This window comes from Erigeron canadensis, chromosome 2 (genome assembly GCF_010389155.1).
Source record: "Erigeron canadensis isolate Cc75 chromosome 2, C_canadensis_v1, whole genome shotgun sequence".
Classification (NCBI taxonomy): Eukaryota; Viridiplantae; Streptophyta; class Magnoliopsida; order Asterales; family Asteraceae; genus Erigeron; species Erigeron canadensis.
The window spans coordinates 36645028-36717116 of NC_057762.1; the positions used below are offsets into that span (position 1 = coordinate 36645028).

The following is a 72089-nucleotide window of genomic DNA, read 5'->3' on the forward strand; positions in this document are numbered from 1 at the left end:
AAATCTAAATCATTAATATAGTGTTATGATATTTACACTGCAAATTAACCTTTTGTAAAATCACCACATGATTATAGTTACAAAAGCATATACAATAAAGCAGGATTTAAGGATTCGGATTATGCTAGACAAAAGAAGATGTAGGGCTAAATCTCGAATTTTAAAACCCTGAAATCGATTGTTCATAAATATACCAACAGTACTGATATCTCGATCATTTCCCTGGTCATTTTTAATATACGAATATGTCCGCACAATACAGCGATAATAGTGGTAACGGCGCGGGATGGTCGCGGTCGCGGTGTTGGCGACATGTGATGGCACTATGGCAGTAACGGGTGGTGGAGGCAGCAATGGTGGTAGATGTAAAAGTAATTGATGTTAAATAAGGTAATTTAATTAATTAAGGATTGAGGGTTTATGTTGTAAATTATTTCATTAAATGTATTATGAGTATATTAGGTAATGATGTTTAAATTAAGAGTTAATTTCATTACACGCCCCTAGGGTATGTCATTTTATCAAGTTTTACCCATGTACTTTTTTATTATTATTACATCATCTGTGATGACTTTTGGTATCATTACATACCCCTGAACATAACAGACGTTAGTCTGACTCTGTTAACCATGTCATGTGCATTGCACGTGAGAACAATGTAAGTAGTTTTGATAGTTTGGAGTTGTAATTTAAGATTTGTGTGGGAGTTTCTTTTTTATTTAGGAGTATAGAATTATTGATATGTTTAGTTGGACAAGTTTGAATATCAGATTTATTAAAGAATTTGTATGGGATGTTTAATCACTAAATTACCTTGATGGTTATTTAACCATTTAAATAGTCACAGCGAAAATTATTAAAGCAACAAATTCAAGTATGAGGCTACAAAAATAAATATTTCCACTAAAATGTAAAACAAGATAAAGAGAAAGGGAATGAAAAAAAAAATAATAATAAATTATTATTGAGGAGGTGATATCTACACAACACAATTTTGCCATATATTTTTCATATTAATACGCGAATTTACATATAAATTTATTGAAATGTTTAGTTTTGGTAATCCATGCTATCTAATAAAAAAAAAATCTTTATTTTTAAAGGTGATAAAAAGTTGTATAATATTTCACCTAGCACCTTTAACATATTTTCACTTACAGTTCCCTAACATTAATGATTAAATTACACTATCAATTCTTTATCTTTTAAAATATTCTCCATTAACTTTTTACATCAATTACTTTTACATCAACAATCTACACCACTCGACGCCATTTGCACCAACAATAATTGTTCTCACCATCACAGTATCATCGTCATGACCGCTCGCATTCTGCGGAACTGTGCTACTATTTTACTTACACAAATATACATAACGATGTTAGAAAACGAGCATGGTACCCGCGCAATGCGACGACAGTAGTGGGGAAGGTGGTAAACTTTATTAGGGATTTTGGGTAGTTACGTAAAGAAAAAAAGAACAAAAAAGTCCAATAGCAAATAAGGTATTTTAAAGACAAAAATATTTAATAGGGGCATAGGAGTTTGCTTTATTAGGAAATAGAGATGACATGAATATGATTTCTACAATTTTTCCTCTATACTGAATGTTAGAAGACATCACATATTCACAGATTGTTTGATTAATATTGGATTTGAATATTTAAAAAAAAAACAAATAGATGTAGATATAACATATATATAGTAACTCGAGGAATAGCCCTGCAATGTAGTAGTAGTGATGACGACGGTGTAATGCTGGTGATGATGGCGACACCACTGGTGACAATGATGGTAATGACATTATCAAGTAATGTAAGTAATTGATGTAAAATAAGTTTTTAAAATATTTTAAACAATTAAAAACGGTTGGTTTAAATCATTAAGTCATTTGGTGAAATCATATGTAAGTGTGACTTTCAACAACAAATGATGCAATCATTATTACGAGTATTATTTATATTACATTATAAACATTTATTGGATCATTTTTTTCAACTATGTATTTGATAATCAGAAAATGTTCATCTATTTTATTCACTAATTTAAAAAATGTTCACTTAACATTGTTACAACAACTTTAATAAATTTTTCTAAAATATACGTCCATCAACCTTAAAATCAATATACAACCTTCTTTTATATCAATTACTTTTACATTAATAACTATACCACTAATGTCGCCCCACCATCACCGTCGCCACCCCAGTCCGCCGCTTCTACCACCTGTTGTGACCGCCGCCACACCGCCGCATACTTATATACTGGTTATACATATTAATCTAAGTATGAATCATAACTACCTTTAAAAAACATTTAGTTGTATTTTCTAAGAAAAAACTTGATCTATCAAAATTTCAAACTCCCATATCCTTTGTTCACTAATTTAAATATCTACACATAATATACCTATAATACTCTTAATATAACTATTATTTACAACATACATCTCTCAGTGTAACATCCCGAACTTTTAATTAACGGTTGACTTAAGTCGTTAAGTCAACACCATGAGTCCGTTATGTCTCCAGACGATGTGATGCTCACGTATGATTAATGTGCTATGTGTGTAAGGTTTTAAAGCCTTAATGATTCATGTGTTAATGTGTCTAAAGGTATATTTTAATGTCTTTGGAGGTGCTTAAAGTGTTTAATGTGTTGTAAGTATTCCCAATGGGTGTTTTGAACTAAATATGAGCCGTAAGGAAGCCTAAGGACTAGTTTTAACATAGGTGGAAACTAAAAAACGGGATTAGGGTCTTGGAGCAGGTCATTAGCTTCTAATTACTCATATTATCCTTTCCTCTTTGAGCCCTAACCATTCCCCATTGCCATAATCAATTCCTTATTCGATTTCATCTTCGTTTGGTTGATTCGAGAGTGTTTTGATCAAGTTTCTACACTCTCTTTGTAATCTCCAGGTATCCCAGGTATAATAACATTGATTTCATGTCCTTTCAATCCCTTGATTCGATTCATAACTGATCTAGGTCTTTAGAGGGTTGATTGGAGTCAAAAACATGAGTTTTAATCGATTCGGTAACCTAAAATGATTGTTGTTGTGTTGCAAATCAATTGGATGTTGAGGGTTGTTTTCATGACATCATTAGAGTCTTAAAATGATGAATTTTGAGGGTTAAAAGTCGTTCATAAGGTTTGGGGTCGTTTGGGGTGTGTTTGGTTAAGTTTTGGAGGTTAAACAATGAGGTTTGTGCTGAAAAGGGGCTAGCTGCGGCGCAGCTACTAAGCTGCGGCGCAACTGGAAACCAGTGACACATAGCTGCGACGCAACTTAGTAGTTGCGACGCAATAGCGACGGAATTTTCAAATGGCCATAACTTTTAAACCGTAACTCCGTTTTTAACAAATAAGCTATCCACGGAATCGTAAGAGAGTCTACTTTCTAATGGTTATGTTTTCAAAAGATGATTGTGATGTCAAGTTTCCAGAAAGGTTAATATAGTGAGTGAATGTCGAGTTTCGTCAAGTTATGTAAGCTTTAAAGTATTAATCGAATGTCCGATGCATCAAGCATTGTCATGAGTCATGTTTATAGGTATTTAGACGTGATTCATGACCATAAGTGAGTGGGTATTTATTAGCTCATTATGTCGTTTAATGATTATAGGTAGTCGGGAATACTTGCAAAGCTCGGTAACTTACGTTATCATTTGTTGTGTGCTTCTACGAGGTAAGATACACTACTTTGACACGCTGAGGGTTCAACAAAAACATAGTTTTCGTATAATAACTTCCCCAAATGGTATCTTGTTTGCTTATGTGTATTCGGGATTATACGGGAGGTGATATGGGCTATGTAGATGCATATTGAAGCCTGAAATGCTACCCCAATGATATGTACTGATATGAGATGCTATGTAGGCTTAATAGATGACATGAAATATGATATGAGATAATAGGTGTTTTGCAACGATATATGACATGAGATGATAGATGATATGAAATGATGTACGATCTATGATGATAAATAATATGCAATGTTGTAATGATATACGATATGCAATGATATATGATGATGTACATTATGTAACAATGCATGCGATGTAATGATATGCTATGAAATGCTATGTAATGTCTTGAGATGAAGTGAAATGTGTTATATGTTGATGATATGTAAAGTGTGCATGACTACATGGCTTATTCATCTAGTTCACTAGACTTGTTAAGTTGCCATGACACGTGCACGTTTAAGGGCCCAAACGTAAAAAGATGATATGTGATGATGTTTAGGTAACGTGGACATCTAAACTATATGTGATGTAAACCGAGCTCGTATATGATATGAAAGTGTTAAGCTTAACCCGTACTTGCCCTTGCCCGGCGGGTGCGTATATGGTTGTTTGGGTGGCTCCTTGCAACATAATTACGTGGTTTGAGTATCTCCGGGTGGCGTGATTAACCACCAATGTCTTTGAACATACGGACTACTCCTGGATTGGCTTGCCATTCCTTAACGACATTGATGGACAACTGAAAAGCTTATCCATCCAGTCGGGTGTGAGGTTTCCTGTTAGGTCCTATGACCGCCTACACACAAACTTACACCTTATATGTGATGAGTGACTTATGTCACACCTAATGTAAGTGACTTATGTCACACTATTCGATGATGCTTATATGATATATGTGAAGTAAAAGATGACTAGGCACATTTAGGAGGACCCATCCTAATATGAAAGATGTTGATGCTATGATATGTATGTGAGACGATATGTTTGATGATAGGTGCCTTACGATTTAATATGACTTTTATATAATGTCTTAAATGGACAAACGTTTCATAAATTATGTGTTATCTTACTTAGCTAATTCGTTAGCTAACACTTGCTCTTTTAAATGTGTTGTGCCCTCAGGTCCAACAATAGTGAGCAGGTAGATGTGAGAAGATGTGAGGCATGGGTAGATGATCTTGAAACTAGCTATAGTTTACCCATAGTGGCTGCTCGCTTTAGATATTTGCTTTATGTTTAAATATTAATGACTTGTATTGATAATGTATATGGTTGCTTAATGTTGGGCAACCAATGGATTTCCATTTGGACTTATTTTGATGATATGGCTAGTAACACCATTTAATGAATAAACCAAACAGATTTTACTGGTTTGGACTTTTAAAGTTAATTCCGCTTCTTTTAACGCCGTTAGGCAAAGGTTTTGGAAATCCTTGTTTTTAAATGTTGGGTGTTACAAGTTGGTATCAGAGAAATGGTTTAAGTGAACCAAGGACTATAGGTATGCCATAGGAATTGGACTTAAACCGATAAGGAACAAAGTAGGCTCAAGTATGTATACTTAGCCATTGAGATGAAATGCTTTTAGGACGGGCTGGGATGAGTGAGAACATAGGATTAAGGCTTTATGTTCCTTGATGTGTTTTTATGTGTATACTCCTGTTTGTGTAGCCCTTATTCCTCTGTTTCTCGCGCTCCCCGTCGCCAACTATTCTATTGCTATGAAAGACGTCCTGTGAAAGGTAAGGTGCTAATACTCTATTTGAAATTGATGACTTGTGCTTCATATTACACGGACTTTTGCTGAGATGCACAAAACTTGAAGGATTTTGTGAAAATAAGATGATACACAAATGTGGGAACGAACGCGCGTGTGAAAGGATACAATTACAATTATGGTCCGGAACATAGTTGCAAGCGTATCATGACGCGAGTGTGTTTGTATGACCATGCTTGTGTAGACTGGTGTACAAAGTAATGAAGTGGGAGAGATTTTTATGGATTATACCCCTATTTGTCAAGAGTAAATATCGTGTTACAACTTTAGTGGTGTTGATGCTTCAAGTGTATGGAAATGGATGAAGATAGATGGAAAGTGATAGCCGAATGAAATGTTTATGATGAATAATGATGTACATGAAGTTGAACGAAGTGATTGGTAGTCAATGTAGTCGAGTCTACTAGTTAAAGGACATGGATTTGAAGTTTGAAAATAAAATTGATGCTGGTTACTTGAAGGATTATAAGTAGGTGATGCATAGAAGGGTTACCGGGCACACGTATGAAAGGATATAGTTATAATTCCGGTCGCGAACGTAATTGTAAATGTATCCCGAAATGTGTGTTGGTGAGACTGTCTATGTTGATCCGAATGAGGTAAAGATGAGAATGTTGGAATCACAGAAAGGCATCATGTTTAACCGCGGGAGGTGTAGACACGTATGAATGGAATGAAGAATGATGAAGTTAACACTACGGTTGATTGGACTTTTAACCATGAAGCTCTTCAATTCTATGGACACTATAATATGATGTGAAGTCACCTTCGAGATGTGAAGGGTTGAAGTCATGCTAGAGTGTAAGGAAAAACGTTTAGCTTTCGTTTGGAACTAGCTTTCTGGGTTATCGATAGAATGCGGCACATGTTTTGGCCTGTTTTGGATTCGCGACTCGTTAAACTTGATTTCTCTACGGGACGATATATGACGATTGGGACGAGTATCTACAGGTGGAGATTCTTCCGTATATTGCACGGATGTAAGGGCAATGTTGAGATCTTATAATAGTTATTGTTAAAGTATATGAAGTAGAAGTACTCAAGAGTATTTGGTTCCAAAGTGATCATGTCTCTAACCTGTGTGATTAACCATTTAAGGCGAACATTATACTTCTAAAGTCGAGGTTACACGTAGTTTTGAGACGTTCTAATAAAGTTCTCCGTTTTGTTTTGATCGTGAGGTCAAACCCTCAATCGATGTGTGACTAGTACTACTTCCATGCAAGTGCACCTTCTGTTTTTGCCCTCCCTTATAGGAAGAAGTTAAAGTTTTCGATTGTGAGATGTATTTCTTTCTATAAAATGGATTTATAGTTTTGCTATCAACTGATAAAGGTGAAAGTTCCACTAATGCTATGTCTAACCTCATCATGACCCTATTGAGTTTCTCAAAGTACCTCCATGTTAACGACTGGTCTTTGCCATGTCATGAACTTGAGGGATAAAATTTAAAGTTTTCTTTAGATCAATCGATGCACGTATTCGATCCATTAATCATCCTCCCAGGTATATATATCAAAGTCTTTGCTGAAAATCAGTCAATTCCATCCATATATTTCGTCCATACCTGGACTTGTTGAGTTTTGATTGATAGGGAACGTTGGTGTTGTTAGATTTGACGATTTCGGGTCATTCGGTGATTGTTATTGCAATCAATATGTATCTTGAGATCCCTACAGGTATGAAGTTGCTTCCAAAGTCATTTAAATGTTCAAATGGAACCAATATATGGTTCACATCTGGTCTTAAGGCTTGTATGGATTCGATTACATTTGTGAGTCGATTTAGGTCAATCGGGCGTCAAATCGGATGTAAAAGGAGTATAATGAATCTGTAGCTCAATTGATGATTTCATAATGATAACCAGGTCATAATTTGATGTGTGTGAGCTGTAAAGGTCGTTGTGGCATGACTTGAAAGGTTGATGGCGGAAATGGTTTGCAAAACGAAGAGATTATTGGTCTGAAAATTGAGTCATATTGCAAGAAAGATATCTTCCTTATATGAACGATTTAGAAGTTTAATCTTACCTTTCTGGAAACCTCTATGTGTCCCCTAAATTTGATATGAACAAAGTTTCTAGTGATTTTGCCTAGAGATATGCGAAAAACGTCGATTTCCAGAAGTGGTCAGGTTTCTGACGAATTCTGCAGACTTGCCTTGCAAATGTCACAACTTATGCATTAGAGCTCTTCGAGAGTCAACCCTTGCATTTTTGAAAAGGTCTTTTAGTTTTATTCATTTGTTAAGAACTGAGTTTTGTCTCGTTTGGTCATCTTATGACCCAAAAGTTGTACTTAAGGAGGTTTATGAACCATGGTGACGTGCTTACTTGGATGCCATCTGAAACGTGATACGACCTTTTGTGATACGACGTGTTGTAAATCTTTTATGTGAACGTGTGATGGGGCTAGAAGCCTACACAGGACGCCGAAAGTTCCGCTACAAAAGTAATTATTTAATGATCCCTTAACGAAAGTGAGGAAACGCGTCATTTATGGATTAAGAGACGAAATTTTGCGGGAAGGTTGAAGGTAATGATATCAACCATTATTAAATTGGTTAACCAAGAATGTTTATTCCCCGATGAACTATTGTACCATTTCATTGGACATGAAAGAAAAGGAAGTTCGTTAAGAAGTCCTCTTAAAGTGTGAAAGCTAATTGTTGAATGCTTCGAATTGAGACGACTGTTATGTAAACAAAATTTTTAGATATGTTTTGGAAAAGTATGTAAGGAATGGTGAATTCAAATGGTGTCTATAACCCTTAGATGGATGGGAACGAGAAAGGATGATCTAGAAACTTGGGAAAATCATATGATCATGTGTTAGTGCGTTGAGATTTTCATATACCATTGTTGAGTTCACATATAATGGCAACTACGATGTAGGTGTGGATGTCAGTTCATAATATGACCTATTATTGAAAGGAAAGTTGTAGAGCCATATGACATGAAATAGCCGCTCCTAAAGTTAATATTGTTGAACGACTGTTTAATTAGCTCAAAATCGATCGAAGATTTTGTGGTGAGCAAAGAAAGCTTATGTTGAACAAGTGAGTATAATGGTTTAACCATAAGACCCTATGGAGGGATATATTATGCATCGAAAGTCATGGTGAGCAAACCGTTGTTCAATGAATCGTGTGAGTTATATTACAAGTTAATGAGAATAGGTGTCGAAAGGGCTCCTTCACCAAATGAATAGTTTTCAATAGAATGTAAATTGTATACTACTTATGAAGGTTGGATAATTGGGTTGACTACCTAGTTGACTTAAAGATTGAACCAAATAAATGACGAAATGGTTAAAATGAAAAGTGAAAGTAGAAAAGACTATGTAAAGAGCTAAATGAGTTTGGTCATGCTAAATTAAAGAACGACCCAAGGGAATTCTGAAATGATATGATAAAGTTAAGGACACGGACAAGTTATTTATATACGAGTGGCGAAATGATTCCGAGGACGGAATCCTCTTAAGGGGGAGGTAATTGTAACATCCCGAACTTTTAATTAACGGTTGACTTAAGTCGTTAAGTCAACACCATGAGTCCGTTATGTCTCCAGACGATGTGATGCTCACGTATGATTAATGTGCTATGTGTGTAAGGTTTTAAAGCCTTAATGATTCATGTGTTAATGTGTCTAAAGGTATATTTTAATGTCTTTGGAGGTGCTTAAAGTGTTTAATGTGTTGTAAGTATTCCCAATGGGTGTTTTGAACTAAATATGAGCCGTAAGGAAGCCTAAGGACTAGTTTTAACATAGGTGGAAACTAAAAAACGGGATTAGGGTCTTGGAGCAGGTCATTAGCTTCTAATTACTCATATTATCCTTTCCTCTTTGAGCCCTAACCATTCCCCATTGCCATAATCAATTCCTTATTCGATTTCATCTTCGTTTGGTTGATTCGAGAGTGTTTTGATCAAGTTTCTACACTCTCTTTGTAATCTCCAGGTATCCCAGGTATAATAACATTGATTTCATGTCCTTTCAATCCCTTGATTCGATTCATAACTGATCTAGGTCTTTAGAGGGTTGATTGGAGTCAAAAACATGAGTTTTAATCGATTCGGTAACCTAAAATGATTGTTGTTGTGTTGCAAATCAATTGGATGTTGAGGGTTGTTTTCATGACATCATTAGAGTCTTAAAATGATGAATTTTGAGGGTTAAAAGTCGTTCATAAGGTTTGGGGTCGTTTGGGGTGTGTTTGGTTAAGTTTTGGAGGTTAAACAATGAGGTTTGTGCTGAAAAGGGGCTAGCTGCGGCGCAGCTACTAAGCTGCGGCGCAACTGGAAACCAGTGACACATAGCTGCGACGCAACTTAGTAGTTGCGACGCAATAGCGACGGAATTTTCAAATGGCCATAACTTTTAAACCGTAACTCCGTTTTTAACAAATAAGCTATCCACGGAATCGTAAGAGAGTCTACTTTCTAATGGTTATGTTTTCAAAAGATGATTGTGATGTCAAGTTTCCAGAAAGGTTAATATAGTGAGTGAATGTCGAGTTTCGTCAAGTTATGTAAGCTTTAAAGTATTAATCGAATGTCCGATGCATCAAGCATTGTCATGAGTCATGTTTATAGGTATTTAGACGTGATTCATGACCATAAGTGAGTGGGTATTTATTAGCTCATTATGTCGTTTAATGATTATAGGTAGTCGGGAATACTTGCAAAGCTCGGTAACTTACGTTATCATTTGTTGTGTGCTTCTACGAGGTAAGATACACTACTTTGACACGCTGAGGGTTCAACAAAAACATAGTTTTCGTATAATAACTTCCCCAAATGGTATCTTGTTTGCTTATGTGTATTCGGGATTATACGGGAGGTGATATGGGCTATGTAGATGCATATTGAAGCCTGAAATGCTACCCCAATGATATGTACTGATATGAGATGCTATGTAGGCTTAATAGATGACATGAAATATGATATGAGATAATAGGTGTTTTGCAACGATATATGACATGAGATGATAGATGATATGAAATGATGTACGATCTATGATGATAAATAATATGCAATGTTGTAATGATATACGATATGCAATGATATATGATGATGTACATTATGTAACAATGCATGCGATGTAATGATATGCTATGAAATGCTATGTAATGTCTTGAGATGAAGTGAAATGTGTTATATGTTGATGATATGTAAAGTGTGCATGACTACATGGCTTATTCATCTAGTTCACTAGACTTGTTAAGTTGCCATGACACGTGCACGTTTAAGGGCCCAAACGTAAAAAGATGATATGTGATGATGTTTAGGTAACGTGGACATCTAAACTATATGTGATGTAAACCGAGCTCGTATATGATATGAAAGTGTTAAGCTTAACCCGTACTTGCCCTTGCCCGGCGGGTGCGTATATGGTTGTTTGGGTGGCTCCTTGCAACATAATTACGTGGTTTGAGTATCTCCGGGTGGCGTGATTAACCACCAATGTCTTTGAACATACGGACTACTCCTGGATTGGCTTGCCATTCCTTAACGACATTGATGGACAACTGAAAAGCTTATCCATCCAGTCGGGTGTGAGGTTTCCTGTTAGGTCCTATGACCGCCTACACACAAACTTACACCTTATATGTGATGAGTGACTTATGTCACACCTAATGTAAGTGACTTATGTCACACTATTCGATGATGCTTATATGATATATGTGAAGTAAAAGATGACTAGGCACATTTAGGAGGACCCATCCTAATATGAAAGATGTTGATGCTATGATATGTATGTGAGACGATATGTTTGATGATAGGTGCCTTACGATTTAATATGACTTTTATATAATGTCTTAAATGGACAAACGTTTCATAAATTATGTGTTATCTTACTTAGCTAATTCGTTAGCTAACACTTGCTCTTTTAAATGTGTTGTGCCCTCAGGTCCAACAATAGTGAGCAGGTAGATGTGAGAAGATGTGAGGCATGGGTAGATGATCTTGAAACTAGCTATAGTTTACCCATAGTGGCTGCTCGCTTTAGATATTTGCTTTATGTTTAAATATTAATGACTTGTATTGATAATGTATATGGTTGCTTAATGTTGGGCAACCAATGGATTTCCATTTGGACTTATTTTGATGATATGGCTAGTAACACCATTTAATGAATAAACCAAACAGATTTTACTGGTTTGGACTTTTAAAGTTAATTCCGCTTCTTTTAACGCCGTTAGGCAAAGGTTTTTGGAAATCCTTGTTTTTAAATGTTGGGTGTTACACTCAGTCACTAAAATAACAACAATACGTCTTTTTATAACAATTAGTTTTAAATCAATAACCACCGCCACTGTCACTACCGACACCGACATCACCTGTCGCCGCCGGTATCACCACCGCAATGTCGCATCGCGCGAACTTATAACTTGTACTTAAAAGTTTATACTTTTACTGCAATATTTCTTTCCAAACTTTCTAGTTTCCATATATAATGTATATCGCAAGCGAGTTGGGTTAAATACTAATTAAAGCTGTAACTTTGGATCCTCCTTTTTGTAAAAGACGGTAACTTGATTTAGTCTTTCTCATGATTCCTTTAAGCGATTTTTCCAGTTATAAACACTAATTAAAGCTCTAATGGGGTACTTTGCTAAAACTTAATTGGTTAAGAGAAACAATTTAAGGAAGAAAGGTTAAGAGAAACAAATTTATTTTATCGTTTTTTACCTAAATGAAGCTGGTTATGTATGAGGTTTTACCTGTAAAATTATGAGTTCTAATTCTTAAGCTAATACCGATTGATATATGAGGTTTTACCCCAAAAATTATGAGTTTAAATTCTTAGAATGGTACATCTTTCAGGCTTTTTCTTAAGAATGCTAGTATGCGATAATCGTATCTACATTAGTTGATGACGTCACAAACTTAGCAATTAAGGTTTGGAAAGAAACACGCTGGGCCTAAAATTGAAAGAAAACAGAGATGCTTGTGGATTACAAAAGATGTACGAAAGTGGTAGTTGTTAATATATTCTCCATCTATACTCTTATAAAAAGATTATCTACTCCCTTAAAAATAGAAAGTGTTACACAATAATTACATATAAAAGTATGAAATTGCCTTTAATAAACATTTCCTATCGAAAGGGTTATTATGGATTATCAAATTTGTGCTTAATGAATTAATTTACATTTTAAATCCTTATTTTATAAAATATTTCCGCTATTATTTATACATCAACTTACATCATTCGACATCATATCCGCCACATTGCGCGGATACCGTGCTCATTTACAATTACAATTATACATCCACTAATAATTTATCAAATTGTATATATGTAACTTGATTGATTTTATCCATGTACTCTAATAATACAAAATGGCCCATTGAATTTGTCTAAATTAATTATTAAAGTATATTGTTTTTCTATAAATTCCATTAATTACCGTTAAATTTCAGATTTTGCTAAATTAGTTATGCTTTTCATTAAACAATGAGTTTGTAAGGTAACGGTATATGAGTTGATCCATCAATTATAAGTCAATGGATTTAAATCTTTTAGGACATAAACATTATGATTTCTCTAATATGTACTCGTATAATGAAAATCTATACCATATCATCAAATACTTAACCTTTTATCTTGAAATTTAAACTTCTAACTACAACAAATTTATTATTCATATTTTATACTAATTGTTTATATAAGATGGTAAGGTTTTTACTTACTATCACATATAAGTAAATGAGAGATTACATGTAATTACATGTAACCAAGTAAACAAAAACTAATTAATGAACTTTTTATTAATCGTATATAAACAAATATTACATTATATATATATATATATATATAAAAGTATGTAACCAAGTAAAATAAAAAATTAATTCGGTCAACAATGTCATCCCATCAACCGATTATACTTGTTGAAGATTTATAAAATTATTTACTGGCACATCACATTCAAAGTACATTATATATATAACAATCCCAATTTGGATTGCTACAGTGTCGGTTTAGTTTGCTACAGTGCCGGCTCAGTTACACTAACTGGCTTGGTTGGCTAATGGTACAAACACATATGCATAAGGTACAACACACTTTTAACATTGCTTATTTACACTTACTAAGCAGCAGGTACAACTTACAAAGCATACCCATATACATATCAATACTGAATTACCGATAAACATAAAACACCAAATCTTCCATTAACCACCGCCATCCGCCGGTAATCAGCGCCGGTCTTCTTTAATCAAAGAACCAGAACTGTAGCAACTCAGTAGTAACATCAAATCTATGCTACTCGTACTATAGCAACTCGCTACTGATGCAACTCAAACCGACAAATCTGAAAACAAACCACCAGCATGAATCATCGCCGGAATAGCTGCCGCAACTCAAAGAGACTAAAGAAGTTCCTGATAAAAAAAATTAAAAAACAACCACAACTCTTTGCGTTGAAAAAAAACTTACGGGCTTGCCGTTGGTTTTGATGGGTTTATGAGGGAAGGTGACTGATCCGGCGTAACGATGCATCTTCCGTAAACGACTACCACATGATAACAAAATCTAGATAGTGTGTAAAAATGAGTGAATAGCAACACCCAAAAAGGGTTTGGTCATTGTTTAAGCGTATACGAAGAAGATTTCAGAAGTTGTTATCTTAGGTTTTTTTTTTATAGATATAAAGAAATAAGATATGAAATTTGGAAGAGAATAAAAAAGGTGTAAGAAAGAAAAAAATACAAAGCAAACATCACGCAACAAAAGACTCTGTGTAAAACAACTTTTGAAGGGTAATATGATATTGTGAAAAATTAGAGATGGTGATAAAACGGTGGGTAGGTAAAAAGAGAGATAATGTTATGGATTGAGTAATTGAATTGGATGTCAAAACTATGGGTGGAGAAAAAGTCATTTTCTTTTGTTTTTCTCAACACATGTCATTGTCTACAATGTTGAATAAAATATAGTTGGCAAAAGCTATTAGATTTGGCTTATTGTGTTAGTTCTTTTTTTATTTTGAAACAAAAGTAATTTACAAGATTCATGTAAAAAATAAATCGATGTTGCCTTTATAAGTATACTTCAAACTATAGTTCAGATATATGCATAACTGATGCAATGTTAAGACTATTTTGTTAGATTTTACATAGTTTGGGTTGATATATAGGACAATGACTCTTATTGTAAACACCCACGAGTTATTGCTTCTAATTTCATGAAGTTCACTCATGCACATAATAATAAATTTATAAATCTTATAATATTGATAGTTTAATAATGTTTAACAATTAAGTTCATTTCTTTTAAAAAAAATAGATAATGAGTATTAATTTAAAAAGGTTTAAGATAAGTACGACACTTATAAATACAAAATATATATTGCATATGTGTGCATATATATTTTGGAAAATAAACAGCTATGAATGTTCGTAATTTTTATGTAACATGTGCATTTTCGTCCGTTTTTAAAGTACATATAAAACTAACAAGGAACGCACACAAATTATGAGCCCCGGGCAACGCCGGGTACTCAACTAGTTATAAAACATTTACAAAATTTCTTAAGTTTTTATAATTTAAGAGGTAAATATAACTAACATACCTCTACAATTTAAACCATAGTCAATATACTCTTATTATTCTTGTTAATTACATAAGAGAAAATTACATTTTTGGTCTTTCAAGTTAGCAGGATTTTCAGTTATTGCTCTTAAGTGAATTAATTACAGAAAAATCCCTCAAGTTGGTTAATTTTTCACTTTTCACCCCATGACTAACAACCGTCTATTAGGTCCGTTAAGTGAGAGACAGATTTGTTATTTCATCATGGTCCCTTCTTTTTCTTCTTCCACACTTAAAAAGAAAACCAGATTCATCAAGTTTTGCAGAAAACAAAATGTCAACTGTAGTCACTACGGGCGGAAATTTCATGTAGGAAAAAATTAAAATATGGATTTATCTCTTGTTTATTCGAATCGGAACATGGAACATGTTGCAATCGACTCGTAAATCAATCGAGCATGAACCCTAGACAAAATATCTGATCTAGACTTACGTCGGAAAAACTTGGCTCGCCGAAAAATTGTAACAACTTAAGTGATTAAAACAAATATAAATTGTGTGTTTGAATTCATACAAATCTAGCCAAAACCGATCCCGATCCAAGCAATTCCGAATCCAAAAACCCTTGTTTTCGATCTAAGATGTGTGTGTGTCGAGCGTGTGTTTGTGTGTGCTCGGTGTGTGTTTTTCAGTTGATATTTAGTTTTTTGGTCGCCGTGATTTTCAAAATTTGGGTTTGTGTTTGAGTGTGAAAGAAGAAGAAGGGATCAAGGTGAACTAACGAATTTGCACCTCACTTAACGGACCTAATAGACGGTTGTTAGTCACGGAATGAAAAGTGAAAAAATGGACCTACTTCAGGGTTTTTCTGTAATTAATTCACTTAAGGGTGATAATTGAAAATCCTGCCAACTTGAGGGACCAAAAATGTAATTTTCTCATTACATAATTAGTTAAACTTTTTTATTTCTATATCTAATTCATTTATTAAGCCAATGATGACTAGTCTAGTTGTTTAAAGACATCTCAGGTTTTACCCAAGGTGTTGAGTTTGATCCTTATGAATGATAAGTCTTGGATTTTTTTCTCCGAATACTTGTAACGGCCCATGGTGAACATCTCGTTGTCTAGGATGCGTACAAGGTTTCACTCTTATACGGTGAGGTTTCCATGATGTCGCATACCGACTGAATGTTCGGAATTTTTTTTTTTCATTTATTACCAACTTAGAATTTTTAACTTATGCTTCTAATTTTTATTATCTAAATCACATAAAAATGTGTTTTATAATATATGATTTTTTTTTTTGTAATTAAAATACACGTAAAATAATCAGTTATTTATTATCAAGGAATTGCTAAAACACATTAATCTATTAATACTATTTTCTAGTTCATTCAAACATTTTGTTTCTTTCCAAAAAGTATACCAATAAAAAACTACATGGGAAAATTACTATAAAAATCACCGGAAACTATGAATATAAAACTTTCTTAATGTTATATTGTACCCAATATCATACTAATTTTATTAACTATAATGATAGTTTGTTGTTCATAAATTTCAATTAACCTTTTTTTTTTTTTGAACGTTGAGATTTTATTGATTTATGATCTAGCAATACGCTAAAGATATAAAAGAGTACGGACTGAAGCGTTTGAAAGCATTACAAATTAATTAGGAGAACTAGAAAGAAAAGGAGCACCATCTAATTTGTGAGCACGGTTTGTTAGCCAAGGGTAACTTGTTCCTTTTACTCCTTGACTGCATAGCGGGTGGACCTAAGTAAAGTAAGAAAAAGGGGTCGGAGAAAAGAAAATGGCATCTTTTTATCTTCTATCGGGACAAGTAACCATGCGTTTGTCTTGGTCCATAACTCCATATGGTCATCTTAAACAAAAAATAGAATTGTGAGGCCATGAATGATTCTTGAAGATACATGTTTATTTAGCTTTCTCTAAAAGATACTTTCATCCCTTCTTGATTCATTTGATATTTTGGTTCTATTTCTTTTAAAAGTATGTTTTGCTAGTATGTGTTTCAAGGGGTTCCTCTAAAATGAAATACCGATATATGAAAGAAAATGTTGTTAAAAACAAACATCTTGTTATTAATAAGAAAACAAAAATCATAGCCACTACACATTCATACATTTATTTTACACACAATATCTTCCTTTTATTTTTCTTCATAACGAGTCAACGATTAATAAACTTTTAATGACCAATGTAAATTTACTATGACACTAAGAACCTTTGATGGTCTTATGCATAAATCATTTAAGTTACTTTAGTCAATTACTCAATGTTATGTTTACCAATTCAGGGACTCATAATTACTCCCTCTATCCCATTTTAGTTGTCATGTTGACTAACTTTGACCGTAAATAACTTTGTTTGCGTCATGTTACACTTGATATAAAATATATGAATGGATTAGGTTTTTAGTGTACTTCTCGTTCATTTAAGTTTCATCAACTACTATTTAGTACAAACAAAGTTATTTACGATCAAAGTTAGTCAACATGACAACTAAAATGAGATAGAGGAGTATTAAAAATTCTAATATTCTTTGACAACAATCTCAAAAGCATCTCACTCGAAAACATACTTCAAAGGGTAGCATTTATCAAATTCATGAAAGAACAAAATTTTAGAAAAACAAGACCTCCAAATATTTCATCGCACCGGTCTTTTATAACCACTTGAACGAGGCTAAAAGAGGGCATCCCCCACCATTGCCCAGTTACAATGCTGAATGCTAACAGAAGGCAATGGATTTTCAAATGTGGGAACAAAAATTAGTAACCAAAATCAATGAATAGTCAAGTTTCTGGTATCACAGCAATTCATATTAAAGATGGACATACAATAACACAGAATTACACATCTCACTGTCCCAGGAAATTAATATGCCAGTATCAGAAAAAAATTCCGTAAAAGAACTAGTCTATTGACTATTATTCATCATCATACTCCCTCATATTGAACTTATTCTCTGGGTAAAAGCTCACAATCACTTGGTTCCTATCAAACTTTCTTCCATTCAATCCAACACGTGCTTTCATTGAACTTTCTGTGTCCGCATACTCCAAGAAAACCTACATAAACAGAGAAAACCAATAAGTAAGATACTAGTTGTGAGTTTGTGGTGTAACGGTAATAAAAAAAAATTGAAAGGAGGAGATTAAACTAACCTTACCAACCCCTGAAACTGGCTCACCATCGGTGTTTGGGCGTGGAATGACGACGTTCACTAAAGTACCTGCAAATTAGTTGAACAATTTTGAGATCATATAGTATTATTCAGGGCATACAACACATATGGTATATAAATATGTCAAATTGTAGGAATCAATACACAGATAGTATCTTACCGAATTTTCCACATTCTATTTTCATGTCTTCCATTATTTCTTCATAACTTTCATCATTTAGGAGCTCATCTTCAGCTATAACTTGGGATAAAGATAAAACCTTGGTGGGAGATGTGCCAATTGCTCCAGGTAGCAACATAAATTTCTGCAAATGAAATATAGTTAAGATAGCTGTTGTGTTATCACGGGAATCACAGTAATCATATACTAGATGGATAGTAAGATCACCAAAGAATGAGAGAACTTCTTAAACTCTTTTTGTGAACTCAAGCAACACATGACATACAAAAAACCTATACTAGTGATCCCCTATTATTCATTAAAACTTATCAAAACAACTCACCTGCAATGCAATTTGTTGTTGCGCATGTAATAGTACACTCTCCTGCTCAGGCTTAAGTTGAATTTGAACTTGGTTAGCCCGTCTAACCGTAAGGGTTTTGTTACCCATCTTGATACCATTAAGATATGCGCAAGCAATATCTGTAACAGATATATCTTTATATACACAGAACGCATAACCTTTAGAGTAGCCAGTTTCTCTGTCTTTCACAATTTCAAATCCCCGAAGAGGCCCAAAAGATTCCAGTAGCTCCTGCATTTGCGTCTTTGTGATATAATTAGGAATCCCACCCACAAATATGCGATCAGGACCCTCTAGCCCACCAGCTGAACCAGGGGTTAGTCCAACAGCAGCTAGGTTCAGATTGGGGCTAGGCTGACTTGGACCAAGAGTAGCAGCTAGGGATGGATTGTAATCAGTTGGTCTCCGAACCTTCACAGGTGCTCCCTGAAAATCGAGATTAAACATAATAAAAGAGATTAATGCAACACGTTGCATGTCTAATTCTTAAACATATTAACAGGCCAGATCTAAGCTCACTGGTCAAGAAGATTATAAATATGCACGGTCCACACAGACCAGAGGCAATATCAGATTTTATTTTAAATGTAATAATGTGCAAATCATTACAGTATTTATTAATATTTTACCAGATTATCTACATTGAACAAGATAGTCGTAAGAGTTACCTCAAATATTATGCCATCCAAAGCCATTGCATTACTGGCCTCCTCAACAGATCTCATCTCCACAAAAGCAAACTTCTTCTCATAATTAATGTAAACATTGACAACAGCATCACCGGAACCAGCAGTATTTCCACCAATTGCAGACATAACATGACTGAAAAAGGTTGCCACAGACTGGAAAGAGATAATGAATTAGAAAGCCAGAAACATTCGTTTACAAGAAATATTATACCCAAGTAGTAATAAAGCGGTTACAAAGGAAATCACATACAAAACTGGAATATACTTATGTTTCTCTGACCATGAGAAAACATATTTCTAGAGTCCTGGTTCAAAATTCTAAAATACACATATCTAAATGTTAGAAAAGTGGGTTTTGGAATTTTTAACAATGGAGGAAAATTATCGACAAGAGCAGTTAAGGGGTGCCTGGGATTGATTACTTATTAAGCAAGATAAAGTCATAAAAACATTTTTTACTGCTTGGATATAACTCATATAAGCAAGCTGCGTTTTTCTTTTGTTTGAACAGGCAAACTGCTATTTGGACCGTGATTATTCAATCTCATATATCCTTCAATAAGCAAAACTGCAAAACACATAAGACATGAAAAAACCAAACTCTAAATCCTGCATTGCAATTTGCTTTAGCTGATTATCTAAGTATGCTTATTCAAAAGGTATAATCAGTTTTATAAGCAATCCCAGGCACCCCCCTTAGTTAAGTAACATTTACGAATGTAATCATTGAGCAATGCATGGAACTTAGCAAAACAAATAAAAGATACCTGTTCATTGACAGTTGAAGAAAGGCCCCCAATGTAAACTCGCCTTGCATGTCTAGTTGCCTGAACTGGCATAACAGGAAGAGCTTTAAACTGCAAAACGTCACAAAGAAACAAAACGTTAAAAAATGTACAAAGAAATAATGAAAGCCATCATAATTTATAGGCTGATAAATAAATTACCTGGTCAGATGACATGTTTTGGAACATTTCTGGAATGGATGCGGTGGTTGCCGGGGGTTGACCTGTAAACACGAATCGAATCAAAATTCTAGATAAAGGTAAAAACCACCACTTAATTGGATTCGAAAAAACCTTCAATTTTATTTTGAATAAAAAGACAGTTCATATGTAAGCACGTTATGAAATTCGGTAAATCTATTGAAACTAGCTATTCCTTGTCAAATACGAAGAAGACCTACCATACCATTGCTCGATTCTTCCTTTTTTCAAATAAGCTTATCAGCTCACAATCATTCTCAGTACATCGGTGCTAGTAACCCAACATTACCTTATAAAACAACAAAAACACAAAACACAAGGCATAACAAAAAGCTCAGTTCAGAAATACAGAACATCACTAGGTATACAGAATATATTTTAAAAGAGACAACTAGGGATGACTTCAGAACTCTGTTGGTAACAAGTAATTCAACTAAGCATATGCTTTTACCTAAATAACACCATACACTTTTATACAGACTTTCACGTTGTATCAAACAGAAAAATGATAGTTATAAAATAGCAGAGTTAGTATTGCAAGGCGGGATTGTACCTGCAGCAGCAGCAGCAGCCAAGATTGAAGAAGATGGAGGAGCAATGTCAAAACCACTAACGCGTTTCCTGTTACAAACACCAATGATGAGAAAAGCATCAAAGTCAGTAACATAATAAGTACAGAATACACATTCCAAAAAAAAAATTATTTGATTACCAATCATATGAAAATTATAGTCTTCTGTGCCTTTTAATTTGTGAAGAAATAAACAATTAACAAGATAAATGCCCAATAGACAAATCCATGATCTCAGTTTTAAAAACTAATGTTAAGTTTAACAAAAGTCAATGAGATCTACATGGCTACACCTTACCTTTTGGAGTGTGAACGAGAATGAGATCTATGTTCCTTCGGTCTATCTCTGTAGTAACCATCAGGGTCACGGATCCTCCTATGAGAACCATGCTGCAAAAGCCAAAAATCAAATATAATATTATTCACATATACAATATATAATAAAAACATACTATGAAATTTACGTATTCTTTGAAACAATCCATTAATACTCCTAATTTAATAGAGCATTCAAGCTTATGATGATTATCATAAACAAACTTGCTCAAAAACTCCATTAATATTTTGTTTAATATGAAATCCCAAAACATATATGATACGTACGAAAATGTAAAAGAAAACAAGACAAATGAAAAATAGTCATGTAATACCTGTGACTTATGATAAGAATCTTCTCTGAAAGAGTCGGAGTGTTTGCTACGCTTAGAGGAAGACCCAGAATAGCCTTCTTCGTAATACGTCATTGTTGCTGTCTTCTGATTGCTTTTCTAGCAATAATCATCATCATTAGTAATCATAATAGTGTGTGTATACAAAAGTATCGACTAAAGAAGCTCTACTTTGAACAGTTTAAACCAAAATCGATTGTTAATTCAATTTGTATCTAACTATTACAATAATAAACACATCATAAACAGCAATAACAATGATAATTATAATTATTAGAAACTAATATATTCATATATATATATATATATAAATTAAAATTAATAATAAAGAGGGGCGGGTGGTTAGTTACCTTCAATCGCAGAAGAACCGCCGTAATCTACTATACAGTATATATGTATATGTATTTGTATCGGAGCGTTTAAGTCGGTTTTAGGCTTTAGAGCAAATCGTAATGCGTGGGGATTGGTATTTAACTATTTATACGAGAGAATATGAATTTTTTAGTCGGTTTTGCCGTGATTATCACGTCCATCCCTGGTTTTATCTCTATGTAGAACCCCCCCTTTCACTTCCTTGCATTGACATAATTAACCTATCAAAATTATGTTATACACATATACTTAATCTTCTTTTATCGAATATCACAACAGAAGGTCTTGATTATATTCTCTTAATCAGGTTCACCTAGAAAGCCTTTTCATCAAGTACATAATAGGAGGAAAACTTTCTTAGTCCATCCAAATACACAACAACATATTCAAAAAAAAATAGTCCCTTTTTTATTTTTGGATAGATTATGATAATAATACAGATGTGATAATAGCAAAAGATTTGATAAGCACATCTTATAATTTAATTAGCAATAGCAATGGTATATTGGTATGAGATAAATAATGTTCATTATTCGATCGAGATCTTTTAAATTAGGTTAAGAAATACAAGACTCTCGAAAAACCTCTTATCATTCTACCCTATAAATGTAGAAAGTAAGACTTTATGGGTGCGTTTGGTTGTAGAAAATGTTTTCTAGAATTTCATTTCTATTTTTCTAGAAAATTAAAAAGGTTTTTGTTTTCTAGAAAACAAATTAAAATTTTGAAAACGCGTTTTAATTAGAAAACTAGAAAACATGTTAGAGATGTGAGGCGAAGGAGAGGAATGAAAAGGAAGATGGAAATGGAAAATAGAAAACAAGAAAAAAAGTGTTTTCAAGTTTTCTATGAAAAAATGGAAAACCTTGTTTTTTGTTTTCTTAGAAAACATTTTTAGAAAACTATGATTAGAACGCGTTTTCTGTTTTTCATGTTTTATTGGAAAACAAAAATGAAAAACAATGGATGTTTTCTACAACCAAACGCCCCTATGAGTTTGGTTTTTTATAATAGAAATGAAAGAATAGGATTAATTCCCATTCACATTATTTGAATTCTAAATTTAAATTTTAAAGTAAACTTAGAAAAATATCCAAATTCCAAACCTAAATAAAGGTTGGGTTTCATATTAATTCTCATCCCAAACCTAAATAAGGTACTCCAAATCATTAACAAATCCAATGTTATTCCAACCATCAAACCAAACAACCTGAATGTTATTTTTTCGATAAAATAAACAATTGTCTTGAACAAATAATAAGGGCATTTATTGTCATTGGGGTGATGGCCTAGTGGTTATAGAGTTTTTTTACTTTGTGGTGCTTTCCTTAAGGGTCAAAGGCTCGAATGCTACCACATGCATGTGGTGAGGAAACCTAAACAATCAAAGTTGGGAGTGTTAGCTATTATCCGCTCTACTTAAAAAAAAAAAAGATTCGACCCGGCTTGAGCGCACCAAAATTTTTTCTTTTAATTATTTATTTGCGGTCTTTCAAAAATTAAAAGAAAAAAAGAAAAAGGGAGTAATGATTCTTTGTTCCTTTGGGGGCACGATCAAGATACATAACTATGATCTCTAAGTTTTAAATAATTGAAGTGGTTTTTCATTTTCTTGCAAATAAAACGTATCATTAACTTCAAACGGAAGAACCATTACTCCGTACAAGTTAAACAAGATCCCACTTCGAGCAACATAAGTAATTAAATTTGACACTATATCTCATGCGTTTGGTATCCCTTGTGACTTGTGAGAGCGGAAGGTTTTTTTTCCACATCCTACTGTTTTAGTAGGTTTATGCATTTGATAAACTATTCAAAGGCAGCAAACTAAATATAAAAACATTTTTCTAACAAGTTGCCGATATATGAAAACATGAATCATAATAGTTTTCTAGAATAATGCATTGTCTTAAAACCAACTGTGTTGGATTAGTAGTTGGAGCCAACCCTTGCCTCTAGAGACAGAAGTCAAGGGTTTGATCCTCATATCTAGCAATGCTGTAGGTCCTTTTCTACTTTTGGCAGAACCTGGAAGTAGTCTCTCTTGATAGGAATAAAGTAGTCTACATCTCAACTTCCCTTATACACCGTCAAAAACGGTATTGAGACTCAAAATCAAACATAATGCATTGTCTTACAACATGCCGTATCTTTTTACTTGATATTCAACGCCAATTGGGTTTAAATTAAAAGGAAAATTACTTAAACGTTCATATTCTCTGGTCTATATCTTAGTTTGGACACCTATATGCTTTTTACCTATTTAATCAAAAAAAAACAAAAAACTTACCACCTGAATACACTTAGTAAAACAAAATAATGCCAAGTGTCAACGAGGTCTTCACAATTTGTGTTAGATTTCTCTTCTTATATCTATATCTATACTTCATTATAAATAAAACTACTCCATTTTTTTTTCTAACTTTTTATCTTTCAAATACCCAAAATACCCTTAATATTCAACACATTTTTAACTTAAACACTAAATTTACCCAAAATATCCGTAAAATATTTTCCAACTATATTTATCCAAACTCTCTCGCTCTCTCTCCTTTATTTATTAGTTTAAATATTTTCTACTAATAAAATTATTTACAAAAGATAGCATTCTTATTATTTACATCAATTACTTTTAGATTTAATAACCACATCTTTACCACCACAGCTGCCACCCACCACCACTTGTTGCCGCCACCGCCATTGCAGGATCTTGTCCAAATAATGTTTCTCATTTTAATTACAAAATAGGGTGAATTGCAATAGGAATATCTTTCAATTACCCTTTGATTCCATTAAGACCTCATCGAAAAAACCGGTGTATTGTAACCTTAGATCATATTTGTAAATTCTGTATCATCCATGAATTGAAGCATAATACTCGGATGTCATTTTTATCCTACCAAGTACCATCCATCTTTTAGGATAATTTTATAATTTTACACTTTCAGGTGAGTTCACAAGTTTCAATGTGAACAAGAACCGAATCCAACATCTAAACATACCTTATCTAGAAATCATGTTTTCTTCTGGAACTATTAACTGTGGGCTTAGTCTGATGGGCAATTTTTTTTATTTTATTTTATGTTAGAATGGTTAGCGAATGAAAAAGCAGGGCGTAAAAGTATAATTGTAGAAACACAATGCTAGAAAAAACAAAACATGTTTGGTGGAACCAAAAAACATAACAGTCTGTATCCCTACAAACTCATAACTTGTCTTGGAGTTTAAAGTCAGGAATAACAACTCTTCTGAAACAAATTTTACACATCTATGTTCTAAAGTGAAAAGAAAACAAACAAAACAAAGCATTATACTAGTAATACACGTAACAATGATAATATAACTATCCATCATACTCTCCCTGGTTGAACTTGTGTTCCGGATAAAAGCTAGCCACGACTTGGTTACCACCGAACTTCCTTCCATTCAATCCTGCCCTAGCTTTAGTTGAGCCTTCAGTGTCGGCATACTCCAAGAAAACCTTCACGAATAAAAACCAACAAGTAAAACCACTGACCTTCGGCATGTTTTTCTAGTGTATAATAATCCAGGACAGTTGCACAAGATAGAAATATATTTTCACTGTTTATCAAATAACAGCAACTACCTTTGAAATTTATCAATAACAGGCTTACACGCTTCCAATATTTTTACCAATCATAGCAAAATGAGGCGTAATGTGTTGCTATTATAGTATTATTAGTAACAAAAGTATGTAGCTCATAAGTGGCAAAAATAAAAAATCTCTAAAGTATGTTGAGCATTATTTATTGTAATTTTTGAAGTACATAAAAATCATTGGGATGAACTACATTGACATCTCTTGTAAAAAGTTTTTTTTTTTTACAGCTTGTAAAAACTATTGTTTATTTGTGTAATTGACTATTACATTTAAGAAAGACTGAACTAACCTTGCCAACGCCTGCTACTGGTTCACCGTTAGGATTTGGACGTGGAATGACCACATTAACTAGATCACCTGCAAAATTAGTTCAAAATTAATGATCATTAATAATCATTCAGTGTATATAAAACAGATGGACATGTAGAGGCAGTAAAGAAGGCTTCTGTCTGAATGATAGGGGAAGATTCTTTATAGCAAAAGGCTGTAAAACAGAAAGACATATAAAAATAACAAAAATCAATGGATTGATATATAATTGAGAAACGCTAGGCTTATACAGATTTTAAAAACACATGTTTACAAATGAAAGTTCACCAATCAAATCATATCTATATTATGTCTCTTCAATCTCTTTGTTGATTGGACCAACTCACACGCCACATGTGTTAGCAAAATGTCAAGTCTAGCATTTCTCTGTATAATTTGACAAATTGTAAAATCAATACAATCTTACCGAATTTTCCACATTCTATTTTCATGTCTTCCAGTATGTCTTCATAATCTTCATCATTTATAAGCTCCTCTTCGGTAACAACTTGGGTTAAAGATAAAACCTTGGTGGCAGGTGCAACCATTGCCCCAGGTTGCAACATAAATTTCTGCAGATGAAATTATGTTTAAGTGTAGTGCTACTAAGTAAAAAGTTTGGGAAGTAGAAGAACCAAGTAACATTAGACAATTAAACCGTGTAGTGCAGCCAAGTAAAAAATGGCAAAGGGTAAAGGGCCACTTTTGTATTATAGGAAAAAGGGCAGAAAAATATGAGAGAACGTTTTGACTCTTATTATGAAGTAAATCAACACATAACCCAAATGATTCACTATATGTAAAAGATTGTCAAAAGTATTTAGAATCTTGCTAGGAAACATCTATATAATGATAAATTCTAAAAGTTAAAATAATCTACTGTAGTTAAGTGAACAAACTGAATTCACCCAAGTAATATAAAGACTTCCTTGTTGGGTAAGTAACAACACCTTCCTTCTAAGCCAAGTAGTACATTTGACCTAAAATAAAATCAGGTCTAATAGGTGTCAAGCAATACAAAGTGTGTCCAGATGCAGCATACATCTCCTAAAGCGTTTTATTAACAATAATTGTGTAGGAGCCCAATTTAAAACCTCTAATATGCAGATCATGCAAGAAAATGCAAAGCAAACTAAAATCCTGACCTGCAATGCAATTTGTTGTTGTGCATGTAACAATACGCTCTCCTGCTCCGGCTTTGGTTGAGTTTGACCTTGGTTAGCCCGTCTAACCGTAAGGGTTTTGTCACCCATCTTGATACCATTAAGAGCTGCACAAGCAATATCTGTGACAGATAAATCCTGATATACACAGAACGCATAACCTTTAGAATTGCCAGTCTCTCTGTCTTTCACAAGATCAAAGCCCCGAAGAGCCCCAAAAGACTCCAATAACTCCCTGACTTGAGCCTCTGTAAAATAATAAGGAAGCCCACCCACAAATATGCGGTCAGGACCCTCAAGCCCACCAGCTGAACCAGGGGTTAGCCCAACGGCAGCTAGGTTCAGGTTGGGGTTAGGTTGACTTGGACCGAGAGTAGCAGCTAGGGAGGGATTGTAATCACTTGGTCTCCGAACCTTCACAGGTGCTCCCTGAAAATTGAGATTATATACATCAACGTAACAAGAACGGCACTCTGCATGCATGTATATAGATAAATATTATGTCATCGATTTCCTAAACAAATAGGATGTAAAGCCACTGGTCACGAAGAAGAGTCTAAATTTCTAACTGACAGGTAGGTAACAGGAAAGATGCTCAGACAGAGTGTATTTGGAGGGTAGAGTGAACAGACAAGATTTGGTGTGTCTGCCTGCGGTTTTACGGTCTGTATCTGTATTCTTGTTAGTGTATTGGTGTCTGTATGTGTTAGGTTGTGTGTTAATTTATATAGCAAGGGAGAGGAATGTGGTCATTTGGTTGAGGGTTTATAAGACACAAAGGTTGTTATCTTTTCGATTAATCATAGAAAAACCAGGATCCTTTATAACTTTTGTGACCAATTTTTCTAAACTTGGGAATTCTAGAGCCCATACAATAAATGTTTAGTATTATATAGAAGTTTTAATAATGTAATAATGTGCAAATCATTATCTATTATTTTTTAACAAATTATCTCGATTGCAACAAGATAGTCGTAAGAAATACCTCAAATATAATGCCATCCAAAGCCATTGCATTACTGGCTTCCTCGACAGATCTCATCTCCACAAAAGCAAACTTCTTTTCATGATTAATGTAAACATTGACAACAGCATCACCTGACCATATAAAAGATTTAGCATGTACAACTTGAACGGCTGCTTCATTTGCATAAAATTATGCATACTAACCTGGACCAGCAGTATTTCCACCAATTGCAGACATAACATGACTAAAAAAGGTCGCTACAGACTGCAAAGAAGATAATGAGCCAGAAACATTTGTTAGCCTATGATTATCAAGCCCAACTATCAATAAAACACTTGCAAAGAAAGTCAAACTAAAAAGATTTAGTCATTAAAAAAATCACAATTTGAGCTGCCTCACGTAGCACTATCTTTTTCACAATATAGAGTAATACTTAGACAGCCATTAATTCGGAAGATGTATAAAGTTTTTAAATTAAACCCTTGAATTGAACGCAACATATCAAACATGGAGAGATTAAAACTAAACCTGTTCATTAGCGGTTGGAGAAAGTCCACCAACATAAACCCGTCGTGCATGTCTAGTGGCCTGATATTACATTATTTGTAAGGACTTCATACTCAAGATATAATATAACAATTCAAAGTCTTATACAAAAAAGGAAGTAACTATGTTTTCCAACCTGCTGAGTCATTGCCTGAACTGGCATAACAGGAAGACCTGCAAACTGCAAATGGCCATGAAGAAAGAATGTTAAAGGTATAAAAAAACAAACTTGTTGGTCAATTGATAAATTACCTGGCCAGGTGCCAACGGGAACATGTTTTGGAACATTCCAGGAATGGTTGGGGTGGTCCCAGGGACCTGACCTGTAAAAACTGACAGAATAAACTCCCCAGAAAAACCATAAACATTACACCACAACTAATCAGCCATAGAGAACTAGAAACAACTACCACTCAACCGCCTTTGAAAAATACTATATTTTGAGTGACGTTCTACAATCTTACATGCATCTAGAAATAAAAGATTTAATTTATTTTTTGTTCTATATTCAAGTAGCGGGCAAAATCTGAAAACTACCAAAATAAGCATTCCCAGTTGAAGACGAACAAGACCTATCATACCATTGCAATGATTCTTCCTTGTACAAATAAGCTACAGAAGTCGGCTCACACCCATTCTCAGCACAGTGGGGCTAGTAGCCCAACATTGCCTTCTTAGACATACAACAAACATAGAACAAACAAAAAACACCAAACAGAAGACAAAACCAAAAGCTCTCTCAGTTCAGGATTATGTCACTAAGTAAACAATAAAGAATTCTAAAAACCCAATTTACGGATGATGGCATTGGAACTCTATGGGTACAAGTAAAAGAACTAAATTTGCTTACCAAAATACCACCAAGCATTTTGGTATGACCTTTCCACACTATATCAAAGAGAAAAATGAAAGTTATCAAGATAATTTCACTTAGCTATGAATGTTGGGATAAGTACCAGCGGTAGCAGCAGCAGCATTAGCCAAGATTGCAGAAGCAGGAGGAGCCATGTCAAAACCACTAACTCTTTTGCTGCTGCAAACACCAAAGAGTGAGTATAAACTTCATAAACATAGATAATTAGGTATGTGTAAACACATGGTTCAGTAGACAGAATAACGAGATAGAATGCCCTCTATGACAGCTAGTAAATACGCCCGTCTACTCATGAACAATGCTATGTTGTTGAAAACTTTCAGAAGGACAAGATAATGCCACAAAGTGACAAATGAGAAATAAAGATTGTAAAAAATGTTACCCTCAACATTAGACTATCAATTTACAAACACTTGGACGCATGCAATAATGCATCACCGTAACTCTTATTAATATAAAAGACAGAATATGTTCAAGAAAGATAAACAATTCAAAACAAACACTCTCTGATTTGCAATTATATTATTCTATTTATAAAGCAGTATTTTTTAATCATGCAAAGTATGTCACTCATATGAATAAAATGAGTACCAATTGAGAAACGGAAAAATCTCAATTTCCATAATGAACTTATTAAATTTATGAGAAGGTAAATGTTCCTAAACCAAAGGAGTGCATCCTACCTTTTGGAGCGTGAACGTGATCGTGACCTTGACCTACGTTCAGATTTGGATCTTGAGGGAGAACGTGACCTTCGTCTACTATGTCTACCCTCTCTATCTCTGTCGTAATCTCTCCGCCTGCAAACAATTGCAGAAACAAAACAAATTCAGTTAGCAGAAACGAAATAGATATTGCAGACTATTCTGGGTAAATCCACCAAAGATCAACAAGAATGAAAATAAGATAAACAAAGAGATTAAAGTCACCACCAACAAAAGAATAGTGTTATAAGAATTATGATGAAGTTCACCAGGAACAGCTGCTGGAAAAAAACAAAACAAAACGAACAAAAAGAACGGAGCCACATATGTCAACAAAAGGAAGTATTGTACAGTGTGTGTGGAATATTGCACGTTACATTGACTCAATTAAATAAAAGTATTGCCTTTTTCAACAATATAAGCAAAAAAGAACGTTTAATATTACCTATCATAGTCTCGACTCCTATGATAGTCATCATCATCTCTATCTCTGCCTCTTTCCCTTCTCTCACCTCGTTCTCTGTAACGATCCCGGTCCCGATCCCTGTGGCGATCACGATCTTTTTCTCTATCCTTTTCCCTGTCATCGTCTCTGCTTTTTCCTCTGTCTCGGTCTCGGTCTCTGCTCTTTTCCCTGTCCCTGTCTTTGCTCTTTTCACCGTCTCTATCTCTATCTCTGTCCCTCTCTCTATCCCGGTCCTTATCCCTCCCTCGCTCCCTGTCCTTCGACCTACTTTTGGAGGACTCTCTTTCACTGTCGCGAGAAAGCTACAAGCAGAAAATAAACACAAATTATAACTTATGACTACATACATTCTTAAATTAGTTTATGTGATGCGCTAGTATCATTTAAGTTATCTAAAATCGACAACAACGTAATTTTACACAACAATTGCTTCAGGTCATATGTATATTCTGCATATTATATATCTATCAACAGCAATTGTATGTCTCAATTTTTCAAACCCTAGCTCATACACAATAAAATAGCAACAAGATAAAACTATTTCATACAACTAATTGTAAATTTACTATATATATATATATATATATATACAGTAAAAACAATTAAAAAATTACCTAACTTTAGTCCACAGTCGTAATACACGATTTTCTATAAATAATAATAATTAATAATAATAACTATGATAATGGAACACAATTCAATACCTGTGACTTAGAATCGCTGACGTCACCGGCGGCGGCGGCGGCCTCATCATCGGCGCCGTGGTTATTAGGTTTATCCGGGAGAGGGGAACCACCGGGAAAGGCTTCAACGCCTTCGCCGTTACCTTCGTAACGCTGTTCTTCGTAATCAGTCATCGGATTTCAGATCTAATTATATTGTATCCCTTTTATTATTTGTGATTTTCGTGTTGAAAATTAGGGCTTGGAATGGTATATGTGAGTTTAAAGACCTGCAAGATGTTTTTATACGTCTAATAGTCCCCTTCAGCTTTGCTGCCAATATTATTAAAAAGGAGAATTACAAATTTACAAATATCCCACCATGACTTAGTAAGAAGTAACAAAGTTGTCCTTAAAGTTTATAAAGCATATTCTACACTTTCAAATAAAAACCAAATAATGATTTGCTAACATAAATTTAAATAATAATTAACTCAACATTTGTATCCGTAACCCAAAACCTAATTTGACATACCAGGTTCATCATTTTTGTCACGCCCACCAAATAATCTAATTATCATTTTTGATATTTAACCTTCATCTTAATCTAAGGATCGAGATTATCTTAACTTTATCTTTTACGTTACCTTTTTATGTTACTTTCTAGTTTGTACACTGAGTATACCTTCCGGTCCTTTTTTTTTTTTTGTTCTCCACAGTTGTGCACAATCGTTAACCAACTTGTTACTTTTTATATTTATTTTATTTTTTTCTTATTTCCCATAAAACTTTTATGTCATTCCATTATCCATGTTTTGCCACTTGTTGAAAGAACCTCATCCGCTAGAGTTGTCTCACCCTCACATTTTTGCAAGATGTCTAGTTTTCTAGACGATGCCTCTTTCATGGAATGTCCCATACTCTAGTTTAATTACCTCATTTTTAACAATTTATTCTTTTTATTCAAAACATTGATAATTGTCTTTATGTAATTTTTATCTTTAGTAGTTAACGTCTCAAAAAACAAGTATCCTACTCAATCATGATGACATAGAGAAATAAATGATGACTTAATATCCTCTCTTAAATTAGGGTTGCCAATGCTTACCTCAACCAGAAATCCGACTTAAAAAATTAAGTTAAAGTTGTGAAATCTCAACCCGTTAACAAATTAACCTAATTTTTTTTGTTAGGTTCGGGTTTCTCCTCGCCAACCCGAAAATATTTAAGTTTATATAAATTTTTTAATAGGTCAACCCGCCAACCTAACAACTCACAACCCATTGGTCATGAAACTAACTCGCCAATCCACAACCTATATGACATGTTGACCATCCAACTCAACATGCATACAAGACACAATAAGACGAAGAATCGAAAGCAAAACGCGAAGATCGGAGCCCCATGCCATGTGAGCGCCGCTCGCCAATTCCAGAGACACGCGAGAGCCGCTTGTGTTGGCCATTCAAAACTCGTGTCAATCTATAGATCATCACTCTAAAGATTGTTATGTTTTCATATTATTGTTAGTAAACTATGTCTTTTTGTTTTATAGACATTGTTATATTTTTTATAATGTCTCACTATTAGGTTTATATTTGTTTGGATGATGTGATCATATGAGAGTATTCGTTTGCTTTATTGTATGTCAATTCTATTGGATAGTTATTATGTTTAACTCTCAATCCACGGTTATTTAGTTTTCATATTATTATTGACTCTATGTCACTTGTTTGTTGGTTTATTTCTGATTAATCTAGTTATAATCTGTCACTAGGAATTAATGAACTTTTGATAGAAAATAATTAGTTGGTTTATAATTAATTGTAAAAGGTTATTCAACTCTAGAGAGCGAATACATAACTAATATACTTACTACTATTCCCCCCCCCCCCACCCCCTCATATGATGAACGTCCATTTTGTGATTATTTTCCCAACCATTTGGCCACATTTCAATGTCTAAATGAGTTTATAAAAGTGGACTTTTGGTACTTAAAGAGATTCGATATTAACACAAGTTCACGGAAGATGTGAACGAGGGTAAATGACATCTACCAACTCAACTTATAGGCCAATGGACTTTACAAGCCACAAGAAGGTGAAGCAAAAGTCAAACGAAGTATATTTGGAAGTTACGAAGCAACCAGCGCCGCTAGTTACCCTGGCAGCGCTGACCCATTAGAATAGCTGCCCAGCGCCGCTGGGAGCTCCTCTCCAGCGTCGTTGGGCGGCCCACAACTAGAATCGACTTTCGACCCTATAAATAAAAGAATAAACCCTCAGACTCAAAAGAGAGCAGTTTTACAGCCACCAAACGTCACAAACATTAGCGGATCTTGTGTACAACTAGGGGGTCCTATGCCCCACCTCAACCTAGCCCAAAATATATTAGCTTTTATATTTTTCTATCCAATCATATGGTAGTATATATGGGTTTGGTGTAACTAAACGAAACAACATGCTCATCTTTGATTTATTTTGATTTCTTAATTGTATTTCCCCCATAATCATTAACAAATAATATCTTATAAATTGTAAACTCTTATACTAAACGTATTGTATATTCAAATATAAATTTCATATGAATCAAAGCCACCTATTATTAATTCAAATTATGGATCTAACATGCAATAATGCAAAACTAAATTTAAAAAGTCCGAAATTACGCTGAATTGATGTCTAACCCATTTGTATTATCAATTCTACTACTTAATTAGTGCCCCTACCAAAAAAAATTCTTGGACCCGCCACTGGTCACACATAAAATCCTATGTTGAATTTTGCAGCCATCTAAGAGGATTAAGAGATACAAATACCTCTTGATCTTCATCTTCAACTTAGATCTTCATTATTTTTTACTTTTATTATATTGGAAAATAATGTCTTTAATCTTTTCAGACTTTGTGATTCCTTTAAAAATGTCTGGCCAGTAGGCTGAATACTTGTTTGGAATTTGAATTGATGTGATCATGTAGATTTTTATTTATCTTATTTTATTGTTAGATTAGTTGGATTGTGTTTAATGTTTATTGTAGATCCATGGTTAATGAATTCTTCATATTGTTCTTGGTTTTATATGTTGATATATTAGTTTAACTTTGATGATCTATCTATAATTATTCACTAGGACGAATATTATTAGGATGGAAAACACTAATCGGTCTATAATTAGTTGTAAAAAAAGATTTAGTTCTAGTGGACGGATCCAATAACCAAAAGGATTAGGATTAATTGAACATGATGCTTAACAATGTCAGACGCGATCTAGTGACATGAAAACGCGCACTATGACCACTTTAGATAATTAATACACAATAATTGGGTTAAGATCTAAGTATAGTTAAAGGTAAATCGTAAATACAAACTTGAACTGTAATGCTTAGCAGTGAATCTAGCGAGAATTTGTCTATAGAGTATGTTTGAGTCTAGCGACAGACCTACTACTTAGGTTTGGTGAATCTAGGGAGAATCTGAACTGCGAATAAGTTTTCCGACAGACTAACAAAAGATAGGATAATAATTGTCATATTGCATGTGATCCAAGATGTCAAACAAATATTTGTTTTAAAAAAATTGTTATTGCTTCTCATTTCTTAGTTTATAGACTAAAAGAGGCTTCTCTCGAGACCAAGCGGTTGTGGCCTTCCTTTTATTTTATTGTTTTTAGTAGTTTAAATAGGAAATCGTGACATCCTACAACCGTTAGAAATACACATATTATTAGACTAGGTTTTGCAAGCTCCCTGCGAACGATAGTGTACTTATGAGTTACTATACTACATGCGACCGGGTTCTCATCTCGTTAGTGTGTTTTTAGTTTGAGGTAATTACTTGTACAACTCTCAAAAAATTAAAAACCAGTGTTATTTTTCATTTTAAAATTTATTTTTATTTTTCTTAAATAAAACGCACATCACCGCACGCACATACCCGAAATAAAGAGTAAAGAATAAGAGCATATCAGTCATCTAAAATCCCAAAAAAGGCAATTACAAGCAATGTTTAAAAACCGATTTCTAGTCAAACTAGAAAAATTCCCTGATGGAGACCAAATCAACTCGTCCGACTAGTTAAAGCCAAAGTGTGTAACATTGAGAGTTTTTACATCTTTTAATGGATAAATCTATCATATATAAAGCATGCTTCAAGTATTTATTGGTCTAGAAATTTGTCCTTCAAAAAATAAAAAGCACAACTAACCACACATACACATTGCATGTCCACGGGAAAAAAACACAACTACACAATATATCACAGAATTACCATTTTTTATTTTGTAAAATAAAGTAATCATACATTTGCAGTTACATATTCCCAAAACTAGCAATATCCCCAAAACCAAACCACTGCATCTCTGTCAAACAACGCCAATTCTTCCCTAAGTCCCCCCCCCCCCCCTATCTCCAACCTCTACTCCGTCTTTTCTCTCCCAGCTACCAAAAAAGAATAGGTTTAATTGTGAATCTCTATAATGAAACCCTTTTTAAGTGATTTTATATACAAGTTGTATCATCTTATTCCTTTTTTTTAATTACAAAAAAAACAATTTTTTTGAATCTATTAAAATGCTGGTTCAATAGGTTAAACCACAAAAACTGTCTGTTTTTTTCTCTCCAGACAGTTCACTCACAAACCGTTGTTAGTTAACGGCCAAAACAATTTTAATAAAATATGATCACAACAACACCACTTACAAGCTCTCAAGTTTCGGTTCATCGTCAACAACCAAAGTTACGCAGTCAGATTGCTTGAAGGTCATCTTGCAGTTAGCCTACACATCGTTGTGTTGACCTGCAAAAGTGCTCTTCTATCAAGATCATAGCCTATGGTTATCCCCTAACTTGAGGCCGAACCAAATGTTCATTAATCCCAAGATCCAGATTTACATCAAATGCATACACACATAGTCCAAGCTCCCTCCCCACTTGTATCCAAAACTTTCTTTCCCATTTTCCCTAGTGGCCATTGGCAACGAGCACCTCTTTCATGTAACCTTTGGGAGTGGGCACGTCACCCAAAAGATCATGAGCACATATTTTCATATTTTTCTAAAATTCTCAAAAATTTACTGTCGAGGTATGGTTGTAGCGTTTAAAGTATGTTGTGAGCTTCTCAACAATAGGATAAATACTTAAAAGCCTTTGAGGAGCTCACAACATACTTTAAACACTACAACATAACCCATCAATCGGTTTTTGAGAATTTTAGAAGAAAGATGATGATAACTACTCAAGATCAAGTGGTTAATGTGTCCACACTACAACGTTACATAAAAGAGGAGTCCATGATTGACGGATGGTCACTTGGGAAAGCGGGAATGAAATTTTTGGTACAAGTGGGGAGGGAGTCGGAACAATGTGTGTATGCATTTGATCTAGAGTGGAGGTAGGATCAATGTGGTAAGAGCAAAAATTTGGCCTGGTCTCAAGTTAGGGTATAATGCCAACTGCACCATAGGCTATGATCTAGAAGTGGGTGGATTTTTGCATGTACACACATACAATGCGTGGACTCATTGTAAAGTTTCCTTCAAGCAATTTGACAGTGTAAATTTGGTTGTCTAGACAATGGTAACTAGAAGGCCAAGGGCTTGTGATATATGATTGGTGTTGTTGTAACCTTAGGTATTTAGTCTTTGCACTTGTTTTTGAACAAAACCAATATACATTTATACAAAACTTGCCGCATAAGAGGCAAATAATGTTAGTTTTTATCTTGTGATGACTAATGTAGTCTACATCTCACACAAGCTACAACTTAAGTATATATAAAATATATTTTTGTATAAAAGGTAAGAAGAGCTAAAACCTAGATTATCATTCACCTCTCTCTCTCTAAAATGAAACGCAATAACACAATTTCAGTCTTGTAAACCCATAGTAAGAAATGTACTCCTGGATCTATGATTTGATATTTTGATGTGTTTGGTCGTCCTCTAGGCACCTTTGGAAGTTAGGAAGTATGACAATATAATACACACTTCTTTCCGCAAGCCTTTTAACTTTTGTCATAATAATAACTTTTAACAAACTAATAGAATGAAAATTTTTCCTTTGATAGGTGTCAACTTTTTTATAATTTTATATGTTTTTAATGCTATGAAAGGTGACACACTTTGTTAGTATGCTAATTACTTTAAAAATAACTTATGTTTAAATATTTAATAATATTTTGTATATATTTTAAATAAAGTTCATTTATCTCTATAAAACATGTTCTGATGTTATTTTCATTAAAAAAAAAATTAAATATAACAAAATAAACTGATAATTAAAAAAGTTTAACTAAATTTACAAGTAAATTTTTTAGGGAAATGATATATCTTCTTCATAATAAATGGCTGATAATCTTTCTAAATAGTAAATACTTTAAAACATGACAAAGATAATACGTTAATTTTCTCTCCTAATATAATATTTTGATTATATCAAGTGTCATGATCACATACTAAAATAACAAATATAGGATGAAGATGTCAAATTCTGAACTAAAAACCCAGGAAGCCTGACCCAAGCCCCACCAAACCCGGGATGTGTTTAAAAACGTTGTACTGGATGCCCCTATTGGAAAAACCATAAGGAAATGTAACAAGAATTGTTAATACTACTTAATAATGTATGAACAATGCCTAGAACTTAGGTATACCATACACCAAACTACCAAAGACAAAACTCTACGCATCAATGGATTTCAGAGTTCATAACTAACTTATGGAAGTGTATACATCTCCAGACAACCAAAATTTAACAGGGCAGATCACCATAGAGTTTCTTTAAGGCAGAAGTAGGGTGATAGATATTGTCTCTATCCAATAGATTAGGTTACATACAAAAAAGAATCATTATTTTGAGCGTAACTTTTGAATATGGTAGCAATGTTGAGAGGTCAAGCTCTTTTTAGACATTACCCAAACCAATGCCCACCCTGACAATATATAATACGATTTCTTTCGTCCAACTTTTTTGACATGTAAATATATATTCTAATTTGGGGGTGTACAGTATAAACAAGACAGGGAGTTTTAATATGAAATTTGTACCGATAATAAACTGTTACAGCTCAAATATGCAGGTTTACATAGGAATAATGGCATCTAACAATGAAGTACTTTCAAAAGATATCTGTTTTCTGGAAGCTACTTTTCTTGTACACCCTGAATATCAACCAAAAAAATGCAAACCATTACTGTATTTCATAAAGTGTTAGAAACTAGACAATCTTTTTCTTCTATCGTAACAAGAAACTTGTTTCTGTTTAGTCAATATATTTTGACTCTGAACAAGAATTATCAAAGCAGATAAACAGTTGTAATGGAAAAATGATTATTGAAATGGTGACAGCTGTTTAGGCAAATTAAATGCATAATCAGAACGGCAAGACGCAATTACATTTCGCCCACTATGTGAAAACATACCCAATGGCCATGCCATTCTACATAGCCCTTGATAGTTGATATATTATGTTCAACTCAATGCCCAGGAATAACGACTTAAAAAGTATAGTTCAGCAGTCTTATGGAAACAAAACTGAATTTCTACAACCATATAGTACTTTACTCTTGCAAGAACTTTGCAATCTAGGTATTCACTTCAAAATTCAAACCAGCAATCAGTTAAAAATACTCGCATAAAAGCTAGACAAGACCATCAATAATAGGAAGCTAACAGAGAAACGTCTTAAACAATGCCTCTCATCTTTTAGCAGCTAAATCAAAATTTGCAATTTATGTAGCCAGGTAGCGTGTAGATGTGCAAGTAAAGATCTTTTACTTCTGTAGTCAATATTACTTGCAGACATTAGCAAAACACCAAAACCAACAAAAGTTATTAAAGCTACTCACCGTTACACCTCTTGGCGAGCTATTCTGGTGCTTAGTAAATTTAATGGACTTCGAATGCGCTTGTATGGCCGTGTACGAACATGTAAATAGCGTAAGAGCCTTCATCTTCAAGACTGTTCGGAACTGCTATAACTGCCAGAGGAGTTCGGAAGCATAGAAAGTTTAGAGGATATATACTTGATAGCTTTACCGAGACAAGACTATAGCACCTAAAAAGAATTAAAGTCTCTAAGGACTCCATCTCAATTCTTAGAGAAAAACACTTGAGCTTCCAGCAATCACTCATGTCCAAGTAAACAAGTGTTTTGTGAGATACAAGAGACTGATGAACCTCAACCAAATTAGTAAAATACGTCAAAACCAACCGCTCAAAATTTAGGGCCTCTGAGACATTCTGGAAACCTTATTAGGCACTCCAAACTATAAGTGAGCATAATGATCACTATTATAAACCTTTTTTAAATCTGTGTAAATGTATAGGCATGGCAAAGTTTATACATGTTTCTCATTTTGTGATACCTTGTCCCTTCCATAACTGTAAGTGAGATTGAACCCACCAAGTGATCCATGAAGGGGTTTAATGATGGATCACCAAAAGTAGTCGGGTTCGGTTTTGAAGCGCTACCACCATTTAAATCCATGTCTTAGATTTAGTCGCCACACACATGCTAGCTAGGCTACAAACATGATATCATCCATTTAAAAAGCATAACAATAAATAATAACGTAAAAATTGTTAGCCATACTGCACAATAACTCGGTAGCCACTACAGCACCTATAATCTTTATAAATAATGATAACCACAAGATGATGGCCAAAAGCCCAAAACCATATCCACACAAGTTGAAGCTACAGATAGTAAGCTAGCTGAACGGGATAAGTGATTGAGAAACACACCTGTGGTTGAAGTCCTGTACAGAGTATATATTAGTATATGGAACTTGGTTTAGAAGATGTACCAGTAACTGTAAGCACGAAACAAGGATATAACAATGTACTCGACCCATACCATCTTTCATATCTCTTGACCAAATCTGAGTGGCTAGTGAAGATAAGCACCACACATTTGCAAATAATAGTTCCATAACGGATAATTAGGCCATATTCGGAAATGGATCGAAACATGCCACTTTTAAAAAATATTGCGTATGGTGTATGCATCCATGTCAAATGAGTAAGATTGGGATGTTAACTTTCTTTTGAGTATTACTCTAACTTATGCTCTAAACAACAAGGGTTATTATAAGAGACAGACACATTTGTTTTTAATCCTTTTATAAACGCCTTAAAACTTAAAAGCCATCATAGCATCAAAAGGCAATGGAGGCAGTACATACCGAAGCATACTTTTATAAACAAATATCAAAAAAACATTCATATTACAGTAAAACTAAACAAGTCCACTCTTAGTATACTAATTCTAGTCAGCCTCAAAAAGAGGAGAAAGTATTTAACGAGTCTAGTAACTATATGATCCAAGCAACAAGCTGGATCACTATATTTAACACGTAATTGCTGCTCGGCCCTACATGACCACCCAAATACACATGGTAGTCATAGAAATCCAATTAGTGATACTGTATCAGCCTTATTAAAGTTCCCCGTTTCTAAGAATTTGGGTAAATATTCCCAATCAAAATGGATATGCCCTGCTGCAATCTATAACTAGGCTTTAAAAGATTTAACGAAAATTAAGAAAAGCGAAAGTACTGGTTCACCAAGGTCAACGCCTCTATGGTGAACGAAGGCGCATCCTCCCATGTATGAAAGGTTTTGAGGAAGCAGCCATGCACTATCTTTCGCAGAGGATGGTCAATAGATGCTCCTAAATTCTTATTAATAATGAAATAAGATAAACCTACGATATAAGAATGAGATAGAACATCAACTGATACAACAATATTTATGAAACTGAGATAACAAACTATCCGTACTATATGTCTCTGGCAAAGGGAGCATGACAACTGGAAAAGAGTTAAAGCACAAATTAGACCAACACTAAACATAACGATTAATTGTTTACAATGAAGTGAGATTCAACATAACTAATGCTAAACATGGATCTCACAGATAACAAAAGCATGAAGCTATATGCATGAAGGTTGTACTCGAATGTCCAGAACTTCGCTTGCATCTTTTGGAAGTCCTCTCTTTAAAGGCACACTCAGCATCTTTGCTATATCCCAATGATTAAGCAAAAGTAGTGTTTCCATGTAGGAATGCACAAAAAAGGTACCATATGGTCCATAAATTCAGATTTTAGTGATGCTATTTGATTCTGGTTCATAAAAAGCAAGTTCCCATCTATGATTACCTTCGGAACCATTGTTCACTACGATTATGGGTGCACCACTATATTGGAATCCCAGTGTTGTATATATTGATGTATCAGGTGCATTAATGGAGTATAGCTTATTAAATGATCTTGTACAACCATGCCCAATCATCATCCATACATCACAATTTCCTCTGAAGCAGTGTAATTGTACTCGAAAACAGCAACAGACTCCCTTAGACTAGATACCGAAAAATTTTCCTTAATGCTGTATGCTAAATGATCAGGGAGGTTTACTTGGGTGAATTCTTCAGTTTTCAAATCAAATGACATGATTAGTTGGCAGATAGAGACTGCTCTAAATCCATCCTCGACATTAGTCCTATCACAGGCTTTCCAATAAATAACCCCGTCTATAACTACCTGAGAATTTCCAAATCCAATCGTTTTATGACAAACATTGCTACTTAATGTACTTCTCCAAGTCCCTCCCGAACTTAACGAAAATACCTCAACTTGGGTGCTGGTATTTATCCATTCTAATCTACCCACATCAGAAACATATGTAATCTTGACAAGCTTCGGGTCAAGATTGCCAGGACAAACACCAAACCCAATAACAGTGTCCTAGTACTGTTCGGTTAGGTACTAAAACGGTAACGGTTTTTCTTATTGAAGGGTTCCATATAACAACGATACTCGTTTTATGTTCGTACAAACAATACAAGCCATGGGAAGCACCGTGTATTACTGAATCAACATGATTAATTTTATCAACTGAATCGGGAACAAACACATTATGTTTTTGACATGGGAAAGTGTCATCATCAACAATGGACATATATGAGCTTTTGAGCTGTGGAACTAATACCTGTGGATCACTGCGATTTTGACATTTCCTGATTCGCCTGAGTAGTATTTGTAGTGTGGCGGAGGGTATGAGCAGTAACAAACTCGTTGCTATCGATGACAGATTTCCATGCTTTTGAGACTGATCTGTACTGAATCACCGATTTTATATCAGATATTCTTTGAAGGATTTCCATTTGGATTTCAAAAGGGATGTTGTCTGACATTTTTTTTTTATTGTGATTGTGTGTGTGACTCATTCTCACTCACTCACTCTAGGGTTTCAAATAATCTTCAGTTCTGGTGTGGTGTCTGCTCTAGGGATGTGCAAATGGCCCGACCCGCGAATACATGAAAATTGGAACCGTGACCCGGCCCGTGAAGGTACGGGTCGGTTCAGTTCGAGTCGGGTTCGGGCGGGTCGCGGGCGGTTCACGGGTTTCCTTCACTTTTTTTCGGTTTTTGCCTTCACCCGGCCCAGCCCGACCCGCGTGACCCGTGACCCGCGTGACCCGTGACCCGCGAATGCAACAAAAGCGTGACCCATGACCCGGCCCGTTGGGACTTCGGGCGGGTCGGTTCGGGTCGGGTGCGAGTCAACGGTTTATTTGCTCATCCCTAGTCTGCTCAACTTTACCTTTTAACCTTATACTGGTTTAGTCCCTTTAATTGTAATCCATTATATACTAGTCCTTAAAACACCTTTTTACAAACTACTAGTAAGGGTGTGTTTGGTAGGAAGCTTTTAGGAACTTTTAGGAGCTTCAAGCTTCAAGCTTTTGGGAAAAAGCTCCTACTCGACAAAAAGCTTTGTTTGATAGGAGAAGCTTCAAGCTTTTAAATTAGGATAAAAAGCTCCTATCTGAAACGCTGATAGGACTAGCGTTGAAGATCAGCTACAAGCTTTTAGTGATGATATTACTTAAATAGGCTTATTATGAATTACATTACGGTTTTGTCTTTTGTGTATTTTATATCTTTCTATATTTATGAATCAAGTGTACCAACGGTCACCAATGATAAATGCACAAGCAACATTTTAAGTTTTTCGTTTATTATGAACTTACATAAGAACCAAAGTGAGCTTTTTTAAATACTTTATACATAAGTATGGGAAACATATTCAGTTCTTTTGATATATTAATTAACTAAGAAAACTTATATTAAAACTTATATATACATATAAAGTATAATACTAAGTTTTTTTAACTTATGTCTATATTTGTTATTTTACACATTTTATTAAAAGTTACAGCTACTTTACCAAACATCGAATTATACCAAAAAAGCTTCAGCTACCAGCTTTTAGCTACAGTTACCAGCTTACAACCACTAGCTACCAGCTTACAGCCACCAGCTACCAGCCAGTTTTGCCAAACATACCCTAAATTTTAGTTGCATAAACCTATAAACTCTTATCCATCTATACTCAGCATTGGATATTGTTGTTGTTGTTGTTGTTCACGTGTTTAGTTTGATGTCTAATGGTGACGAGAGAACCATACGAGGGGCTCGTCAATCGTCATGACATGTAGAGAATATAATGAGTGAAAACTAAAAAAAACTCTTCCATCTTATTCATATGAAATTTGAATAAATGGTAGAACTTCTACCCTTTTGATTAATGCTCAAATACTACGAGTTATATTGACACTTCGAAAAAATATAGAAAAAAAAATATAGAAGTTAATGACTTATTCATATACTTTTAGCATTTGATTTTTACAATCAAGATTAATTAATAGATTATCTATAATCCATATTAAAAATTATATGGGGTATTGAAAAGTTTACAAGTTTGGGACATTGGATTTTACTCTTTTACTCTTTCCCTTAAAACAAAACATAAATATCCTCGTTTTCTCTTTCTCTTTCTTTCTCCAAAACAACACACACAAAATATTATTTCTTATGTTATACCAAAACAATACACACTCCCTTTATTTATGTGAATAACCACCGTCGTCGTCCATCATCACCAACACCTTAGCCACCGTCGTCTATGATATTCATCGCAACTTGTGGGTACCATGTTCGTTTCTATGTATGAAAATAAGTCCAATAAAAATGTCTAGCGGTATCATAAGTCAACATAACCCCCTACAGTTTACATTGATTGTTTTAGTACATGGTCTTGCATCATGACGTCATACACAGAGTAATCAACTTTTGCATGTTGCACAAGTTGATGTGTTTAAACGTCACTTAAATCATGTTTTATAGATTGCTATAGTTTGAACGCATTGCTATAATCCAACTCTTGTTTGACTATGTAAGGTAATGTTTTATATATAATCCAGATGATAGTGGTTTTATATATGGCTCTCAGTGGTTTCTACTCGGTTTCATGGGAAGTTCATGATTAAATGGTGGTTAGTTTTTGGAGTGATCATATGATGGGCATAACTATCATATCCACCGACTACAAGGAGCATCCATAAAAATTACCCTTTCATAATCGAAACTTCATCATCGTTATCATCACATTCTCACATCTTTTTCTATGCTGTCAATGGTGGTGGTTTCAACACGACTATGCTGTCGCCGATGATGATTATAATGATGGCCAAACTTGTAAACCTAAAACTATGGCTGTTGCATGGTTGAGGGCTGTGAATCTGTGATCAATGTTTTAAATACCGGTATTTTGATCGTACCAGTCAGGTACCCGGTACCGGTATTATCGGTATACTGGCCGATACGTACCAGCACGGTAATTTAATTTTTGTATTTTTATTTTTATAGAAATACTACAAAACTTGTTACAATTTAACGAAAATAGTCAAAATACAAGTACAATTCACTCAAAAATAATACCAAATTGATATTTCATAACAAAATATAAGTTTTAAAGTTTAGAAATAACAAAACATAACATTAAAGTATCAAAAAATAATTCAAAAAAAGATAAAATCAAAATACGGTATTACAATTCCGGTAATACCGGAAAATGCCGGAAATACCGTCAATACCGGCCGGTATTGAATAGTGAAAATATCGGACAATACCGGGATAGTTGTACCGAGGTACCACCCGATATCCGGTATTCCGGGTAATACCGGCCGGTACGTACCGGTATTTACTGTCTGTGATGGTTCACATATGTGAAGGACTGAAGTCCAAAAACGAACCCGGGAACACAGTTTTAGTCTTAGTCTTGTAAACCCCGTTTGTAGGGCCTTCACTCCTGGGTCATCAGTCTAGCCGTCCTATAGGCACCTTGAGAAGACAAGTGTGACAACGTACACCTTCAAGATTTGTGGGGCGTTGAAAACAAAAAGACATGTATGAAAACGCAAGTTTATTATTATTATTTTCCCATCTTTTCCTTGAAATAAGTTCCCAACTATAACGGGGAACTTATGGTATTTTCCATCTCTCTCCTGATTCTACTAAAATGCACGCAGTGCATCATGCCGTCACCTACCATGAATACATGTACTCTTAACATAAATAGATTGTTACAGGCTATAGTGGTAGGATTTTTGATAACCATATAAGTAGCAAAAAAACATATTTACTTCATTTCCACTAGTGCACAAAAAAATTGAATGAAATTTGTTGAAGACCAAATGCACCACTGATAACATGCTCAGATGGTTGAGATCCGCACCTGGAGATATAAAACAGAACGGGTAATGAGCATTTTGGAACATGATGTCATATATAGTTTGAAGGTTGACTGTTGCTGGTTATTTTTCTAACGTTAATTGCTTATTCAGTCACAATTATATGTCAACATCAAGCTTTACATCTTTGTAAATACACTATATTGGAAGAAATAAGGCCAATAAAGAGTAAGATAAGCTTTGAGCATAAATGCTAAAGATAAAACATTACAAAAGAAATGTTTGCACACCAACATAAACAGAGCAATATCTGTAGTAAGATAGACTTAAGGTAATCCCACAATCTCCGTTGGCAGTAGTACTCATTTAGGTGAAAATGGGTCAAACAAGTGTAAAATTAGAAGTCCAACTAAAAGAGGAAAGCATGTCAAATGGGTTGGTAAAATGCAATCATTTTATAACCTACTATATTATTTAATTTGGAATTGTGAATAAAACTAGATCACGTCCAGGCATTTTAAAAACAAACTATATGGACTTATTTGCGGGTTTAGCAACAGTGCATTCTATTCCTTATTTATTTAGTTATAAAAAATGGACTTTCTTTGAACTTGGCAACTCGCAAATAAGTCCATAAGGTAGTCTAGTGATTGGTGAAAGCTAGAATCCATCCAAAAGGAGGTCTACAGTTTAAAAGGTTTATAAGCAAGTTCATTGAACTTTATCATTGAAATTTATAAATCAAGGGATTTAATCATGCAAAAAATCAGAGTTTAAAAGGTTTATAAGCAAGTTCAACAAAAGTCTAGGTTTTGTTTGAGTAAATTGCCCAAAGTGACAAAGGACTCCCAGCAGGCAAACCATACAATACCGCCTAACTTCATCACAAACATAAGCTGCCCATATTGACTCGTTTTCCAACTCTCTAGTTACGACGGAGCGTGCATAAAGTACAGACAATGTGCTAAGCTTCACGCAAATTTATGCATTTAAGCTCTACAGCCGTGACTTCAATAAAATGCTGGTAGGAAGTAGAACCATGTTAATTAACAGCATGATAGTAGGATCTATGTTAATCAGCAACTTACCAAATGAGAAAGAGAGATCTTTATGTTGGACCATCCCCACTCTTCAGAACCCATGCAGAATTTTTTGAAACACACAAATCATTTAAAACCTGAAAACTCAAACACAGCAAGCAAAGAGCACGTAAACAACACTACAAAAAAGGTTAAATAATGAAAGTGGTATCTTGGTGCTCAGAAAGAAGAGATGGCAAGATGGGTGGGTCAGGCGAGTTCGGTAACAGGTCTTTACTGCTTTGGGTTGAAATAAGTGGGGGTAGAATAGGCTGATCTGCGGACACATTATTGTCCATTTTTGAACTTATTCTATAAAAAGAACACATTTTAAGATTACATAAGTTTATTACAATAAAGATCTAAATCTTCAATAAATGGTTTAGGAGGTTAAATGCACAATCAATAGACTTTGGATGACTTTTAACTCATTCGCCAAGTAAGGGCAACTTTACCAGCTCCCCTTTTAGCAAATTTTTTGATTTGACCGGCTTGAGATAAAAGAGAACCCACCCTTTGCCTCATGTACTAATCGAAGTTCACAAATTTTTGTTCTTAAATTCGATTTAGACCGACAATTAATAACTGATAATTCACCCACCACTGCGCATTGCGTGGTACACTTCTAGTATAGCAATATAGCCTGAAACTCACTGACCTTATGATACTCGCCACTAGTTATTTCCCGTTTCAGCTGCATGTTTGCAGCTGCGTAGATGGAGGCCTTTTTGAGCTTACCTTCAGGTCCTTCAGCTAGCAACAGGTTGATGACAATTTTCCTAGCATAAATAAAAAAACCCTATAAATATCCTAGTAAGAATAATAAACTTAATGATTTTTTAGGTTGAAGAGAAGATAAAGTATATAACCTCAATTCATCATACTGAGGGTGATCTGCCGATGACCTTAAAACAAACACCCCATGTATGTTAACAGCAACTTCATTTAGGACCTTTTGCAGTTCCTCCTGTGGAGCATCTGCTGCTTCAGCAGCAACTCTGGCTTCTCGAGTACCCTTCCGGAGTGTATTTTCAGAGACTGCCATGTCACGCAATCTTTGGCGTATTTGGTTAAAGCTGTTACCATGAAAGACAATCCAAAGAATATTAAATGAAAATTTTGAATATGTAAGAGCACCCAATATGTAACTCCTCGTATTACGGAAACAAACTGTTACTTTTTTCAAGTTAAGTTGTATACCGATATATAAGTCACATTTTAAGATCCAGAGAGCTGACATGAAAGAGTTGAGATGGCAACTAGCCAGTTGGGCAACGAATAATTTTTGGTCAGGGAGTTCACTTGACGCACATCCACTCTTTGTCCACATCTAATGAGTAAATACTATCATATTACATATATTTGACAAATTTATAGTATATTGCAAAAGAAATCTGTTTTTTTAATAAATTATATTCACAAGTTATTTGCACGAATAAACATTGTCAACCCTCTTTCAGGCTACTTTTAGTTTACTTTACGTGTTGGCAGCTTTCAAAAATATGAAAAATAAAACGAATATACTATTTATGGAAAGAACTATAATATATAATCGGGGTTCCCATCAATTTACCCTTTTTTTAGAACCATGTTAACAAATGAACAAGGAGCTCACCTGCAAACCTTGTATGTTTGAAAAAGTTTCTGAAGGGCCTTCGGTAATGCTTCTCGAGTTTCATCTTGCATCACTCTTCTAGGTGGCACATTGGTGGTGGTTCTTTGTGTAACATCACTGGCACTGGATGCAGGGCGCCTATCACCAATACTATGTGTTAAGTTCTTAGGGTTTACTTTCCCAATTATAATTGGTTCTACACGATCCCAATTTTTTCTTTGTTCGACAGCAATATTGGAGTACTTTTTAATAAATGAATCATCAGGGGATTCTTTAAATTTCCAATCCCTGCAGGAATCTCTTCTTGCAGCAAATTCATCCAATACACCTTTCATAGCGTCACTGAATTGAGTTGATTTAGGTAATTGCATTTCGCGAAAGATATGACTTTTGCTAAATTGAAGCAGCACATAATCTCGGATTAGGAGTTCCCTTCCCGTATTTTTTCCGTACCTCAGCGTACTTTTTGCAATCCACAATCCTTGAACTAAATGAGCATATTCTTGCAGAACTTTAAAAATATCTTCCTCACTGTGATCCGGAGCTATGTGTTTAAGAACATTAAAACGTTGTACTGGAGGCCCCTATTGAAAAACCATAAGTAAAGGCAACAAAAAATGTTAATACTGCATAAACTTCTTTATGTATAAACAATTACAGGCCCAGAACTTAGGTATTATATCATATACCAAAGACAAAACTCTACGCATAAATGGATTTTAGAGTTCATAAATAACTTATGAAGTGTGTATTCATCTCCCGAAACAACAAAATTAACAGCACAAATCACCATAAAGTTTCTTAAAGGCAAGAAATCTATCCAATAAGTTAGTTACATACAAAAAAGGATCATTATTTTGAGTGTAACTTTTGAATATCAAGCAATGTTGACAGGTCAGGCCGAGCTATGTAGTTAAAGACCAAAATTTTAGACCGAATACCACTGGAGAACCGAAACCCGAAATACCACCGAAATGCGAAATTGACTACTTAGAAGCCAAGCTGGTTCTTTTTAGCCATTACCCAACCCAATGCACACCCGTTTGTCGGGCGTATAAGTATATAAAACATATAATACGATTTGTTTGGTTCAACTTTTTTGACATGTAAATATGTAATCTACTTTTGGGGTGTACGGTATCAACAAGCCCTGGAGTATTAGTATAAAATATGTACTGATAATATAATGTCAGACCATCGCCATTCACAACCCAACCCAACCCACCCACACTATTCATTAAAAATGAATTTCTCTCTCTTATAACTATCCAACCCAACTAAACCCAACTTTTACACTCCCATTAACAACCCAATCAAACAATTTCTTTAATAATCTTTTATAATTAACATTTCCTTTATTCAAAATTAAATAAAATACTTTTATGCTTAAAAAATTTCTTTATCTTCCAAGATAAATGCATCTTTCTTTTCTCAAATCACAGAGACATGGTCTACTCATGAGGGTAGTACTTTATCATGGTGTCGGATATTATAAAATATTTTCATGAAGTTTTTGGTTTCATCTTAAACATTTAAATTAGTTTAGGAGTAGGAATAGGATAGTTTTTTATTTAAATTTTTTTTATATATTATATATGATATAGGTATACAAATCAAGTTATAAGTTTAAAAAGTAAAAACAAAGTGTAAATATAAAGCACATTTTCACAATATAATACATGGTTATTGCATTCTGTCCATACCAACATATAATAAATTATGAGACGACATATGTTCGTTGGAATGAACGGGTTGGTGAAGTTTTGGATGGGTCTGACATAAATATCGTGATCGACCGAACCAATTCTCAATGGGGATGGTCTTAGAGCTTACATGTGCAGGTTTAAATAGGAATAATGGCATCTAACAGCGAAGTTCTTTCAGAATATTTCAGTTTGCTGCAATGTACTTATCTAGTACACCCTGAATATCACGTGTTACATTTAACGTGACATATTTCAGTGGGTTGCATAAAACACAGCACTTGTGAAAGTACGCCCCTTTAACGGCATAATTCATCATATTCGTGGATTAAATAATGTGATCGTTGGGGTACGTAAGGAATAACAACATACGTGTTTGCAGAAAGCATACTGCAAAACAGACATAAAGACACTAACCTCAAGAAGCTGAGTCTTAAAACGTTCAACCAGTGGAAGTTTGAGCAAAGTGCTGAAATTCAACCGAAAAAAAAACAAACCATTATTTCGCAAGTGTTATAAACTAGACAATCTTTTTCTTTCATCGAAACCAGAACTTTGTATAACATGTTCAATTCAATGCTTAAGAACAACCACTAAATAAGTATAGTCCAGCAGTCTTATGGAACTGAACTTCCACAACCATATAGAAGTTTACTCTTAAAAGAAACTTGCAATCTAGAATATTCACCTCAAACCAACAATCCCTTAAAAATCTCACGTAGAAGCTAGACAAGCTTAGCATAACCATCAATAATAAGAAGCTAATAGAGGAACCTCTTGAACAATGCCTCTCATCTTTTAGCAGCTAAATCAAAATTAGTATTTTATGTAGACAGATAGACCGTAGATGTGAAAGTAAAGATCCTTTAATTCTGTAGTCAATATCACTTGCAGACATTAGGAAACGCCCAAAACCAACAAAAGTTATTAAAAAGCTACCCACCATTACACCTCTTGGCGAGCTATTCTGGTTAACAGTAAAGCTTAACATACAATAATAAAATAATTAAGAAGTTATCTAATGGAGCAATACGCCTTTATGGTCTAATGGGTAACATGCCCAAATAACTTCTGTCTCGTTAGATGTTTTTGGTAATGACAATATTAAAATGGTTTATGAAAAATAGTTTTACCATAGTATATTAAATTGTATAGGTGTTTAATATAAAATCATCAACTGTTCTGTATTCTTCTATGACTATCTAGTCTTGAAATTTAATTACCAATTGACGATAGCTATCATATTATTTAAATCCATAAAACCAAAAAATGTGGACTCGCAAGTTTTTCTCTCGATGTCAACTAATGCAAAAGTACACAAGGAATGAAAAAGAAAAACTTGGTTACAGGAACCTAAGGTTTAGAACTATAAGTCTATAAGAAGTGGTAATCTGCACTTCTTTCCCTTGCAACGCAGAATAACCACATCGGTGTCATAACACTGCAATTTAAGTCCACCTCGAAAAACAATATCAGGCTCAAGAAGAACAGATAGCAAAGCTAAAAAATTATTATGAGACGATGACTATATAACTATGATTAATTAAGAGCCAAACTAGGAAAAACGAAGGGGGCAAGGGTAAAGTTGGTTTAGGTAAGAAAAACAAAAATCAGGAACACAGGTTATATCAAATGCATCATGAATGAGGATCGAATGTCTGGAAGTATACAAATACGCACAAAACCGCAAACCCACAAGGATACGGGTTCACATAAATATGGAACAACACAGCAAAAGAAAGTTGACACAAACAAAAAGAAAAAAACATAAGGACGTAAAGTGGCCAGAAGAGAAAGACCCATGTCAGGGGCCTTAGGCTCCCACTCCATAGAGGCTACTTGACCAATGGGATACAATCAGACTCCACAATTAAAAAGCAAAGACCAAGATAATGAGTGTGAACTTCGTGAGAGAGGCAGATGCTTTCTGTATCGTTGTATATTTAAGTCACATTTTAACTTCAAAACAAATTTTCTTTTGATTTAGACATTAGTCAGAAATGAGCACATAAAAACATACAAGTGTTGTATTTTACGAGGTTAATAAAATTAAGATTGGATTTTAACATTGGAACACAGGATTTACATCAGGATAAATATAATTAAGTATATGATAGGCCAGTCTCTTTGTTTTAGAGATCAGAAGTAAGATTTCTGGGGATGTTGCAGAACTACGACCAAAAAGTCATATCCACCCTAAAGTCGCCGTCGAGACTAAGAACCACTACCTGATAATTTCTAAAGTGATTGTTTTGCTTAGCTACCGCCTGCCATAGATGTGAGCATGCTAAGACGACTCACAAAAACTCTAATATGCGCAAGTAAGCAAACAAAAGCAAACAAACAGCAATGGCATAAGGAAGTAAGGAACCAAGAAGTCACCTTCGAGATGGACCTGTGGGTTTGGTTTTGTCAATTGTAATGGGACACAAAGAGTCGATATAATCAGACCTGCAACATGCATAACATAAAGTAAATGGTAGGTTATAATTTATATGCATATTCTAAAATAAGATAACTCATTCAGAACAACACAGCAACATACTGAGTCATCGAAAATTGGATTTCAGAGGCTTGTTGTGCTACCATCTTTTGTATATATCCACGCGACATTTGACTTGCTTCACCATGATACTTGAGGGGAATCCACTGCTGAAGAAGAGAACACAAAAAGATGAAGAAAGATCAGTGTCCAGATTACATGAAAAGCAATAGGCTATCAAGTCTTACCATTCGAGAGCAATGAAACAACCAATTAATCAAAAACGATATTTAGTGTAGAATAATGGTAACACAATTAATGTATTGTCAAACGTTTATAGGGGGTAACTATTGCGGTATCAGACAGAAGTGAGAAATTATCATATACCTAATTGAATTATGGCTAACAGTTTTAAGTAACACCAAGAGTAATATTGTAATCAGAAAACAAAGCATAAAGAGTAAAAAAAAAACCATGATAATAAAACAGCTCTACCTGATTTCAACCTAGCTAAAAGCCTAAAAATAATACCAAGATTGAAGATATAATAATCCAAACTTGCTAAGCACTCTATCCAAATGGAAGGGAAGATTAATGTTAAGTATTCAGAACACAAACACACAAAACAGTAAGGTAGAAAGCAAAGAACACAAGGATTTACGTGGTTTCTCACACTATGCATGTGAACTAATCCACGGGGGCAACTAGGGTTTTGTATTATTGAGTGATAAAATTTACAAGTACAGCAGATTAATTTTATAGACCAGAATTTGCTAAACTTGCTGGACAAGTCTCTAACAAACTGGGCCCATAAGAGTTAGGGCTGGCCAGACTCTTTCCGTTCTTTTCTCTAATTCTTTGCTGTCCATAATTGTGTGGGCCACTATGGGCTGAAGACAACAAATCGCCAACAATGAGCAGAAAAAAGTAATCCTAGTAATCCAAACTTGTTTCTCCACATTTGTTAATTTCTTCATCTATGGTTATTAGACTAACTTTCCCTCTAGGAGTCAACAACAATCACTTGATGGGTGACGTAATCCGCAGTTTAAAACTTTTCCGAACACAGCTTGTGCATACAAATTGATAGACGTGCTGAGGGTTGAGGATGATGGTGTGCTTCCCCTCACCCGGAATGAAGGTTTCACCTATTCGGTCTTTGTAATTATTGTCCGAGGGCATGAAATATTCAACTTTAGATTATAGAAATTACAAAACGGAGCTACAAGTCTACAAGGCATCTACTTGCCAGTTTGGATCTACTCCCAGTCACCAAGTTGTAGATGTCATCGAGTGTGTTGAGACGAGAGATATTCTATCTTGAATTGTGGGTCAGAGTGGTACTTAAAAGTTAAAACAATTATGGGATGACAACCAACAGTAATTTGCGTTATAACCTCACACATCAGATTTCCAACTGGATAATTTTAGATGAGATTGGAACGAACCTGGTCATAAACACGTGAAAAAAAAGAACATTTTTGATTATTCTAAACCTCTAAGGTCGGTCATAGTTATCAAAATATCAAAATAACTATGAATTAAAACGAAAGTAAATCAATTGGATGATATTCATAGGTAACGAATACAGGCATTTAGATGCAACAGATATCTATGTTTGTCATCAAACAAACGTTAGATTTCCCCACCTATGAAATCACTTCATGGATCAACATCATAAGTGAATCTCGAAGTTGTATATTTATCTTTATGTTGATGAGATGAAACATATTCCTAGACCATAAAAGTTATGTCACACATATTCATCCACGGGCTGGCCCAGGTTTGGGGAATGCACAAACTTGTGTAACTAGACCATATAAAGGCTGGCCCGGTTTTTGGGAAGGCACATATTTGTGCAGCTAGACTATATGAAGGAAGCATCAGAAACTATTAATACAATTGTAAAAGAAAGGTTTGTTACCTCTTTAGTATCAGCACTTTGCTCATTCACAGCTCCTGGTACCTTGCTCTGAATATTTACATAAAAGAACCACTAGTTAATCTCACTAAAATCACATAAGACATGTAACTAAGGCAATTCCAGAAAATAATATGACAAGACGTGGCAGGCCCAGTGGATTCAAATGTCACTGGAAACAACATATCATTTTTACATATTCACCTATAAGGATAACCTCATGATACTTTTGTAGTATTTTATGTTATCTATGTAAATGAACCACATCCAAGGGTGAATATAAGTAAGGTAGCTAAAAAACCAATAAAAATTTCTGCCTTCACCAGCTGTCCATCACCTCCATGCATATTAGAAAACGTTGATGGAGGTAATTAGATGATCGATAAGATCTATCAAGCTTTCAGAAAACAACTGATCTCTTGGTGTTTTAACTTAATATTTCGGTCTCTCCCACTCCTGACTCAAGCCACTAGTTATTCAATTTACACGATTTCTTTCTATCATATACAGGATAAAAGGACAACATTTTAACGAAGCTGTACTTTGCTTAAGTCTTTAACTTGGGAAAATTTGTTTCAATGTCATTAATTACTGAAAATACCCTTATTAAAGAAACATAAGTAGTATGTTTCCGTAGTTGATGCAACTTTTGTTCTTAAAACTTGGCCAATATAGTCCAAATTAAGGAAATGTTGGCAATATGTTTTCTTAATTAATGTTTTCGGTCTCTCCCACTCCCGACTCAAGCCACTAGTTATTCATTTTACGCGATTTCTTTCTATTTATATACAGGATAAAAGGACAACATTTTAACGAAGCTGTACTTTGCTTAAGTCTTTAACTTCGGAAAATTTGTTTCAATGTCATTAACTACTGAAAATACCCTTATTAAAGAAACATAAGTAGTATGTTTCCGTCGTTGATGCAACTTTTGTTCTTAAAACTTGGCCAATATAGTCCAAATTAAGGAAATGTTGGCAATATGTTTTCTTAATTAATGAGATTAAAAGAGATTTCCTGAAATAAAGATTCACGCAAAGTATGTTTCCTTGAAATGCAATTTTCCCCCACAATATTACTCTTTGACTCATATGATGTGACTTGAGTTAGCTATTATCTATGTCATGCAAGAACGATGCATCATAAACAACAATGAAAATATAGATACAGTATAGCACATACTTAGAGCTTACGATGTATTGTAAAATGTTCAGAAAATCAAGAATATTAGCAAGTGATATACTTTTTCTATTTCATGTATAGAACTTTGAAATATACGGGAGTGTTTCTTCAAATTGACAACCATTAAGTCATTTGCCATTCAACACAACATTCATAGTGTCAGAATTTAGCAGTTGTGTGCTGCTTATTTTTACAACAAATTAAAAAGAAGCCCCAACCTCCCATAGTTGAGTTTGACTAATATAAGAAAGTCGATTTCCTCAACTGCTCAATCAGACAATCATTCAATTCTGATTAAAGTAGTGGCTCACAACACAAGAGAAAAAAACTGCAGTAAAGTTTTGAGAAATCCTTAAGATACGAACCTGTGGCTTGGATTGCTTTGTAGCTTTTTCATGCTTGATGTCCAAGGAAGCGACAATGTCCTCATCACGAGTTGTATTCAACTTCTTTGATGGGTGCTCATGCTTAAGGTGTTGCATTGACGGCCGGAGCTGCACAGCTGCATGGACATGGTTGAGGTGCAACTGCAAAAGAAATTGAGAAAGAAGCATTTTATGGTTACAAATTAGGTAGCTTCTACCTGTTAAAACAGGTTTCACATCCCACTTCTTAAAGATAAACTTACAGAAAAGTTCAAGCATAAACAAAGATTAGAGATATTTTTTCCTGTCGTATAGTCATAGCCCACAGGCTAAGATAATACTTTCATCAATACACTTATTTTGGTGACCTCAGTGTTCGACAGCTCCGAAAAAGTGAGCTTAATTAAAATATCTGGGTTTCTTCTGAGATAGGCATAAAGTTGATAGTGACGAGAAAACACACCTCATTTCCCATCAGAAGTCCTACGGCATAACGAGTTGTTGTCGGTGGCTGCCAAGCAGATGATAATACCTAAACATAATGAAGAACGTGATATTTAGGCAAAAACTAGGAAAACATAAAGCTATGCGGGACAAATAAGTCAACAATGAAAATAAGTATAAAGACAAGAAGCAGAAGCAGATGAATGACAACCTAAAGGTGATTTATTCTACTCTGGGTAAAAACAAGCACAGAAGGGTCACAGCTGTTTGTGACCTGGGCAATGTATTGAATTATGATATTTGAAATAAACTGCAATATGATCATAACTGCGGGATAGGTTCAGTAAGCACTCATGCCCTGAAGCTGTAAGCACTAGATAGAACAGCTTCAGAGCATCCAATTATAAAATAAAAAAGCATGCAATCTCGAGATCATCCGTTAAGCTAGCTACCAAATGAACATATTGTGGTAGGCTGAAACTAAATTCATCTAGTAAACTACTAATTTAGTGTCTTCTGTCAACAAAAAAGAATATGTTTTGATAACATACTCAGCACCTTTTGATTTAGGTTTAAAAACAATTGCTCTTCGGAAAGCACACTAATGTAAAAATTGTAAGCATTGTTCACCCTGGGGGATTGCCCTATCATTCTATAGAGTATAATCACTCAGATGTATATTTCATACAATAATCCAAGGACGATAGTTGTAGAACTTGACTCAAATAATAATCTACGAAATTATGAAAACATTTTCAATATCAAGATTTGCAACACAGTCAGTCTATTCCTTTGATACATTGACAGAAGAATAAAGACATACCTGCTTTGTCATTGCTCTGTCATCATTAGCAGCAGCATCAAAATTCTCGGAATCAACTTGCACAGACATTTCGACCTCAACGTCCGCAGTCTCTTGATTCACCCTAACCTACAAATACAAATCATCCAAATAACTTACCATCTCACGCAAATCAAACCTAAAATCCATTTAACATCAAAAGCAATCTATACGCTGCATACTTACCGTCTCACATCGCTCTTCTAGTTCATAAGGCCTCCAAATTGGTCTTAGAGGATATTGCCATACACATAGCTGTAGATATATACAATTTTAAGTTAGATAGATACAATTAAATCGCTTTCTATAAAATTATCGAAAATTTAACCTTAGAATTGGAATCAAGAGACGAATTATAGAAAACGTCGATTTCTCGAACAACTATATCCTCTTCATCTTCTTGTTCTATATGATTATCATTATCTATTTCCATAAACATGTGATCATCAGTATCAGTTTTGAGACTACCATTAGCATCTACAGCCGGTTTTTCGGTTTCGGCGGTTGAGTTAACCAGAGGTGGTTTTGAATCATCTGGCTCGATTTTCGGGACCGCGGGTGAAATCGGTACTGGTAGTGGTTCTGGCTCGAGCTTTGGCTTAGCTACAGGTTTGAATTTGGAGTTTTTAGGGGCGAATTTGCCGGTTTTTGTGGGTGGTGCCTTGGATGGACCGTCGAGGTCTTGGAAGTCGATGTCCATAGAGCTGTGAAGATGGTAGTGGCACGGACGGAGCTGTGAAGAATGAAGATGGCGGGGTGGTGGTGGACTGAAGGTGTGTGAGGGTTTTTGATGATACCACCGACTCTCTAGGGTTTTAGAAGGGAAAATCGAGACAATAGACAAATTTCGTTGCGTTTGTATCAAAATAGTCAGATTTTTTCAAATTATCACAAGATAGCCATATAAATCACAATAATTGGACAAAATCGCATAAAGAACTTTAAAATCGCATAAAAAACCTTTTACAAAATCGCAATATGTTGACTATTTTTTTTTTCTTTTTGCAAAATTGCAATGTGTTTTGTTGTGATTATTGAGATTTTATTTTTTCTTTTAAACATACTAAATTATTACATGGTCCATGAATACAAAGCTTCAAATACATAAGAAACATACCGGAGACATGCTAATAATCCCCTAAGCTATCAGTCCCGAAAAGTGAAGAGTGTAAAGTTGATTTGATTTACCTTTTGATTTTGATCTTGATGAAAATCCATACTATCTCGATGGAGGAAAAGATGTTTGTGATGAAATGGGTGCACCTCAATTCAGCCTTGTATGATTACGTTCTTTACAACGACTGCATGTTGTCGCTTTCCTCTCTTCACCCATAGACGGTAATCGTGATTTTACAACAAAACACATTGCGATTTTGAAAAGAAAAAAAAAAGTCAAAGTCAACATATTGCGATTTTGCAAAATCTCGTAGAGATTTTCAGAATCTCATAGCGATTTTGCAAAATCTCGTAGTGATTTTGCAAAATCTCGTATAGATTATAAGGTTCCAATTATTGCGATTTATATGGCTATTTTGTGATAATTTGAAAAAACTTGGCTATTTTGGTACAATCACAACGAAATTTGGCTATTGTCGCGATTTTCTCTTTTACAAATTAATTAATTTAAATTATTTTATAATTACACAAATTAAAATAACTATATTTTTATGTTAGAAAAAGTAACAATATTTCTCTTTGTTTTAATCATTTTAGTAAATTTTTCTGACAATTTAAGGTTGTCACTAATAATTTATGTTTAAAAACTTGTACAATTCATATTAAAAATCACCATTAAATTTTTAAACACTAAGATATCTATACTATATTATAAAGCAATTCCACCTTTGAACTTTCAACTTTCAACATTTATTTTCAACATTTACTTCCCAAAATGTCCCTCCTATCTATTCTATATTTACCTAAAATAACTATACAGTATTACCCTTTCTCTCTCCTCAAATATCAACCAATCGTATTCGTTCTCTCTCCTCCATAAATCATTTATTCCTCCAATTCATTCAAAATCTTTTATCTTAAAAACCGTACGTCGATAAATTATAAAAATTATATGGGTGTTCATAAAATTTCGTGCTCTTTCATTAGAGATGTCATTCGATATGCTTTCGACGAATTTTTAAATCTGAAGGCGGAGCCCGTACGGCTAAGACATTTGGCTATGACACTCTATGACCTATCACCCCACCATCTCACCGCCGCAATGCGCGGATAGTTGCTCTCGTAAATTTTAATGCAACACGTTAATTTTTATTTTAACAAATCCTTTTTTTAAAAGCATATTACTTTGCTTCTATCTTTATGAAAATCTAATTTGTTGATAAAAATGGTCAAAGACAAGAATGATTAAGACTGAATTTAAGAGGTAAAAAGCTTTAAAAAAAAATAAAATAAATAATATGATGAAAGTAAAGCTTCGTAGTATTATTCTATAAACTTTTTACGGAGAAGTGTCGTCGGTAAAGTTATAAGAACTATGAACGAAAGAAAAGTAATATTACATCCTCTATCTCATTTTCATTCTTAAATTCACGACTTTAAAAAAAAATTCTTATACCTTATGTTTTCATTATTATAGACATCAAACAACATATCAAAACTTGTCATCCCATCAGTTTCACTCAAAACCTTAAACCACCGTTAAACCATTATTCATTCTTCCATATACCGTGAAGTTTTTCAATCCTATAATTAGATACCGAAGACTAAACATTATGTAATTGCTTCTGGTAAGTTAGGATTTATGGTTTAAATGTTTTTCTTTGAGCGGAATATGTTTGTATGAACATGAATCTTGAACTTATACTTTCGGTATAGATGTGGGTTTATGATTTTTGTTTTTATTTGCACATACTTATTTTGATCATTGTAAAACAAGTTATTGTAATTCAATCGAGTCCAAATAGTTGTAGGGATAAGATACTAATTCAGAAAATATAAGATGTACCCAAAATGTGTTAAGTTAATGATGTTATGAATAAATAACTTAAATACAAATTATTAGTTTACGAGTTAATCTTTTGTGAAAAACCCTATAAAACCAAAAATAATTACATGTCATTTTAATTACTTGCAAACTAAACCACAATCACATACCTCTCGTGCATACAATCCTATCTAGTATAAAGTGATTAGATCTAAATCATTTAATTATGATACCGATCAAACTGCCAATTAAGTATTTATATGTAGTTAAAATGACAGGATTTAAACTTTGGGGCTCATTATTTCAAGGGAACGAGTAGAAGTAAACTTTAGCCTTGATCTGGTGAATTTCTAAACAATTGTGGCCAAAAATAAATTATGGGGTATTTTTTATACATATTTGATTGATATTTTATCCTTTAAAAAGGTGCATGGAATAGAAATATGTGGGGATATCAGCAAGTAAAAGGGAGAAAGAAAGCCAAAATGGATGTTAACTACAAAGCGAAGATTTGCTAAACAATTTGGATCATGTTTCTAAAAAGTTCAAGTTGTACAATAATAATAAGGTGCTTATTAATACATCATGCTTCCATAATCCCATCATTAACAAAGGGGATAGGAAACAATAGGTAGAAAATAGTAGTCACCTGGTCTTTATTGCACTCCTAACTCTCTGCAAAACACGAACAAACTCATAGAACATAGAAAAGTCTAAACCTGCATAGCTTTCGGTTTCTACAGCAGCCAAAACACTTCTAGCAGAGTAGGTATATGGGTTTTGACAAATAATGAAATCAAAAACCCCAAACTTCTTCATGAGGCTCTCTAGCTTACTACTCGATAGCTTCTGAATAGTGGCAATTTGAACTAATTCTCCTGCCTGATCCGAGTTATCCCACCAGTCCCTAAGAATTTTACGCTTCGTTTCTGATGGTTCAATTGAAACAACTGCTTTCAAACGAATCCCAAGGCGGTTCAAAGTAATTTCTGCACCTCCAACTCCACTGTAGATTGACAACACAGTCAATCCCTCAGGAAACATAGACTTCAAAACAGATAAATGGTATCCCAAAGTGTCAGTTTGGAAAGAGTGTTTGAGAGATTCCAGTCTTTCTCCCAGACTTAGCTCATCTGCCCGAGTGTGATGCAACGGGTACCCAAGAATCCGCTCCACCGATTCAGGTTCAATTGGAGCTAGTTTGTTACGACCCACCCACATGAGATTCAAGGTCCTACATTTGTGAAGAACGTCCTTTTGTTGTTCAACAGAAAGTAGGCCCTTAGAATTTATCAATATATTTCTTAACTTGTCGCACAATTGGGAAATTCCGATAGTTTCAGACCTAATACAACTTAGATGTTTTCTTGTATCCCATGAAGGCCAATACTTTTTCGTTTGTGGTATTGCATCTTCTATGGTCATTGGTGGCTTCGGCAGGATATGAAACCGGTTTTCGGTCGGGAGATTATGTATATAACCTTCTTTCCTATTCAAGGCTGAGAAAGACTGAGTGTTGATGTATTCAGGCTCGATTGCATACAAGAACTGAGAGATTTTGACCCATGAATCATGAGATAAATTCGTAACATTCCCGTAGAAAAATAATGGAGCTTTTGCTACCATTTGGTCTACACTGCTGCATGAAACAGGTTGGATGAGTTTAGGAACTCCTATTCCTGCCATACGTCTTGCTTTATACTTGAGCTGTCTCTGTAAAACCTTGGAACTCGGTGGAGATTTAGATAAAGTGCTTGCTGGTCCAGAATTACTATTCAAATAATCAAATTCTGGTTTTGGTCTTTTTAAACTAATCGGTTCATCAACATGTTCTTCTTTTGGTTTTTTCCCTTTGAAGCTGTCAACAATCTCCTGAGTAGCTGCAGCCTTGATTGTTTCTTCCGTTCTTAGTGCCAAATTACTATAAAAACTGGCATCCAACACTTTATCAGCCCCCACAGCCGTGGACTTGAATTTATTCCCAACCGTCCATGAGTTATTTCCAAAAGACGATAGGTGATCCTGTAAAGTAAATCGGAAGTCATTAACAAACGTTAACGTAGTCAAGATGGATTTGCAGGATTGTTCACTCTTTGCATAAGGTCTTGCCTGCAAAAAGGTAGTTTCCATACAAAGGAGTGACCTTGATGAACAAATCAAAAGAAAGAAGTATAAAAGATAACCTCTTCTTTCTTAACATAAGGACCACCCATCCGATCGCAAACAATCGAGTCAGCAAGCTCTGATATAGATATTTCTGAACCTGAAAGATAAAATATCTTTCAAAGAGGAGGGCTAATATTTTTAATATTGTGTTTATCCAGTTCCAAGACATGGATAGAATGCAAGACAACTTCAAGATATACTCACCATACTTCTCAATGGCTGCAGATATATCCTGTTCAGAGAAGCCCATATCAAGCAATTTAAGTGTCTTGTCCATGGTCCCAAACAAGGTCTCAGTGGTGGCATCCTGCCAACTTAAGCGGAGTTAGTGTTAGAAAGCAAACAATATAACTTGAATTGGATATTCATTTTGTTCTAGAAGCATATAAACGAACATCTGCTCGTAAGCAAGTAAAATATGATGCAAGCCAAATTCCGCATCATTGCATTGATGATGTATGCATTAGTACCAAGTTATACAGTTTGGGTAGCCCGCAGATCATGTTTTTACCATGAAAAGACAAAAACAAGAGTCTATTTATGCCAATAAAATATGTAACTCCATTTATGAAACTGTAAAAGGTGATGAGCCTTAACTAGCATTGAAGTTAGAAAAATAAATTCTAGAACAACACAAATGTGAGGAAATTTATATTCTTCATGGTTGACTTCGAGAAATAGACCAATTAGCTATGAAAAAGAAAGTTGATATCCAAGAAAATTGGTTAGAAACATAATACAGTCTATCCTCCATAAACAAGTGCCAATTATATCTATATAGCTTCGAACATGTACAACTTGAGAACCAGTCATTTTAAGTCTACAAGATTAAATGCAACTCATTTTCAAAAAAGATTGAAGCGGAGCAGAGATATGAACAGCTTTGTCAAAATAAAATAAGTCAATGCATAACATAATAAATGACAAAGCCAGAACTGTTTTTATGGTATCCAACCATTTATCAAATCAGAGATTTTGGCACACTCAATTTGCATCACTCATGAAAATCTGTATGTTAAATATGCAACAGCTTTCTAAGCACTTATGGAGTTAACTAGTGTAAGTAAGAATGCTCTTGCTCCCCTCAAAACTAAAGTACCACTCTACAAGGGGAGATGAGTCAAGTGATAGCAAATTATATATAAAAAAAATGGCTCTTCAGGAGACGCACATTTAAATGATCTTACTAACAAGTCAAAGAACCTGCAAAGATGGTCAAATAAAGAAACTGAGCATATCTAGCGGTAAATGGAAGTTTAGAGACCTCATTCTTAGTTTGATGGTTTTTGTTGGGATCATCTGTGCTAGCCAATTGAGCAGCAAAGATAAAATCTACAAGCTCGGTAATGGGAGCATCTTCGCCTGCCAAAATTTAAAAGAAAATTATATGTACATTACAAGACAGTGTGCCAGTTGAACTATTTTTCAGTTGAACTATTTTTTAAATAAGTAGGAAAAATAGTAGATGGAACTCATTCAAGCTATATTTCTGCTAGTTTGGGTTAAAGGGCTTGTTATTATATGTAGCATAGCACAGGACAAAATAAATACTTAAAAAAAAAAAATATATATATATATATATATATATAGAAAAACTGATAGACAATACCAAGTTTGCTCATTGCAAACTCAACTTCCTCCAAAGTGAAATTCATCATTAGTAAGGATGCCTTTTTGTCATCAAAATGCTCATCCAAGTCCTGAATAAATTGAACAAAATCAAAAATAATACATGAGTAGTCCAAAGCAAAACCATAAACGGAACTACTGTATTTGGGTAAGAAAATACAACAGCACTAATATTACCGAAAGGTGGCTGTTGAACCGAAGTCAAAACCTAAGGTATCAGATGAAAGTTAAATTATAACTAAACTAAATATATATATATATATATGTAGATCATAATAGTAGAGACTCAAAAGTCACCTACTACTAGCCTGCTTCGCAACCAGAGAATTACCTTTTTCAAAGCAGATGTTGTAGTTTCGGTACTCCGGCTGCTTATATCCTTCTCATCACCAAATAAACATTCCAGGGAATCAGATGATTCAGAATGTGATATAAGAACAGCCTGTTGATTTCACATAAAATGTTAGTTTCAATCATCTTAAACAAAAAAAAAGGCAGCTGAAACATGGTCTACCAATGTATATACCACTTATTAGCTCGGTATCGTAGTTCTTTTCAACTAAATCAGTAGTTTCATGTCCTTCGTTTTAGGCTTTTAGCAAACCCTTTCACCTGGTATAATATGGTTAACCGCACTAAAACATGCATTTCTTTTTCTTCCGTGTATGGATCATAATTATACTTTCTTAACATATTTTATAAGCCTACTTGTTGTAAAAAGGATGAAAATTAGCACGACACTGGCTTTTTGTGATGTGACTTTCTTGGTTCTTAAAACTTAACTTCAAGTCTTAAAGTTTTAATCTTAACCTTGAATTAAATGGCCATTAAAATGTTAATGAGCTTTATGTTGCATTTAGCAAATTAAGGGTTTACTAACAATCAACAAAACTATCTTTAAACTTTAAAGACACCAAACTGGAAACAATATAGACCACAACCTCCACCAGTGCCATCGCCGCCTTGCTTCACGAGCAGCATCGCCTATCACCATCATCTTCTATCTCCACTGACAGCATCACATCCAAACTCTACACCAATGCCTTCCTACACCAGCCACTTGTGGCCTCCCCAAGTTCTCACACCGTTGATATTTCAAATTTTAATTTGATTAAAAGTTTTGGACTTGATTTTCTTTTTGGATTTCATTATAAGTTTCGGATTGTTTTGAGTGTGGGTTCTTGGCATTTGTGTTACACGTATCAATGTATGTAGATCTATTTCAGATATATTTTATGTTACACGTATCAATGTATATGATATTCTTCATACAAATGCCATAAAATAGGTACATGATACTAATAAAATATAAACCTACAAAAACTACCTAACTAGAGCTATAACTAATTGTTACAAATTAAAACTCAAAGTCAGCAGGTGGAATTTACCTTCCTTTTTCCACTACCTTGAACTACTTCCTTGTCTTCGTACAGGACTGAGCCATTACCAGGCTGTAATGATCTGGCCTTTGATGTTTGAACGTCCTGTTATGTTAGAAACAGGCCAGTTAATCAAGTAGTCATATCGACTAGCACAAGTGCTATTTTTCAAAGTGGAGACACAAATCATTTCTTCTCAAAAGAAATTGATCCTCATTAGTAATGTATGTTCAGCCAGCAGGCACTTACAGAATATGCAACGAGAGTTTCCAATAATATATCCATATTGTCTTCGCCTACATCAGAAAAGTTTTTTTTTTTTTTTCACGTCAGATATAAATCAACCATGATCAGTGGCGGATCCAGGAAATTTTTTAAGAAGGGGCAATATGTAGTAGAGACGATAATACATATGGGTTGGTAACGATTCAAGAATATTCAGGTTTAGTTTTACGTTACATGTAAGATTATTATATGATACAGAAATAGGTATGCCTTTTATTTAAATAAAAACTTAGATGTACATAAAACATTTGATTGTAATTTTTTCATTGAATTATCCAAGCATGCTATTAACATATCAAAATCATAAAAATACAAATATATTGTTTCATTTAAGTACACAAGACATATATATACTACCCTAATGATAATAAAAAACCAACATTCATTTTTTTATTTTAGTGAAAATCTCAAGTAAAGATGTTAAAAAACTTAAAAATATGTAAATCAATATTTGTTGGGTTAATGTGACGAGGTGCCTGGGACCCCCCTAATAACACTATGGATCCGCCAATGACCGTGATGCCGCCCCTAATCACAAAAGCAAAAAATAGCTCCCCAAACAAAGATTCAGTACGTATACCATCTTTACTTATAGCTTTATCAACGAGATGGGGCGGAAATCCCATTCCTAAGAGAGTTGACCTCACATTGCTTCCAGACGAGCTTGCACCATCATCCCTCTGCAAAAAGGTAAGTAGTGTCATAATAATAAAAATTATATTATTATTATTATTATAGACGTGCACATATGAAAAATAATCTGAATCTGAAAATCGACTTGGGAGCAACTAGAGCGACACATACTAGAAGCAAACAGAGAGGAATCCTATTAGTATTGTTACTATAATCACTAACTACTATGCGCATAATAAACAAAAGTAAAACAATAATTGATTTATCAAAAACACACATACATACAAATATATAGATATATATAAAATTTAGAAGCATGAGGAAGAACTGAAGAAGGGATACGCACCCCAATACGAGTTGAATAGTGGTTTATAAATGGGTCGGGTTTAAATTCTTCTTCGTCGCTGTCTGATAGATTAGTTATGTCATACTGTAGTAAAATAAATTGAAATCGATTATTATTATAATTATAAAAGCAATATGATATGATAATTTGAAGTGTGTGTGTGTGTGTGACTAATAAATAAATACCAACCAATGCCATGTTGAAGATGAAGAAATGTATAAGTTTTAGCAATTCCCCCTTTTACTACCTGCAAAAACATACAGCAATTATTTTATTACTTTACTATAAAGATATGAAAACAAAAACAAAAAAAGGAAAAAAAAAAACAGAGTTTTAAACAGACGGAAAGATCGACAGACCACTACAATGCAATTGTGATTTTGAAGCAGAAATAAGATAATTTAATAAATTGTTAACTGATTTCAACAATCGGTGTTTGTTAGGGTTACAAATGAAATAGGTTTTTCAGGTGTGGAGGTGGGGAACGGCAACTCGCTGACGACAAGTGTTCCACCTTCTCATAAACCAACAATAAAACTAAAGTTAAACCAAAGTGTGTTCGGTTTTTAGTTTGGGAATCTTTGAGTGGGAATGGGTTTGACTTGACCCACCGTGTAATTTTTTAAATATACTCTAGTTTTTAATAATTTTTACTAAAAATTTATATATCCGCCTAATAAATAGTTTTAATCCACTTAAAACTTTGAATAATCCAGGGATGAGCTTTTAATTCGTTAAAAACCCGATCATAACCGACCCAACGCATCCAGTCATCAAACGGGACGGATCACAGTTTAACATATCAGCAATTTTTCGGGTTAGGTCAGGTAGGGTTAACCCCATGGTTTGCCAGCTTGACCCGTTAAAACCTGTTAGATATATTTGTAAATAAAACTACAAAAATCATCAAAAGCACTGTTTTTTAACGTTAATGTGAAGAGCAATTTGAAGATTCACTTTTTGTCATTGAATGTTTGTATTGTCGTTCCTTCTTGGTTTTGGATTATTGGAAATTTGCTTTTTCAAACAAAATTATGTAGTAAATAGGGGAGAATATATTTGTTACTTGTTGGCATTAAAAGAATGTGTATGATGTGCTAAGTAGATGAACAATAGTAATATATATGGGTTGGTAAATGGGAGATGTATAAGTGAATTTCATCCTTAGATATCAAATAGATCTTTAAACATATTAATATATTATATATGCCCAAGTTAGAACTCACTTCCCCATATAGTACACACACAAACCCAACATATCATCACTTTTGTTTCATCTCACTTTTGTTTGTATCTCAGTTTCTCACATATTCAACCTTCCATACGATTACTTCAAATCCTAGACATTTAGTTTTGAAATTGTTGAATTTTTGTACACAACATTAATCGTTTTGAGGTTGAAAACAGCAAGCATTTCGGATCATCACCATCTTCTTCACCAAAATTTGGGTCAACCTTACAAACCAAACCCGACCCGGTAAAACCCGGCCCCGACCCTACCCGCCCGGGAGAGTTTTTAATGCAATCTCGGGTCACACCTGTTCAAGTCGAGTTTCGACCCATGCACATTTCTACTTTAATCTATTGATTTTATCTTTTATCTGAATGTCAAAAGACCAAAATTCCCTATGTAATGTAAACTATACATGATTATGGCTTTCATAAATTTTTCCACACTTCATCTCATGTCTAAAATTATCTCTTCATCGCATAACTATCTTCTACCTCACTCGTTATTAGGTAACATTTAAAATAAAAATTTTTTTCAAAAATATATACATTATTAATCTATCTTATCTTAATCAAATAACAATAAGCTTACATAAACCTATGTTATAATAACTGTTAATCGAAAATGACAAATTCATAGTAATTATGTTTTTTGATATTAATTTATCTTATATCATTTTATAATGTTGTAGGCAAGTTATTTTTTAAGTTGATATTATCTATTTATTATCAATATCAATTATGGATTTTGTGCCATGAAATTGTTGAATGTACTAATTAAAATCTTCTATTAATAAGGGCTTATGCATCAGTCTATGTTAGTCCAACATTAATTTGAGTGGACCACGTTTAGAGATATCACTTCTATTAGGACATCAAATGAGTGGATCAATAAGTTAGTTCAAACTATGTTTGAATGCTGAAATTTAATAAATTGAAGACTTGTATTGAATTGATGATTAAAATTGTCTTTATCCTAATCAAGTATTTGTGGACAAACTGATTGTATCTTTATTAAAGAGAATAGTTTCAAGTACTCGCGCTAGAAAAAAGAAATGTAGACTTGATACTCTTGGTAAGGAAATCAACAATGAAGTTGCTCTACTTGACAAAGAACCCCGTAAAACAACAGCTAACTTGTTGAAAGCTAAAGTGGAATTGCAAAATAAAATATCCATGGTGAGTGCCAAATTTTCTAAAATTTCATCGATGCCTCGTATGGACAAGTTCAAGGCTAGTTGAAAGATCATGCGTGAACCAAAAGTCGTGTCAAACTTTTGGAATTTGGAAGGAGATAAACGAGAGGCATTTGTGAAGTTTATGATGGAAGAGTGATATGGATATCAAAAAAAATTTGTGAAGCTTTTGTGTCAGTCCGTTGTAAACATGACTCGGATTTGTGACCGAATTTACCACATTAAAAAGAAATCAAATGGATATATATGACGATAGTATAATACTTGTGGTTAACACCATTACTTTTGAAGACATAAGTTAAGTGTTTAATCTTCACATCATGCAAAAGCTAAAATTAGAGATTTTTTCTATCATTAGATAACCAGAAAGCAATTTTATTATGTAGATGTAGAAGTAAGACTATTTACATCTTAGTATCTAGGAGACGGTATTGGATGTTAGATTTACATGCGCACAAAATTATCAAATTGTATGTTATGCATATCAGAAGTTCCCAATTCAAAGACCACTTAATTGAGAAACAAACTAGCAATTCAGCGGCAAACAGTCAAACACCGCCAAAGACACAAACCCCAACCAACAACCCCCACCCAGAAATGAAATGCCCGTACTGTTCAACCACCCAAGGCCGGTGCGCCACCACATCTTCCGGCAGATTCATAACAGAATGCATATCATGCGGGCGCGTGGTCGAAGAACGCCAAACTCAATCCCACCATCTTTTCCACACGCGCGCACAAGACACCCCATTATACCTAGTCACACCTGACCTACCAACTCTTCCTGACCAAACCGAAGAAGACGACCCATTCGAACCAACCGGATTCATAACCGCTTTCTCCACCTGGTCACTCGAGCCGTATCCGGTTTTCGCCCAATCCTCTGTTTCGTATTCAGGGTATTTGGCTGAACTTGAAAGAGTACTTGAAACGACGTCGTCTTCGTCTGCCTCTGGACCGTCTGTTGTCGTGGATAATCTTAGGGCTTATTTGCAGATAATTGATGTGGCTTCTATATTAGGGTTGGATTGTGATATTTCTGATCATGCTTTTCAGCTTTTTAGGGATTGTTCTTCTGCTACTTGTTTGAGGAATCGGAGTGTCGAGGCGTTAGCTACTGCCGCGCTTGTTCAAGCTATCCGTGAAGCTCAAGAGCCTCGAACATTGCAGGTATACATATTATCAACACTATATGCATATGTTAAGATATATGTATATTTATCTGTATGTACTGATTGTTGAAAATAATTTTAGGGCTAATTGATGTGTATTTATTGTTTAGTTGAATTGTGAGATTGAAGTAATTAGTTAACGATTTATGAAGAATTTGGGGCAAAGCTCTGGGTTGTAGCGAATGGAGGACTTTGTGAATATGGTCATGTTTGTCATTAGGGCGGAGACTTCTAAGTGAGCCACTACTTTAGTGAGTTTGACTATTGTCTGTCACTTATTGTCTTTGGGGCGGGGTGTGTCTGGCAGTGATTAATGTTTTCTCTTTTGTTAGGATGATTTAGGAAAGTTAAAACTTTAAGGTTGATTGATACAGTACAGAAGGTTAAATAAAGCTTAGAACTTTAGCTATTTTGTAATGATTTAGGTTTGGCGGTCAAAAGATTTAAAACTTAAATGAGAACCTAGAATAACTGAAAGTTACATCTTAAGACAGAGACGTGATATGTGGACATTATGTTTCATGTGATAATGTGCTAAGCATCTAAAACGAAACGAAACTAATTATGCAGATGACCAAAGGCATGTTCATGTGATTCATATACTATCTCTTTTATCATTCTTTCATTCAATTCATAGAGACTAAATGGCATCCATAGAAGACCATTGTCATAATCATAATCAGCTTTTTTTTTTTTCTAAATTGGAAAATATAGGCATCTACATGTAACTATGTAAGAACAACCATCATAAATTGTTGGACTCTGTCAACAAAAAAGATTTCATCCCTCTGCATTGCACGTGCACTATGCTAGTTAGGTATCATGTCCTCTCTTTCAGAGTCATTCATGCAGATTGGTACTCTGTTTTTTATAGAGTAGGGGTCTTGTATACATTTTTTTTTTTGGTATTCAGCATTAGTGAAAGCTCAACCAATTAGAGAGGGACAAATATCTCATGCATGATTTATATACATTCACATAGATTGTAGCCAACTCTTTTTATTTTAAGTCCATATGTACTACAACACTATTGGACTATAACATGTACACAATCATCAAGTTTGCATTAATGTATGAAATATGAGCACTCCTCACGCATGTTAAGGTATGTACTGTGAAGACAGTTTTGTGATCAATTTAATAGATTTGTGATCGGTTACATAACCTTATAATTTAAAATAGAATGAAGATGGATTTAATTATACTCATTATACTGACCTGCAATTTTTTGAGCAGGAAATATCGATTGCAGCTAATTTACCTCAGAAAGAGATTGGCAAGTACATCAAGATTCTTGGAGAAGCTCTGCAACTAAGTCAGCCATTAAACAGCAATTCCATCTCGGTGCACATGCCTAGATTTTGCACTCTTCTTCAGCTAAACAAATCTGCCCAGGTACTTTCTATGACAGTGTTCCCAGACTTGATTTTGATATATCAATTTATGTTTTGTACTAGATTATAGACCACATGTGTTACATGGGCGTTGAAACTGAAAAATTTAGTTTATTTGTTGAATGAAAATACGGGTTTCGT

At 34.3% G+C, this 72089-nt stretch overlaps 5 protein-coding genes across 15 annotated transcripts in view; 1 reads left to right on the forward strand and 4 right to left on the reverse strand.

The window, feature by feature from the left end:
- Positions 1–17874: 17874 nt before the first annotated feature.
- LOC122588410 (splicing factor U2af large subunit B-like) lies at positions 17875–22167 on the reverse strand. 3 transcript variants are annotated; one of them, XM_043760515.1, is made up of 12 exons: positions 22075–22167; positions 21707–21818; positions 21355–21446; positions 21039–21106; positions 20686–20774; positions 20447–20508; positions 20267–20356; positions 19479–19652; positions 18790–19236; positions 18447–18591; positions 18267–18334; positions 17875–18170 (listed from the first exon to the last, which is right to left on the reverse strand). In XM_043760515.1, exons 6-12 carry the CDS (start codon positions 20471–20473, stop codon positions 18030–18032), a joined length of 1092 nt encoding a protein of 363 aa, XP_043616450.1. In that variant the 5' UTR covers positions 20474–20508; positions 20686–20774; positions 21039–21106; positions 21355–21446; positions 21707–21818; positions 22075–22167; the 3' UTR covers positions 17875–18029. The 3 variants fall into 3 exon arrangements, with proteins under 3 accessions (XP_043616450.1, XP_043616452.1, XP_043616449.1); XM_043760517.1 differs by having other exon boundaries at positions 20691–20774; positions 21707–21823; positions 22075–22165; XM_043760514.1 differs by having other exon boundaries at positions 21707–21823; positions 22075–22165.
- A 3073-nt stretch (positions 22168–25240) lies between these two features.
- Positions 25241–31711, reverse strand: LOC122586368 (splicing factor U2af large subunit B-like). 5 transcript variants are annotated; one of them, XM_043758359.1, is made up of 13 exons: positions 31452–31711; positions 30727–31049; positions 30261–30377; positions 29660–29733; positions 28956–29026; positions 28840–28884; positions 28686–28745; positions 28361–28421; positions 28176–28288; positions 27173–27619; positions 26455–26599; positions 26008–26075; positions 25241–25577 (listed from the first exon to the last, which is right to left on the reverse strand). In XM_043758359.1, the coding sequence occupies exons 1-13, from the start codon at positions 31602–31604 to the stop codon at positions 25440–25442; spliced, it is 1815 nt and encodes a 604-aa protein (XP_043614294.1). In that variant the 5' UTR covers positions 31605–31711; the 3' UTR covers positions 25241–25439. The 5 variants fall into 5 exon arrangements, with proteins under 5 accessions (XP_043614294.1, XP_043614292.1, XP_043614295.1 ...); XM_043758357.1 differs by having other exon boundaries at positions 29660–29736; XM_043758360.1 differs by lacking the exons at positions 29660–29733; positions 30261–30377; positions 30727–31049; positions 31452–31711 and adding an exon at positions 29276–29628.
- Positions 31712–45660: 13949 nt separating this feature from the next.
- LOC122588670 (DNA-directed RNA polymerase III subunit RPC5) lies at positions 45661–58368 on the reverse strand. Of its 5 annotated transcripts, none has more exons than XR_006322174.1 (15): positions 57906–58368; positions 57764–57832; positions 57560–57667; positions 56756–56824; positions 56293–56454; positions 54749–54796; positions 52888–52994; positions 52725–52793; positions 50760–50811; positions 48640–49223; positions 47894–48100; positions 47683–47803; positions 47034–47122; positions 45898–45989; positions 45661–45799 (listed from the first exon to the last, which is right to left on the reverse strand). XR_006322174.1 is itself a non-coding variant. In XM_043760833.1 (15 exons), exons 1-14 carry the CDS (start codon positions 58275–58277, stop codon positions 47054–47056), a joined length of 1926 nt encoding a protein of 641 aa, XP_043616768.1. In that variant the 5' UTR covers positions 58278–58368; the 3' UTR covers positions 45661–45989; positions 47034–47053. The 5 variants fall into 5 exon arrangements, 4 of the variants coding, with proteins under 4 accessions (XP_043616768.1, XP_043616767.1, XP_043616764.1 ...); XM_043760833.1 differs by having other exon boundaries at positions 45661–45989; positions 48640–48981; positions 49093–49223; XM_043760832.1 differs by having other exon boundaries at positions 45661–45989; positions 52888–52991.
- Positions 58369–61028: 2660 nt separating this feature from the next.
- LOC122587091 (probable inactive DNA (cytosine-5)-methyltransferase DRM3) lies at positions 61029–67493 on the reverse strand. Its single transcript, XM_043759166.1, has 12 exons — positions 67316–67493; positions 67146–67203; positions 66957–67040; positions 66558–66657; positions 65942–65988; positions 65702–65797; positions 64645–64755; positions 64294–64384; positions 63949–64046; positions 62889–62991; positions 62702–62781; positions 61029–62540 (listed from the first exon to the last, which is right to left on the reverse strand). Exons 2-12 carry the CDS (start codon positions 67152–67154, stop codon positions 61164–61166), a joined length of 2196 nt encoding a protein of 731 aa, XP_043615101.1. The 5' UTR covers positions 67155–67203; positions 67316–67493; the 3' UTR covers positions 61029–61163.
- Positions 67494–69853: 2360 nt separating this feature from the next.
- The window catches only part of LOC122587495 (plant-specific TFIIB-related protein 1), a 4301-nt gene continuing 2065 nt past the window's right edge, over positions 69854–72089 (forward strand). Inside the window, exons 1-2 of the mRNA XM_043759681.1 lie at positions 69854–70552; positions 71791–71949. Coding sequence (XP_043615616.1) covers positions 69860–70552; positions 71791–71949 — 852 coding nt within the window. The 5' untranslated portion in view covers positions 69854–69859. The remainder of the gene's footprint in view (positions 70553–71790; positions 71950–72089) is intronic.

Excerpts from the sequence above, each read along its gene's own strand:
- LOC122588670 (XM_043760829.1), bottom strand. The coding sequence starts at position 58,277 with ATGGACATCGACTTCCAAGACCTCGACGGTCCATCCAAGGCACCACCC. Across the intron at positions 48,101-48,639 it reads CAAACATACAAGGTTTGCAG|CTTTAACCAAATACGCCAAA; the intron begins GTGAGCTCCTTG and ends TCATGGTAACAG. Across the intron at positions 47,123-47,682 it reads CTAGTGGCGAGTATCATAAG|GTTTTAAATGATTTGTGTGT; the intron begins GTCAGTGAGTTT and ends TTGAGTTTTCAG.
- LOC122588410 (XM_043760515.1), bottom strand. The coding sequence starts at position 20,473 with ATGTTCCAAAACATGTCATCTGACCAG. Across the intron at positions 20,357-20,446 it reads AAAACATGTCATCTGACCAG|TTTAAAGCTCTTCCTGTTAT; the intron begins GTAATTTATTTA and ends GACGTTTTGCAG. Across the intron at positions 18,592-18,789 it reads AACAACAAATTGCATTGCAG|AAATTTATGTTGCTACCTGG; the intron begins GTGAGTTGTTTT and ends TTTCATTTGCAG.
- LOC122587091 (XM_043759166.1), bottom strand. Across the intron at positions 65,798-65,941 it reads AAACTCTCGTTGCATATTCT|GACGTTCAAACATCAAAGGC; the intron begins GTAAGTGCCTGC and ends CTAACATAACAG. Across the intron at positions 64,047-64,293 it reads GTTTGCAATGAGCAAACTTG|GCGAAGATGCTCCCATTACC; the intron begins GTATTGTCTATC and ends AAATTTTGGCAG.
- LOC122586368 (XM_043758357.1), bottom strand. The coding sequence starts at position 31,604 with ATGACTGATTACGAAGAACAGCGTTACGAAGGTAACGGCGAAGGCGTT. Across the intron at positions 26,600-27,172 it reads AACAACAAATTGCATTGCAG|AAATTTATGTTGCAACCTGG; the intron begins GTCAGGATTTTA and ends TTTCATCTGCAG. Across the intron at positions 25,578-26,007 it reads CAGTAGCAGGCGTTGGCAAG|GTTTTCTTGGAGTATGCCGA; the intron begins GTTAGTTCAGTC and ends TTATTCGTGAAG.